We start from the raw sequence: 72089 nt of genomic DNA on the forward strand, positions 1-72089 counted from the left end.
TAGTGTTGGAAGACAAGTGTAAGCAGAAGAGTTGGAAGCAACAGTTAAAATGGATTGCTAGTACTCTTTCTTTCCTTGTGGAAGTTTGAAATTCTAACTCAGGACATTATAGAAGTTTTCAGTGATTGTCACGTTATTCTAACTCTTAACAGGCAGGAATATGCAAACCAAAGAAACCTCGAGGTCCACATGTTATTTTCTTAATATCTCAAAATTCATAGCATAACACCTCCTCAACACGACTTCCTCTTCTCCCAAGAATCAACATTTCCCCATGGCATTCCCATCTGGTTAGAATGGTTGTTCTCAGCCCTTTCCAAATAGAAATCCCTTAAGCTTTTGCAAATTCTCCCATCCTCAAAGTTGTCTTCTTTGTTTGAGATGGCCTCTACAACTTCAACAACATTTATATGTATATGAAAACCACAAAATAACCTACTAGACACTTAATATTTATATGTTTATCATTCCTGCTCCCTCTCCCAGATTACAGGTTCCATGAAGGCAAGGACCTTGTCCTATTCATCAGATGCTCAACATTTGTTGAATGAATTAAACGGTAACAGCTAATAAGCTCAATAGTCTATAACGTGTAATCTGCAGTGATATTAGATATAAATGAACATAGTAGGTGATGAGACTAGTTTGTGGGAGAGAGAGCTCTTCACTGATCTTAGAAAGACTGTTATTCATAGGGTAAATGGGTTCCTTTGGTGGTATGAATCTCAGAATTCTCAAAGCTCCCTTACACAGCATTAGGGAAATTTAAGGGTCTATTTTACACAATGCTTCTATCTGGAGGCAAGAGTAAGAACTGTGAGTTTGCATCCAGACTCCTTTGGTTCAAGTCTCAGTTTTGGCACTTCTAACTACAATATATAAGCTTGGAACTATAACTACCATTCAATTTCAAAAATTGTGAGGATTAAGGATATGTAAAGAACATAGCACAATGCCACACATTGTAACCACTCAATGATTGTTATTTATTTTTATTATCATAACATTCCTAAGTGATCTTAAGGACTGAGGATTTGGGCCTCTAATTTAAAATACATATGTTAATTAACATAAAATGGAAGAATGGCTGAAGAAGAATTAAGTAGTTTTGGAACTCAATTGAGAAGAAATGTTTTCCATTACTAGGAAGGAACTGAAACTGTTGGAGGTTACAATATAGAAATCTATAATTGAGAGTAAGCTAAGTGGAGATTTTAGACATTAGTTTTTAATTAGACAACTCAATCCCAGTTTAAAAAACAAAACAACAACATTCCACTTGCCTATATTTACTCTAAAAATATTCACCTATGCCTTTATTCAACAAACAGGAATCAGGCATGTACATCCAAGCATGTTGAAAAAAAGAAAATATATTAATTACCATTGGTACCTGAATAGCCAGCATAACTTCAAAACAGAGTCTGTTGTTTTTTTTAATTTAATGAGAGAGAGGGGGATGGGGAGAGAGAGAGAGAGAGAGAGAGAGAGAGAGAGAGAGAGAGAGAGAGAGAGAGAGAGAGAGAGAGAGATTGAGTTGATATTCCACTCATCCATAAATATACTGGTTGATTCTTACATGTGCCCTGAGTGACGATTGAATATACAACCTTGGCATATTAGGATGACACTCCAACCAACTGAGCCACCCAGTCTCTAAATAGCAGCAATCTCAAGTGGTCAGTTCGCCTTTCCCGCCTCATCTAGATACCCTAAGTAGCATCCAGAATCCAGTTCCCAGCTTTTCCTGTCAAGAAACAGATGTGAATACTCTGTGCCTTCTAACTTCAGGGAATTTATTTCTAAGCTATCCAAGTAATGCCCACTAAGCATGCCTCACTAGGCTGTGATTAGAAAGTACCCCCTCCTAAAGGCAACTTCTCCGATTACATGTACATGAGAGTGCGGGGGAGAGGGGTGTGTCTCACACTCTGGTATTTTGATATCTATTCTCTTTGCTTCTCACCCAACAAGAAAAGTCTGCATAATTAGCTCCCTATTGTTGCTATAACCAATTGCCATAAACTTAGAGGTTTAAAAATTTTATTCTTTTACAGTTGGGAAAGTCACAAATCTAAAATCAACTTATTAGCAGGGATGTTTTCTTTCTGGAGGTTTTAGAGGAGAATTCATCTTGTTACCTTTTCTACATTCTTTAGCTTGAGATCCCTTCTTCCATCACTCCAACCTCTTGTTTCCATTGTCACATCTACTACTGACTCTGATCCTCTGCTGTTCCCTTAAAAGACCCTGTGATTACATTGGGCCCAATAGGTAATAAGATAATTTCAAAGTCATTAATTTAATCATAGCTGCAAAGTCCTTTTTATCATATAAAGTAATGTGCTCACAGAGTCCCAGGGATTGGACATGAACATTTCTTTCTTTTTTTTTTTTTTTTGGGGGGGGGGGGTGGCGGTTCATTTAACCTACTACTGTTCCATTCTAACATTCTATTATCCATATTTTGGTTTCATTTCAAAATGTTTAATATGATTATGAATAATCTGTCACTGAGTTTTATTGATTCTACTCTATTAAATGGCTTGACCTTCTTCTTGCCACTGCCTTAGTTCAATATTTTACCTTTTTTTTTTCCTGGGGCTACATTAACAATGAACTCTTATGGTATCTTGCCTCCTAGTCCATCTCCTTTGCTCTCCCCTGGTTATTGGAGTGAGTTTACAAAAAAAAAATAAAAAATAAAATCCTTTTTGTACTTCCCTTGTGAAAATAACGTATAACCCTATGGCCTTCAGACTCAGTTGTAAATCCAATTATGTTTGGCCCCTGGATTCCTCTCTCCTGCATCCTCCAATACCACCTTCCCAAAGGTACTCTCACATGCAGGTACATAAACTTCAGAAACTTTCCTGAATGGACCACATTTTTTCACTTCTCTTCCTGCACTTTCTGCCTCTGCTTGGAAGACCCATCCCCTTCCTCCACCTAATTGGCTCCATGTGTCCCCCAAGACTCAGTTCATACTTTGTATCTTCTCATATATCTTACCTGACCACATTCTCATGCCTTTCGCTTCTCTTTACAGACTTCTTCAGGATGCTGAAAAATCTTCAATAGCAGCATTCACAACACAGTATTATAAGTGTTGGTTTACTTGTCTGTCATTGTCAATTGCCTGTGAATTTCTTCAGGGTGTTGACAATGTCATCTATTTCTCTGTCTTGGCAGAAAGACTGGCACATATTTATCCCTCAATAAAGTATTTTTTGGATTAATGAATATACTATGACATGCTTTGGCCAATTTCCTTGTTATATGTTTATCACCATCCACTATTTAATTCTATCAAGAGAGTGGACAAACGTGTGCACGTGTGTGCATATACTAGTATATATATACACACAAAAGCACATTAGCCCTTTTCACTATCCTTATCACTGTGTTGACAGAAATCAATTAGCAAACACTATGCAAAAACAAGTACACAACATATACTCATATAAAAACAACCGAACCTTTATCAAGAAACAATTGTAGAAAATTAAAAAAGAATTGGAGATGTGAGGAAGTTTTCCCAATGTTTCTTCAAGTGTATTTCTTAGGCATAAGAATGTTAACCTGACCATCTTCGTTTCATGTAAGTATGGCATGTGTTTGCTTCACAAGTTTTTAAATCATCTCTCCATTTGATCATCATGACTTTATGAGACAGTCAAGCTATTATGTGTTGCCCAACTTCAGAGATCCAAAAATAGAAGCTTAAGGGGGGAGGGTGTTGAATTCTTGAAAGACATTCACAAAAAGTTGGAGTTATAAAACGGAAAGTAGAATAGTGAACTCACTTGAGGAGTCTGTAAAAATATTGCTTCCTAATCCTCATGCCTAACCAACTGAATTAGATGGTTGGGTATAAAGAAGGTTGTTTCTAACACCTGTAGTTTTTAAAAACATTAGATGTTTTTAATGGCAGCCAGAGTTGAGAAGCACTAGATGAGAACGCAAGTGTTGTGACTCTGGTTCAATGGTTTTTACACTACACAATAGTAAGTCAAAATAGGTGGTCTGTATTATTATGCAACTGATTGAAATTAGGCTATTTTGTTAATCCTTGTGCGAGGATATGATTTTATTGATTTTTAGAGAGAGAGGAAAGGAAAGGAGGGAGGAAGGGAGGGAGAGGAAGAGAAAGAGACAGAGAGAGGGAGAAGAAGAAGGAGAGAGAGAGGGAGAATCAGTTGCCTTCCATACCAGCCTGGACTGGGGATCAAACCTGCAATCTTTTGGTGTGTGGGATGACACTCCAACCAGCTGGGCCACCCAGTCAGGGCTGGCACTAGATTATTTTTGCTGTTGCTTTAAGCGGAGTGAAGGTGAAGGTTTTCACCTGGTATTATTGACTACATTAATATTTTCTGATGCTTTTTAAGGAGAATGTAGGATTGCCAGCATTTAAATATCATTCAAGACTGAGGTTCTAAGCATGTATTTTCCTGGTACCTTGCTAACTTAATAACAAGGTTGACTATGGAAGAGAAAGGGCTGAGGTGGAAGGATGAAGAGACAGGCATGGTACATGGCAACAAATGTGTTCCATGTCTCTTAGATAACACAACAGAGTGTTACAAAATCCAACCCAAATGCTGCCAACTCAAGGATTGAAGAAAGTTCTAAATCCCTTTTAACTCTCCTACTTCTCATTTGCACAGGGGCCTACCTACAGTAGCTTATTTGTCCACTGAAAATATTAGATCCTGGACACTGAACGTGTCTCCATGTCACTGTCACACAAAACTGATAGGTAGGAAATGCACACCTCACAAGGACATTCTGAGGGGTAAACAACGGTTACACAGCTCTTGGAAATACAAATAGCTCTCATAAAAAATATTACCACGCACATGCTTTCTGCCAAGGTAAACTGTAATTTACACTTTTACCCTGGGCATAATTGTTAGTTTTTATTCTTTTTTTTTTTTTCCTGTTCATACCCATCTATTCCTCCCTTGGGCCTCAAAGCCACAAGAGTTTTCACAAAAATAATCTTTAAAACATACCTTTACCCTCTTATTGACCCCTTAAACTTGCTCTTTATCCCTCCAGGGCATTTTAAATTGTTCTAAATTTGTTTTAGAGGCTGTGGGTGTATCCTCTCCTCCATAGGTATTCATAACTCCCATTAACTTCCATGGGAATCAAATACATACATATCAAAGTGAAACCAGGCCCTCATAGGTTTAAATATATTTATCATAAAATAAAAAGAACTAAAATCTAGAGGAAAGTGTATTTAAAACATGAGACCATGTTGTGCTTATAAAGAAATTTACATTTATGGATAACGGAAATGGCACACCAGCCCCCTGGCACTATTTCCAATATGTCCTTGGTCTCAGGCTATTTACTGTAAAGTGTTCGCATTATAAAATGAAATGTGTGAGTAACAACTGTCTCACAAACTATGTTGGCCCTGTGTGTCTTGGCCCTGTGTTATAAATTCAGAAGAGCAGAGGCATTGTTTTGACCAGCATTAAGTCACCTGTGGGTAGATTTGATTTTACCTTTTTATTGTCAGATTTTAAAATTATGTCATAAACACTTGCAACATTTGCATTTATAAGTCTGCCTACATGTCTGGCCATGAAAATTGAGTAATGGAGTTCCAAGCAGTCAATTTTTTCTTATAAGCCCAGATCTGTGCAATGCATACCCACTCTCTGAACATTACTAGGAGGCAAATACAAACTTTACATACATATTTTGGTGCTCCTTTGAAATGTTTGCTTTGAAATACAGCTATATCACACATGCAAATAAACACACTAATTCATCCATGCATTTAATGATATGAAGTCAATGCTAAACCCCACAGCAGTAAGAAGTGCAATATTAAAATTCATTTCCATTTTACAAATAAACATTGTGCATTTCTCAGATAAAATGTGAGAAAATATGAACCCCGGTAAGTTTCAAACAGTTTGAAATAAGTGAATCTTTACTGAAATACATGGTCATTCTGAGGAGATTTGGTAAGTTATTTCTTCCATTGCACTAAGATAGTATTTAGTAATTTGTTAAGTAAATAATACTTTATTAAGTAACACCTTTATGAAGGGAAAGCATCCATTGCAGCTTTCAGAAGTAACCAAAAAACATCTAGGAAGTCAATAAATTGGGAGAATATTTTTCTTTATATACAAAATTAAAATGAAATTAAATTTGAAATAAGTATTGTAAAATTAATAAGTATGATTACATACAGATGTTTGAGAAATATTCTATTTTAAACACAATATGATTTTTCACTCATAAACCTGTTTGAATGGAGCAGCAGAAGGCTGTTTGAAATTTTCTGCCTCACCAAGAGCATACAATGGAGTCAAGACAGTCTCTTCATAAACGGTGCGGGGAAATTTGGTCAGATAAATGAAAAAAAAAAAAAAATGAAACTAGATCACCAACTTACACCATACACAAAAACAAACTCAAAATGGCTAAAGGACTTAAATATAATATGGAAACCATAAAAATCCTACAAGAATCCATAGATAGCAAAATAGCAGACATATGTTGTAGCAATATCTTTACAGACACAGCTTCTAGGGCAATGGAGACTAAGGAGAAAATAAAACAAATGGGACTACATGAAAATAAAAAACTTCTGCACAGCAAGAGAAACCATCAACAAAACAAGAAGAAAGCCCACTGCATGGAAGAACATATTTGCCAATGATATTTCCGATAAAGGTTTAATCTCCAAAATTTACAGAGAACTCATACAACTTAACAAAAGGAAGATAAAACAATTTAAAAATGGGTAAAGAATCTAAATAGATGCTTTTCAAAAGAGAACATACAGAAGGCCCAGATACATATGAAAACATGCTCAAAGTTACTAATCATCCAAGAGATACAAATTAAAACAACAATGAGATACCATCTCACACCTGTCAGAATGGCTATCATCAACAAATCAAACAACAAGTGCTGGCAAGGATGTAGAGAAAAAGGAACCCTCATGCACTGCTGGTGGGAATGCAGACGGGTGCAGCCACTGTGGAAGACAGCATGGAGTTTTCTTTAAAAAGTTAAAAATGGAACTCCCATTTGACCCAGTGATCCCACTTCTAGGACTATATCCCAAGAAACCAGAAACACCAATCAGAAAGGACATATGCATTCCTATGTTCATAGCAGCACAATTTAAATAGCTAAGATTTGGAAACAGCCTAAGTGCCCACCAGCAGATGAGTGGATTAAAAAACAGTGGCACATCTACACAATGGAATACTATGCTGCTATAAAAAAGAAGGAACTTTTACCATTTGCAACAACATGGATGGAACTAGAGAGTATTGTGCTAAGTGAAATAAACCATTTAGAGAAAGATAAATATCACATGATCTCACTCATATGTGGGATATAATGATCAACACAATTTGATGAACAAGAATAGATCCAGAGACAAATGATAGGCAGCTGGTTAGAGAGCAACCAAAGGACTTATATGCATGCATATTAGCATAACCAATGGACACAGACACTGGGGCAGTGGGAGCTTGCCGGGGGTGGGAATGGATGTGGGGGAGGGGGGTTAATTGAGGGAAAAGGAGACATATGTAAAACTTTAGACAATAAAATAAATAAATAAATATAAATTTTCTGCCTCAGACCCTTCTGAGGAATAGTTTCTGCCCACCTCCTCAAATGAGCTGCGCTAGCCAGATTTAGTCCAGAGCATTTAGTTACAGTCAATAATCAGTGTCAATTGTTTCAGATTTAAGATGACTCTTCCTATCATTTTTGCAATAACCATAATAATCAATACTGTTTATTTAGCTTCTACTACAACCCCAAAACTTTGCTAAATCCTTTACAAAGATACGCTAATCTTCAAAACAAGTTTGCAAAATAGGTATTTTACAGGTTTAAGAAAACAAAGCCAGAAGTAAGGTATAGTGTGTGAGCCTTGGAGCAGGATTCACCGTAAGGGCCCTCAGCCTCCAGCCTTGGAGGCTGCCTCTGTCTACCTTCTGCTGACTCATTCCCTTAGCAGTTGAACCTTGTAAGCCAGAGTGGATACTTGCATTCAGCTCCTGCCCCTTTTGGGAAAATCCTGCAGAATAAGGTCAAGTCCACATAACTTATTTAAATTTTATTTTATTGCAGCAAGGACAATTAACGTAAGACCTATCTTTTTATTTAACGAATTTTAAGTATGTAATGCAATATCATTGACTATAAGCACCATAATGTACAGCAGATCTCTAGAATTTATTCATCTTGCTTAACCATAGCTTTTTCCTCCTTGATTAGTAACTTCCCATTTTCCTCTTCACCCAGGACTTGAAACCACCATCTCACTCATTAAAGATATAAAGTTGACTCTAAGTGGAATCATGCAATATTTATCTTTCTGTGATCTGGATTATTTCACTTAGCATAATATCCTCAAGTTCCATCTATGTTGTCACAAATGGCAGGATTTCCTTCTGTTTGGGGTTGAATAATATTTCATTGTATGTATATACCGCATTTTCTGATCCACTCATCTGTCAATGGACATTGATGTTGCTTCTATACTTTGCTATTTTGAATAATGCTGCAGTGGACATAGAAGTGCTAATATTGCTTCAGGATCCTGATTTCAATTATTTTGCATAAATACCTAGAAGTAAGGATTGTTGGATCATATAGTAGTTCTATTTTTAATTTCCATGTTTGCTATAGTGCCTGAACTATTTTGTACTCTCACCAACAGCATACAGATGTTGCAGTTTCTCCACATCTTCACCAATTCCTGTCTTCTTTGTTGTTGTTGTTGTTGTTGTTGTTATTTTAACAATGGCTATCCATCCTGACAGAGGTGAAGTAAAATGTCATTGTGGTTTTCATTTACCTGTCCCTGATGACAATTGGCACAAAGGAGGGCCTTGTGAAGATGCAGGCAGAAATTCAACTGAGAAGCTACAGTTCCAGGAATGCTGACAATCATCAGAAGCTTGAAAGGATCAAGGAGCAGACCCTCTCCTGAGGAAGCACAGTCCGGTGGACACTATAATAATTTCAGACTGTCCACTTGAGGTGTGCATTTCCTAGCAATCAGTCTCATGTTACAGTGATATGGAGACGTGTTCAGTTTCTAGGACCCATTTTTTCCCCTTACTTTTTTTTTGTCTCTTATAAGAACATATCATTGAATTGAGGGCCCACTGGGATAATCCAGGATGATCTCATCTCAAAAGCCTTATCTTAATTATATCTACATTATAAGGTTACATTCACAGGTTCCAGGGGTCAAGTTTGGATATATCTTTATGGGAGCTACAGTTGAATTCACTACACCCCCTTTCTCAAACACTGTCACAGTTTCTACTTGCCATTTGGATAAAAGACCAAAGTTTGGGGGGTAGAGGTGGAGGGAGCTTAATTGATGGTGACAGGAGAGGATCTTACTTTGGTTGGTGGGTACACAGTGCAATGTACAGATCTTGTGTCGTAGAAATGTACTGTTTGAAACCTAAATGATCCTCTTAGCCAATGTCACCCAAGCAATTTTTTTTTTTTTAAAGACCAACGTTTATAAGTTGCTGAAAATCTCCCAGTGGTTTGACCCCTGATTCAGCTTCTGCTTCTGCTTCTGTTTCCTTTGGAACACCTACAACACTGGCCTTTCAGTTTCTCAGCTCGCCACCTCACTCCCAACCACGATTGTTGCAAATGTTTTTTCTTCCCTCAATAGAAGCTCCCTCATACCCCACCCTGCTCAAACTTCAGCAGAGCCTTCCTTTCACCCCTACATCGCTCCAAGGCAAAGCCTAGTTGCTTTGCTACACTGAATGCAGAGTTGCTTTCCATAAAATAACATATCTACTTGTAATAATATGGCATTTTCATTAGTATGATGATGTGATTAATGCCTGCCTCCTCCACTTGTTTGAACCTTCATAAGAGAGAGATCATGGCTGTTTGTTTAGTTTTTGTTTTTCCCCCCTGCTCCTTGATGTGTTTTAAGAAAAGTTTGTTGAATAGGTGAATAAGAATAGATGGGAGAATGAATTAACAAGTTTAAGTACAATCCTCCTCTGATCTGTTGGGATCATCCTAAAACAAATTAATTAATACTCATGGAATATTACTACAAATTTCTATAAAAATGATAAAATTGCATGTACACTAAACTATGTAAGTAGAGAAATGAGTCATTGACTCAGGGGGGAAAAAATGCACTTGTAATGACCAAATCTTCTAATAACTTTCTTGACTTTATTTTGTAGTGCAGGCACAGGCCACAATTCAAGTCTATCACTAATCTTCAAGTCTGTCACTAATCACTAAATTTGAGTTGATGGGACCTAATAGGTCTCACTCTCTTGGAATCCACTATGAAAGAGCAAGCTATTTCCTCCATTGTGGAAACAGTAACAGACTTCATATAAAATATAGCTCTCAGCTTTTGTGATTCCGTGGGAACTCCATTCTAACAATGGTGTGAGCTGAGAGAAGGTTGGCTCATGTTAAATTGAAAGGCATGCAATATCCATGCTAGAGCAGGGGTACATTTTATTTTATGACTTAAATAAAAACATTTCTAAAATCACATATCCTGTGATAACAAGATTCAAAGAAGAGCCCAGGGTTATTGAAACACATGAAATTCAAGCTTGAAAAGAATTTAGTGGGTTTAAAATTATTTGAAGATCATATGAAAGTAAGGAATTTTCTTTTAGCTTCAGTTTAATACCTACTGTCACTATGGGGATACAAGTAGCTAGCAAAAAAACCTTCTTACTAGATGATTCATATTCTTACATAGAAAGTTGCCTAAACTCTATGTTCACTGAGTGAAAGACTATGACTAAAGGATATTTAGTTATTCATTACTTCATGTATAATAAAAATCCCAAGGAATTTTCAAAGTCATGATAAATTAAAGCTGTATTTATTATAGCCCCCTTTAAAATGAGGAAATAAATCTACTATCGATAGTATAATATATATAATTTTGCATTCTGCACATTATTAAAATGGTATATCTAGTCACTATGTACATGCTGCCAATTATTCTATATACTTAATTCTGGATATCTTTTTCAAATGAAAATCATTTAAAATGTTAAAGTCAAAGAGGTAATCAGCAAAAGTTATTTTCATGTTAAAAGTTCATTAGAAGTTCCCATTTATTTAAAGACTGAAGGAAATTTTTTAGCCATAAATTAATATTCTAAAGGATGCACCACGTTCCACTGTGTTTTTGGATTCTATGGATTGAAAGAATGTTAGTGATTTTAATATGAGTTTTTACGTCTAGATCTCCATTTTACTGATTACTAATATAGCACTGGGATAATTAATTTTGAAAACTATAAGTTTTTCAAATCTAATATAGTCAACAGGAAGGAGAGGATCCAGTAATCAAGTATAAGTATGAATTTCACATTATTTAACTAACTCACTTGAAAACTTTTATTTTCTTTGCATTTTAACATTAAGAAAAACTCCTTATTAAAAAAATTTTGCAGCTGAAACTGGTTTGGCTCAGTGGTAGAGAGTCGGTCTGCGGACTGAAAGGTCCCAGGTTCGATTCCGGTCAAGGGCATGTACCTGAGTTGCCGGCAAATCCCCAGTAGGAGGTGTGCAAGAGGCAGCTGGTCGATGTTTCTCTCTCATCAACGTTTCTAGCTCTCTATCTCTCTCCCTTCCTCTCTGTAAAAAATCAATAAAATATATATTTTTAAAAATTTTGTTACTGGAGGCCATGAAAGAAGTCAGAAATTTGGTTATTACTTCTGTCCCCATGGACTAAAGGTCCCTTTGAAATGTCGGTGTTTACCATGCTGATATCCTGAGACGTGCCCATTTTCTGATGTTTTGGACATCAGCCATTTGTCTGGGTAGACAGGATCAACACAGTCACCTGAACAGATGCCACGGGCATGATCTCCTTTTCCGCATGTCACCACAGTTTTATAAGAAGGACCTCCTGCTCTAATTTCCAGAATTATTCCTAATTATAATATTGCTATTTTTTTTCTAGAAGATATGTCTGTAAGCTAATGTCTCTAAAATATATAAAGTGTTAAAAAAAAAGAATTGTCTATTTATAAATAGGCTCATTTGTTGCGCACTAAACAGTTTTACAAGGAAAGCTTCTTTTGGCTCTTATAACAAACCTCTAGTTCAGAATAATATGTTTAGATTAAAGGGTATCTCTATTTCTTTATTATAAAAATATGATTCATGGGATATTCTAATTCTAGTGTTGTTTTCAAGTCTTCTTCTGTGCCTTCAGTGTGTAAGGACACTCATGTCCTCGCCCCACATATGAGCTAATTAAGTAAGTAGATGCTTAATAAGCAAAAGGGTTCTATAAGGGATAAGATAAACCACAAATGATTATTTAGTACACAGAATAACTTTATTATCCCAGTACAAACCATCTAATTTTTTAAAGATACTGGGGAAGATAAACCGCAAATCATTACTTAGTACACAGAATAACTTTATTATCCCAGTACAAACCATCTAATTTTTTTAAGATATTGGGGAGGGAATAATGGAACATATATTATTCTATATATGGGCAAAACTAATTTTTATTGCTTAGTTTGTTGCATGATAATAATTATGTAAGCCCTGGCTGGATGGCTCAGTTTGTTGGAGTATCATCTCTTGCCCCAAAAGGTGTGGCTTCTATTCCTGTTCAGAGCACATACCTAGGTTGTGGGTTCAATCCCCAGGGCACTCTGGAAGCAAACCAATCGAGTGTTTCTCTCACATCGATGTTTCTCTCTCTCTCCCTTCTTCTTTCTTTCTAAAATCAATGGGGGTGGGAGGAGACATATCCTCAGGTGAGAATAAAAATTTATAATTATAATTATGTAAAAATGTAGCTTTTAAGAAAACAAATCAAAACCAAAGAAGTAGTATTTGTAGTGGTTAAACACATGGACTGAGGTAAGATATTCTGAATCTGAACCGTGACTCTGCCACTTAATAGCTGTGTGACCTTGAGCATATTACTTAATATCTCTGTGTTAATTTTTTCTCACCTGTAAAATGGAGATAATAAGAATGCCTATGTCACAGGTTTGTTCTGAGAATTAAAAAAGCAAAAACAAAATAAACTTCAAACAACAGCACTGACATAGAGCAAAACCTATGTATTTATTACATATAACAGCTACCTGATTACAGATGTGAGAGGAAATAGCGAGAGAATATTCTCTCAGGAAACCGTGAGAGAATAGCAAGGAAATGTTACAGATGAGTGCCCTTTCTCCACTGGTCAATTTCCCCTCAGTTTCATAGTTCAAGATTTTAAAAGGTAGAAAATAAAGGAACTGCAACATGGTAAGAGCAAGATCATAAAATGCCTGATGCCTGGATAGTAGTTAGAAGCTCTGACTGTAAATTCAAAGATGCATGTTTAAAGTCTACTCTGCCACTGACTAACTTTGTTACAGGTTGCATACCTGTGTTTCAGTTTCCCTTGCTGCAAATAAAGAATAATAGTACCTAATTTATAAGGCTGCTTTGAGGATCAAATAAAATAGTACATATTTTAAATATGTACTTACGATATTCTAGGAGCTCAATAAATGTTACCTATTTTTATTAGGTCATAATGTGGCATACTAGGGAAGGTGTGACCTATATAACACATAGCTATATTACCATGAAATTTTTAAAAAGTGGAGAGAACCAAGTGACATCCTATATAATAAAGAGGTAGTATGCAAATTGACCATCATGCCCTCAAACAGGATGGCCACCCCCATGTGGTCACAAGACGGCGACCACAAGATGGCTGACACAGGAGGGCAGTTGGGGGCGACTGGGCCTGCAGGGGAGGGCAGTTGTGGGGGTGACCAGACTAGCAGGGGAGGGCAGCTGAGGGGGGACCAGGCCTACAGGGGAGGGCAGTTGGGGGGACCAGGCCTGCAGGGGAGGGCAACTGGGGGGACCAGGCCTACAGGAGAGGGCAGTTGGGGGCAATCAGGTTCGCAGAGGAGCAGTTAGGTGTTGAGCAGGCTGGCATGGGAGTGGTTAGGGGGTGATCAGGCTGGCAGGCAGAAGCGGTTAGGGGCAATCAGTAAGGCAGGCAGGTGAGCAGTTGGGAGCCACAGTCCTGGATTGTGAGAGGGATGTCCAATGGGTCCCAGATTAGAGAGGGTGCAGGCTGGGCTGAGGACACCGCCCCACCCCCCCCACTCCCAGTGTAGGAATTTCATGCACCAAGGCCTCTTGTATTAAATAAAACTGTTATAGAATAAGGACATATAAAGTTACAACTACTTTTGATATCGTTCTCATTATACTCTTACAGATAAGCAAGTATGTACTGTATAATTGTTTTCCAAACAATAAATTCAAAATTATTTAAAAGTGCAACAGAAAGGGGAAATTAGTGATACCATAGAACAAGATCACAAATATTTAATCTCAATTTTGACCAAATTCCTAGCCTTCACATTTTTCTCTAAAAGCAGTGGACTGAGTTAAAATTAAAAAAATCCAAATGATTTCTGTTTTCTCTTCCATCCCCTTTGGCTTAGGTGTAAAGGCTCCACAGCTACCCATAGTTGTTTGGGTCTGATTGTTGTAACTCTTTTACTACTGAAGGCCTACCTGAGTAGCTAAGCAAAACAAGACAGTGCTTAAATGCAAAAATCTTCTTGACTCTTCCTCAGGGAATATATAAATGCAGTTCCTCAATCAATAGTTCTCATTTATGTGGGTAACAGGTTCTTTTTTGTTGTTATATCAACAAAAAATATATAAAATATCACCCTGAGGATATTTTTCCACTAATTTTTAGAGATAGTAGAAAGGAGGGAGAGGAAAGAGAGAGAGAGAGGGATAGAACACACACATCAGTTGGTAGCCCCTAAACACACCTGACCAGGCCCAGAATGGACCCTGCAACCCAGGTACATGAATTAAACCTGCAATTCTTCAGTGCATGGCCACCATTCTAACCACTGAGCCACAGCATCCGGGGATATGTGCTTAACAGGTTCTTAGGAAACTATTATTTGCCTTTGAATATTGAGTTTAGTTTGTCAGTGGATATGAAAATATTTCTGCATCATATTTTTAATCTTCTGCATGTGAGTTGACCTAGCCTCAATTTTAAGTTCATTTCATAAGAAGAAAATTAATTCATCTTTGAAAGCAAGCTTATACAATTTTGTTAGTTTCCAAAAGTAGGACTACAGAAAGATTCATAAAGTTAATAGAATTAATTAATTTGATAAAATTAATAAAAGCTTGACTTCTGCCAAGTTGTATCATTAACTTTAGTTTTCATACAATAAATTCCACCTACTTGAGAACCATAAAGAAGACTCAAAGATGTTAGCTGTTATTAATAAATACATATTTTTAAGTCATTAACTTTAGGCACCAGAAGTGCTCTATGGTAAAAATAGCTACAATAAAGCCGTATTGCTTCTCAGGTAAATTCTTCTCCCAGATGTTTGAAAATGAGAGTCAAATTCTAATAGTATCACAGCATTTGCAGGGAATAGGCGGTATCCTAACCTGGCTCCTCTCTTCCTTACAGCTTCTAACTATAAACAGAGGTTTAATTTCATTGATCCAACTTCTATCTTAGAACTTTTCTGCACATGACTCCAGAGTTTAATGTCTTCTAATACATTTTCTCTGTCTGCCTACTGGATATTTTTATCATCTCATATTTACTATGTCTAAAACTTGTTCCTACAAATACCTTTGCTTCCAATTGATTTTTCTAATCCATGATTTTTTTTAAATCAGTTGAGCCCAAATTCTCCATATCCTCCAAGTGCTTTGTTTGGATTGGTGACCCACAGAGAACTGAGTATTCGTTACCTGCCTAGAATCGTTGCCTCCCATGCTGACTTGCTTTGGCCAGTGGAACATTAGTGAATAGGAAGCAAGGAAAGACTTAAAGTATATGCACATTGAGGTTTAAACTCTTGAAATGCTTTCTGGGAGCCTTGAGCCACCATAAAAAGAGATTCAGCTACTCTACTAGGGAGACCTCAGCTACTCTACTTGGGAGACCTCAGTCAGCTCCCACCGGTTCTGACCACCTATTTAAAGAACCCATCTTGCACATTCCAACACCAGCAGACACCAAGTGAAGAAGAAGACAGCTGAGCACAGCTTAGATGATACAATTAAGAGAAATAATAAGTTAACATGCAGCAATAGATTAAAGAAAATGTTTGTTATGAACCTATTGTCAAACACACCAGTTAATTAGGGATCTCTATTCTCATTGAATGCTTATTGTACTGTACTATACATTTTCTTGCTTCTTCCACCATGTAATATATCACATGAACTATGGGACTTTTTCATATCTTTATGTTTCCTTCTCCAGCATAAATATAAGTGTCTTACTTTCCAAATCTAGAACAGCAATAATTATTTGCTAAAAGAAGAGATGGAGAAAGGGAGAAGGTGAACTAAAGAAGGAAGGGGAAAAAATGAATCAAGTCAAACTGAACAGAAATAAACATGAGGCCACAGGCAAAGGGTAGGGAAAAACAGGTATTGACATTTTTGCCCATTGGGCAAAGACAAAAGAAAAATTCTGCATATATAACTATGACTATGAAATATAGGTGGCGGTAAGTGCCTGGAACATTTTCTATTTTGCGTATAAGATGATGGGCAATAAAACAGAAATAGCTGTCTTTTAGAAACCTTGCTATTATGCACTGGCATCACTTCTTTTTCAGCACATGCTTTTATAAGTGAAGAGAATGCCATCAATGTAAGCACTATCAATATATTTCCATATATATTTCACATATGTGCTGGATTAAAGGAGACTGAGTTTGTGTTCCAGAGAAGTTACCAACAAAGTCTCCCGTTAGGGATGTGGTGAGTGATTATAATTGATGACCATTTTAGCACTGTAGTAATGAGAACAAGGTAGATTTTTACTGTTTCCCACTCCTATCTTTATCACTGAAATAGACCCAGGGTGTGCCATTTTCTCTTCTTATTAGTCTTTGTCATAAGAATATGGCATCGGAATGTTAATGCCTGAAAGAAGCTGAGGAAAACAAAGTTTTGCAGCTTTAAGTCTCTGGTGTGCTGTAGGATTGGTTTCTAAGAAAAAAAAGAGCTTAAGCACTTCATAAATTTTTGTGAAAATTGTTGTGTAAGGTTTTTTTTAGAATGTCATTATTAAGAAGGATTAAATATTAAAATAATACTTTTCAATAAATACTCCTGGATTTATTCTTTCATTTTTGCAGGAAAGGTTCTTTAACAGTATTATGAGCCAGATAAGCGTCTCTTAAAATGCCATCATATGCCTCCAATTGTATTACACAAAAAAGGGAAAGTAGTTGAATCATATTTATGGCCAGTCTAAATTAGAATGAAAATAAATTTTGAACAAGTCAACTTGTCTAGAGACTATCTTGTTTACTCAGATTAATTAAGGGAAACAGAGTAGAAGATGTAAGTTCCTCTGTTCTCATGGGGTTTCTTTGTTTATCTGCCAAATCCATAAAGTCTTTACAATTTATCTACCGGAGCAGCGTTTTTAAAAATTCAATACCATGCCGGGGCCTCTTAGGGCAAAGCCAAGAGCACCGATTTGGAGCCAGACTTGAGTCCGAGCGGGCTTTCCACTGACTGTGGTTGTGGGAAGGCTGATGAACTTCTCTTTCACCTCAGTTCCCTCATCCACAAAATGGGCAAAATAGCTGATTATGGGAATGTGGGCATTAATATAGATGGTGTGAGAAAATGCTCTGTGAACTCTACTGCACTGGTTCTCAAAAAGTGATTTCTGAACCCGTGGCATTCTCTGGGAAGTTGGAAATGATCATTTGTAGCCCTCACCCTAGATCTGCTGAATCAGAAATAGTGCAGCGGGGGACTAGCAACCTCTGTTTCAGCGAGGCCCCCAGGACGTTCTGAGGGGTTCGGACTCTGAGAAGCACTGCTCTAAAGCACTTCCACTTACTATTGTAGTTTAGGCAAGTGCTTCCTGGCCTACCTCGGCACATCAGCTTCCTCATCTGTAAATGGAGATTTTAACCACAGAACTCATGGAAAAATTAAATAAGTTAATGTTTCTAAAGTGTTATGCTAGGCAAGTGGAAAACATAAGAGCTCTTATCCCATAATTCAAGTACTGCTCTCGGTCCTGAGAATATACAGTAATAGGATAGGCAGGGTTTAATTTGAACTGATTTTACTCTGGGCTCTCATCTCAGAGCAGCATCCTCTGGAAGAAACAAAATTAATTTTACTCATTCAAAAGTGGGATGATAACCACACATACAGAATGCGGTAAGAAAAACGGACACAATGTGTATGAATTGCTTTAAAAATGTCCATTGGTATTCATTCATTCATTTAAAATCTGTTATTATAGCACCTACTATGCATGAAGCAAAATGCTCAGGATAAATATTTTTAAATCTATCTTACAGGATTGCCGATTTCTCTCTGATTACCAATATCTACAAAGAGAGAAGAAAACTGACTGCCGGTAGTAAATTAGAAATCAAATGCCTATGTCCATGACAAGTTCCAATAAAATAAATAAAACCATGTGGTCATTCTCTTGCCTTTTTGTAGCAATTCAGCTGGAGTTTTCCAGTATAGACAAACATAAAATGAAGGTCCCACATGCTTTACTAATGCATGGATTATTTAACTTGAAGTAAAGGGGATGTTAAGAATTAGGGTTACTTATTTAGATTAAAGACTACATTCCACTTAATGAATATAAAAGCATAGTAATCGTGCAAACAAACAAATAAACAATGCCATAAGCACAGGAAGAAGTTGCCAAAGAAACAACAAAAGTACACAAGACTATTCATTTATTTGTTCATCAGTCATTTTAGTCCTTCAACAGATATGTATTAAATATTTACCAAAATCAGGAACTGTGCTAGAAGGAAAAAATAATGAAGAGATGGCTTCTGCTTCTGAAAAGCTCACGACCAGTGAGAGCTACACCATGACGTGACAATGTGAGTAGAGAACACAACAAATGCTACAATATATAATAATAAAAGCATCGTATGCTAATTAGACCAGGCATTCTTCTGGACAACCTTCCCGATGAAGCCCAGGTTCCAGGTGCCTGCCGGCGGCAGGAAGGAAGCCCAGATCCTGGGTGTCAGAGGGATTCTAATAAAGTTATAAGCCAGATTCTGTGACTTGTCAGAGAATGGAGCCATCACCTCCATCTGAGGAGCTTGAGAAACACTTCTTGAAGACAGGAACATGGTAGCTGCATCTGGAAGTTTGCAAAGGTGACTATTCATTTAAAATAGGTGAATATGCTTTGTGCATGCCAGTGACTGTGTTTATAGTCAAGGAACAGGAGAAAGGTAGGGTAGGAGCTTGTCTTTTCTGGTTAGGAAAATGTTCCCATAGAATTCCTGTTGAGATAAGAGCCAAAACCAGCAAGGAGAACAATAAGGAGGACGTACAGGCAGATGAGTGGATTAAGGCAGAGAAGTGTTCTGGATCAGAATTCATCATAACTTGGATTTGATCTTAAGAAGGGGGTATCGGTGGGTATGTATGGGAGTGGGGAGCAATGGTAAAATATGTACACAGATAATAATTTAATAAAAAATAAAATTAAAAAAATAAAAATTAAAAAAAAAGAAGGGGGTATCAATATCACACATCTACAAAAGTAAAAAAGATCAGAGCAATTACCTGGAGCCATGGAACTTGGTGCCCAAAGCTGCTAATTTAATGTGTCAGGGTTGTTCTAAACTTAAGCTATAATGGGATTTTTTTATTCTAGGAAGCTATAATGAGATTATTTTATTCTAGGAAGCTTCTCCCTGGGTGGGGGAGAGGGGAGCCTTTAGAGCAGTGGTTCTCAATCTTTCTAATGTCGTGACCCTTTAATACAGTTCCTCATGTTGTGGTGACCCCCAACCATAAAATTATTTTTGTTGCTACTTCATAACTGTAATTTTGCTATTGTTATGAATCGTAATGTAAATATCTGTGTTTTCCGATGGTCTTAGGCGACCCTGCTAGCGGTTCGATGGTTGCGACCCACAGGTTAAGAACTGCTGCTGTAGAGCCTAAGACCATCGGAAAACACAGATATTTACATTATGATTCATTAACAGTAGCAAAATTACAGTTATGAAGTAGCAACAAAAATAATTTTATGGTTGGGGGTCACCACAACATGAGGAACTGTATTAAAGGGTTGAGGCCTTAGAAAGGTTGAGAGTCACTACTTTAGAGAGTCTAGTGGGCACCAGGAGAAAACAGGAAAATATTTACTTTGCCACACTTGACCCTTCCCTTTTAATCAACTAACACATAGCCTTTAAGGAAAATCACTTAATTCTTTCATTTTAAAATAGCACCACCAATTTTTTTTTTATTGAAGGATATTTCTGTAAAAAATACTACCTATTATAAAGTCCCTAAATGTTCCAAAATTGATCTTGTAAAACCCTGGGACCTAGCATAGGTGACATTACAATTGTGGCAGATATAAAGTGAATATGGAATGCTAAGGATGGAGGAAAGAGAAGTTTCTAAATATTTGATGGAAAGTAAGTAAAGATACTTTAAAATTTCTGAGATTTAAAAACTAAAATATTTCTTTTTTGACTCTACCTTTCTAGATCAGTTTTCACAATGACTTATTTTCCAAGAATGACCATTGAAGTATGCTTTTAAAATATCATTAACTCGGATATTTTAACATACTTGGTATATTTTATCCATTGTAGGAGTACATGTACATATATACATATATTTGCATATATATATAAATGTATATATACTAATATATATCAATTACTGTTGACATAGCAACAATATTTAAGAATATTTTGGGGGGAATAAGAACACATATGTAATACCTTAATCAATAAAGAAATATAAAAAAAGAATATTCAGAATATAATTACCTATTATCTTCTACCTTAACATAGTTATTTTTTCATTTTTTGCTTATTTCCTTTTATAAGCAGAGTTGCAAAAAATAGAAATTTTAAATATTTTAATGATGCTAATGTTCAATATAATAAGACAGATGCTAAAAGACTCCCTTGAAAGAGAAAGTTGGGCAACCACTGATATGAAGTGTATCAAAAAGTACTAGGTGGTCTCAAAACTGAAGAACAAGGCCTGAATAATTGGAAATAGCCAAGGGCCATGTTGGCAATTGTGCTATTATAAAGGCTAGTTCTTAATAGTGGTTATATTTTAATACTTTGGAAATAGATCAAAAGCAGAGGTTATAGTTGAAAGATCAGAGGTGAAGTAACAGGGAAAACATAATAATGAGCTTTTACTTTAATCACTTAATACACAAGTTTAAGTCTTTAAACAAAGGACTATTATTTGAAGAACACCAAAGGATCTTGACAAAGAGAAGATTATTTGAAGTTTAAGTTCTAAAATCTTTTAAGGGTTTAAAGTATTGTGAGAAGACCTTTTAAAATATACCACCATTACTGGGGACTCTGCAGAAGTGAAATGAGGAGAAACCTTATTTTTAATATCTTTCAAAAGGATATTCTGCCTTTAAAAGAGTTCTCTAGAGTTCAGAGGTGGGAAAATCGGCATATTATAACTGGTTTTGCATCTGGAAATTTTAATAATGCTTAGGATGACATGATGAACTACTAGATTAACCCAATGGTCACTTCCAGACCTGTACACCTATAACAGTCTTTCCCAAATAAACCCTTGTTGTACCACAAAGATCAGTTTGAAGAATCTGAGAATGGCTGAAATTTATGCCCTCTTTTCAATATCTTTGGGAATATTTTTTGGCTAAAATAAATTTCAACTGTAGGCTTTATAAATATGGTAATAATCTGTGCAATTGAATTTGGAAGCAATTGTCAGCCAGATAAATATTTATCAATCAATTATGCAAAAATATTTCTCAGGTAATTTGTTAATATTCCAAAGTTGTATAATCATTAAAAGTTCAATCCACTTAAATATTTTAAAAATATCAAAATCTAGAAATTTCACTTTGGATCATTTAAAATCTCTCGCTTTCTTGAATAGAACATTGAAATATTTTTAATCACCCAGGAAAGTTCTCAATTTAGTTCATTTGCAGACACAGCCTAAGCTATATTTCAAGCAGATGTTTAGTAACTGTACATAAATATTCCTAGACATATCAAACACATGAGGAAAGGAAATGTTTTAATTTAATGTTGTATAGTGTATCACACCAAAAAAAATTTTATTTAATTTTATTATTGTCACTTTGTTTAGAGAAACTCTTGAGTTACTTTAAGGATTTCTTACACCTACTGGTAGATAGATAAGGCCTTGAATGTGGTCGTATATATATTGAAATTGAAATTGGAATTAAAAGCTATGGCTAGATAAGTAAGTGGATAAAATATTTTTCAGACGTAAACATTTTTACAGAAGTATTTATGAGTGAAAGCATATGCTATCCAGGATTTGCTTTGAAAATCATACAATAAAAATCAACACCATTATATTCATTAATATTTAACTGATTCTATTAGTTCTATCTCATCATTAACAACTGCACATTTAAATTTTTTTCTTGACATTCTGAGGGGGAGAAAAAAAACAAACAAACTCTCATCTCCCTAGAATTGAGACCAAAGACTATCTTGTGATTGAAATGTAAGCTCCTTGAATTGTGGGGGACATATCTCATTTATTGTTGAACTCAACAGCACCTAACATAGAATCATGCATGTGGAAGAGCTCAATAAATGTTTGTTGATTTGAGTTTATCAATCCATTTAGTAAATTTTTATCCTTGAAAATAATTCAAGAAGTGTGTTAAATAAAGCTCTTTACTAATAGCTTCCCTTAATTTTAAAAGACTCTAAAGGTCCTTATGTAAAATGTGTAAAGAGGTTGTTTTTGTTTTGTTTTATGCATTTCCTCAAAATGACACAAGAGTAATATGTACTTAATTTTCAGAACATTCCTCAGTAAGCAAAATTTATCTTAAAATTCATTGAAATTTGATGCTGATTTTCTAAATTTGAAATACAAATTTAATCAACATTTCTAAGTGATTTGGTAAATTAAATGGAAGGTGGAATTCCTGAAAAAGGAATTATGACCCAGGAAAAGATTTTTCTTCCAATTTGTGGAAATGAAAGGTAATATTGTAATTATTCCAGTTATAATAGATGGAGAAAAAATCCTGGTTAGTAGCTTTTATACTGGGTGGTAATACTACATAAAAGTACTTCAGACAGTGGAAACATAACAGTAGGTGCAAATACAGTGCAAATACAAACTATAGGTAAAAAGAACAACAAAATACAAACTTTGAAATTGAATGTTTTTATCTTTGCAGAAATACTTCTTTCTTGAGCTAGAAGATACCAGCCCGAGGCACTGACAGATAATGAAGTTAATAGAAGTAAAGCAGCTTAGTAGTTCTGAGCATGAAAATATAACCTTAAAAGTTTAATTTTATTTTTCTAAAATTTGTTATTTTATGTTAAAATTCTATAGTTTTTCATAGTTCATTATGTAAGTCTACTGTGTTCAAGTTAAGGAACCTCACTTGCCTCCATTATTGATGGGAATGTGAGCACAACTATTTTGTGGAACAATTTTGCCTTCTGACATGATATTGTACAAAGAAAACTGTAAAGACTCCACAAAAAACAGTACTAGATTTAATAAATGAATTTGGCAATATAGCAGGCTACAAAATCAACACCCAAAAATCTATGGCTTTTTTATATACCAACTAGAGGCCCGATGCATGAAATTCATGTAAGGGGCTTGGCCCCTGCTGTTGCAGTGGCTGCCTGGGCCCCTGCTGCAGTGGTGGCTGCCTCTGCCTTGCGTGTCCCCCACCCCTCCCTCCACTGCCACTGTGGCTTCATCCAGAAGGACTCCTGGTCTAATTAGCATATTACACTTTTATTATTATAGATAATGAATTCTCAGAAAGAGAAACTAAACAAACAATCCCATTTACCATTGCAACAAAAATTAAAAGACTTAGGATAAATTTAACCAAGGAGATAAAAGAATTGTACTCGGAAAACTACAGGACATTGGAAAAAGAGAAGAGTGGAAGAATATTACTGTGTTCATGGACTGGTAGAATCAATATCATTAAAATGTCCATACTATTCAAGGCAATCTACAGATTCAATGCAATCCTATTAAAATACCAACAGTATATTTCACAGACCTACAACAAATACTCCAAAAATTTATATGGAACCAACAAAAAGACCTCATAGCTACAACAATCTTGAGAAAAAAGAGCAAAGTTGGAGGAATCACAATACCTGACATCAAGTTATTCTACAAAGCCACCATAATCTAAACAGCTGGTACTGATTGTCACAAGAACAGGCATATAAATCAATGGAAAAGAACAGAGATCCCAGAAATTGACCCAAACCATTATGCTCAATTAATATTTGACAAAGGAGGCAAGACCATACAATGGAGTCAAGACAGTCTCCTCAATAGTGTTGGAAAAATTGGACGGGTACATGCAAAAACATCAAAGTAGACCACCTACTTACACCATGCACAAGAATAAACTCAAAAATAGATAAAAGACTTAAATGTAAGACAGGAAAACATAAAAATCCTAAAAGGAACCATAGGCAGCAAAATCTCATACATCTCTCATAGCAATGTGTTTATGGATGCATCTTCTAATACACTGCTGGTGGGAATGCAAACTGGTGCAGCCATTATAGAAAACAGTATGGAGTTTTCTCAAAAAAAAAATTAAATATGGAACTGCCAATTGACCCAGTAATCCCACTTTTAAGAGTATATGCTAAGAAACCGAAGAATCTCTTACCCTTTGAGACAGCATGGAGGGACACGAGAGTATCATGCTGAGTGAAATAAGTCAGTCAGAGAAAGACAAGTACCACATGATATCACTCATATGTGGAACCTTAGTAACAAAATAAACTGATGAACAGAGTGGATCCAGAGACACAGAAGCATGGAACAGAGTGCAGAATCCTGGAGGAAAGGCAGGGAGGGTGGGTGGGTGGAAGGTAATAACCAAAGTTCTTGTTGTATGTATATACAACCCATGGAACAGACAATTAGAGGGTGAAAGCCTGGGGTGGGGCTGGACTGGAGGAGGTTAATGAGGGCAAGGGGAACATGTGGTAATACTTTCAACAATAAAGATTAAAAAAAAAAAAAAAAGTAAGGATCTACAACCAAGATTATTCTACCCAACAAAGCTATCATTTAGAACTGAGATTCAGATAAAGAGCTTCACAGACAAGAAAAAGCTAGAGTTCATCACCACCAACCCAGTATTACATGAAATGTTGAAGTGTATTCTTTGAAAAGAGGAAGAAGAGATGGAGAAGAGATAAAAAAAAATATGAACAATAAAATTGCAACAACATATCTATCAATAATTGAATCTAAAAATAAAAATAAACAAGAAATCTAATGAACAAAATAAACTGGTGAATAAAATAGAATCAGAGGCATGGAATCATGAAACAGACTTACAAATCTCAGAGGGAACGGATAGGGAAGGAGAGGAGAAATTAACCAAACACACGGTAGGGTAGTAAAGACCTGAGGTGGGTCGGTAACCGGGTGGAGGGGGGCAATGGGAGAAAAAAAGGGGAACATCTATAATACTCAACAATAAAGATTTTAAAAAGAAAACAACAACAACAAAAAAAAAACAGTGTTTGGACGAAACTGACCCATGGATATGCCTTTTTCCAGGCTCCACACACTCTCTAGCGTCTTATCCAGTCACCACATTTGAAACCACCTCTGAGTCCTAACTACACACCGCTTTTTTCTCCTTTAACTCCTTATTGCCAAACAACCAGGAGCTCCCAAATTCGTCAGAATTATTTCACCGAGGTGGAGGCTGCTGTCAACCCCCTGGCCACCGGGCATCTGCAGGTGCCCTACACCTACCTCTCTCTGGGCTTCTGTTTTGACCAGGACGATGTGGCTCTGGAGTGCGTGGGCCACTTCTTCCGCGAGTTGGCAGAGAAGAAGCGAGAGGGCTCTGAGCATCTCTAAAAGATACAAAGCCAGTGCAGTGGCCGCATTCTCTTCCAGGACGCGCTGAAGACTCCCAAGATGAGTGGGCAACACTCAGGACGCCATGGAGGCCGCCCTGGCCTTGGAGAAGAGCCTGAACCAGGTCCTTGTGGAGCTGCAGGCCCTGGGTTCTACCTGCACAGACGCTCCTCCCTGTGGCTTCCTGGAGAACCACTTCCGGGATGAGAGGGGGGAACTCATCAAGAAGATGGGCGACACCTGACTCACCTGCATAGGCTGGCCGGCCCCCAGGCTGGGCTGAGCGAGTATCTCTTTGAAAAGCTCACCCTCGAGCAGGACTAGGAGCCTGTGGAGCCCGGAGGCCTTTGAGGGCCCCCTCTGCATTCCCCTGGTTGTCTGGCTTTTACCTGAGCCTTTTCCCTAAACTACTAGCCATTCTTTTAATCATCCTGAAGCCCTCTCCCATGCATTGGACCAAATGAAACAATAAGGCTTTTTGCAGCAAAGCAGCCAACACCAAAAAAATATATAAAAAATAAAAATTAAAAAAAGAATGAGATTGGAAGGTACACCAAAATTACTTCAGTAATGTTAAAATAGCATTACCTACGTCACAAAGTTTCTACCAACAAATGAAACAATTATTGAGCAAAGTCAACATGATTTGCCTTTTAAAATAATTAAATGTCATGGCTAATTCAAATGAGGGGATGATCAGATAAGATTTTCTTTTATTTGCATGTAACTTTATAGCTGAAAACTATATATCAGAAAAACATTTTTATCTTGACGGTGTCAAATATTTCACCAAACCCAAGTAGCAAATAGGGAATGGTATTTAGAGGAAAATGGCATACCACATCAAAGTGGTGATTTAGTATCAGATGCCCTGGACAAGATGAATGTCAAAATAGTGCATGCTGGGTAGTGTTAATAGAAAAAATTAATGCCTGTGCTCTGAAGACTCCACAGCTAAACTGGAGTAGTGCATTTTCATTTTCAGAGGAATTTGGTGAACAAATGACTAAATATCCACCAAACCTTGGTACTAATGAAAAATACAGTGCATTCTGAGAAAATCAATATATAGTTTGCCTGAAGGTATCCCAAAGGAAACATTCAGTTATTGAGGTTTAAAATACGTTAGCTCCAGAATAATAAAATTATTGAATTACAGGCGTTTGTAAGAACAGCTAAGGGGTTAAAGACATTTTCATATTTTATCAAAGCTCTAAAACTGCTGTACAGAGTTTTTATGCGTTTTTTTTTTTATTTTTTTCCTTGCTGCTTCTTCATGCTAAAAGCCTTCACCAATTCCTCAGAGCATTGCTTCACTGTTTAGAGCTTCCTAATTTGTTCATCAAATAAAGTATAGTCAGTCCCACTCCTACCTGCCCTCCATTGGTTCACACAGTCACTGAAGATTGAGTTGGGGGACTGAATGCATAGCTTAAGGAGCAGATATTTGTCACAATGTCTTACTGCAGTTAGTTACCAAACTGTTGAAGTTTTGTTTGTGTTAGTTATTGAAAAATAATTACTTTGCCCTGACCGGTTTGGCTCAGTGATAGAGCATTGGCCTGCGGACTGAAGGGTCGCAGGTTCGATTCCGGTCAAGGGCATGTACCTTGGTTGCAGGCACATTCCCAGTAGGGGGTGTGCAGGAGGCAGCTGATCGATGTTTCTCTCTCATCAATGTTTCTAACTCTCTATTCCTCTCCTTTCCTCTCTGTAAAAAAAATCAATAAAATATATTTTTTAAAAAGAAAAAATAATTATTTTTTTAGCCAAACCACATTGGCTTTAATATAAATCTTATTTTGTTTCACAATATAAAGAAAAATGGGAATTCTCCATTTTAAAAATGTAATGAAAATGTCTATATAAAGTGCTTAAGACTGTCTCTGCAGGAAAACTGAAGTATATGTTGGAAAATCAGTAACTCAATTTGGACTAACTCATGAGGTCAATTCAGGTAATAATCTAATTTAACTCTAGCAGTAAACATTTATTAGTTAATTCCTTAATATTTGTTTAATAATCTGGAACTAAAGTCTTTCCTAGGGAGAATAACAAATTTTTTGGAAATAAGTCTGGCAAGGTGGTTAGTACATTTCCCCTCTTTTACTGAGTTATAAAACTATCAGTAGTTGATGAAGAGATGATTGAAGACAAGCATTTGTCAAAAACTAATTTCATGAAGCAATACTAAATTCAGTACAGAAGTATTTTAAAATATTCAATAGTATCAACTTAGTAAAAAAAAATTTCTTCTAATTTAAAAGAATACTAACAGATACATGTTTGTCTTCTACAAATACTACTATATTTGCCCTAGCTTTAGTCAAGAGAAAGTCCATTTAAGAGTTTTTACAGCCGGAACCGGTTTGGCTCAATGGATAGAGCATCAGCTTGGAGACTGAAGGGACCTGGGTTCGATTCCGGTCAAGGGCATGTGCCTTGGTTGCAGGCATATCCCCAGTAAGGGGTGTGCAAGAGGCAGCTGATCGATGACTCTCTCACATCGATGTTTCTAGCTCTCTATCTCTCTCCCTTCTTCTCTGTACAAAATCAATAAAATATATATATTTTTAAAAAAGAGTGTTTACAAAGTTAGTTTCATAATCATCTTTTAGTAATCACAGAGGTGCAGACAGAACTGTCATATTCAGAAATCATCACTAAGAAATAATTCATTATAATTTTGTTAGTGTAGCCCTAAGCCACTTACTCCAATTTCCTAGTTTTGGATTATTTAAAATGTCCCAAAGTTAGATAGTATTATGACACTTCCTTACACTTTACAAAAAAAATTTTAGTTCATTTTTATAAAGAAAAAAAAATACAGCACATTTAGCCATGGACTATAGCCACAGAAATAGAATGTGGTAACTATAAAGAGAGTGAGTACAACTATTCCAAGTATTGTTTGCACTATGTTGAACTAGTGAGATGAGTTCTGCATGTCAATGGTTTGCCTTGGTCATTTAGCGCTGACTCAAAGAATTGAAAATACATCTAGTGATCTGTTCATCAAACTTCACTGAAAATGAAAGTGCCTCTTCACCTTGGTCCCACCATGAAGACAGTTAAAGTAGACTACTCTATCCTCCAAGATGCCCACTTTGAGAATATTCTCAGAGTAATTACAGAATCTTTTTTTTTATAGACAAATTCTTAACACAGGGTCTGCAGCTGGGTTGAAATAGTGACTCTCAGCAAGTGCTCTGAACCCAGCTGGTAAGAAATGACTTACTATCCTGATCAGTAAATCACCTATAGATGGTGTGAAGAGTGAAGTCCTAGGGTCTACATCCCTGATGTAAACTTTGTGCTGCTCTCTAGAAACTATGAGAGGCAAAAATAGCACAAGATTTCCAGCCTTCAGAATCATTACAATTCATTTAAAAATCTTACTTGACTTTGAGTACATTAATTATGACTTAGTTTATTATTATCAGTGAATGACTATGACAATTTTTTGTCATTTTAAAAAAGAACTAAATACTAAAGTGAGTAAAAAGTTAATTAACAAGAAACTATAATTACCATCAAAATATGCACATTTTAACAGATTATCTTGTTTCTGAATGATTTCTTTATTGTGGAGGAACTTGATATTTTAATTAGTCATTTGGGGTACATTAGTCCATTTTCTTCTAGAAAAGAATCCTATATAATAAAATCCTAATATGCAAATTGACCAAAAGGCAGAACAAACAGTGGGAAGACCTGCAGAATGACCAAGCGACCTTCGGCGGCGGTGGTGATCTGGGGGTAGGCGGCCTAGTGGTGATGGGGGAGAGGGGAGGGGATGGTCAGCAGGCAGCACCAGGCCACCAGACAAGGTGGGTGCCAGCAGAGGGCCCCCCAATCGCCCCACCTGCTATTCTCCCCATAGATGGCCCGATCACCGGCCAGGCCTAGGGACCCTACCCTATATATTGGAAACAGTCTCTTAGATTTAAAAACCTGGCAAGACTACTCTAACTCTGAAAAAACAGGATGATGCAGCAATGACATGCTTGGACTCTGGCTTGCACACTTTGTGGTCAGCCATAATTCTGACACTTATAACTGTGTGACAAAGCCAATTACTTAAATTCTACTTCAGTTTTTCCACCCATAAGATAAGGAAAATGGTACTACTGCCTCAGAAGGATCATGTTATGCACTACTTTTTATAATCAGGGCAAAAAAATGTAACTGCCCATACAACAGCAAGATTCCTTTTACCTTATGAAAAGTATGGTCACTGGTACATGCAGCGTCCCAGATTGCAAGAGGGATGTCTGACTGCAGGTTTAGGCCCGACACCCCCTGAGGGATCCTGGATTGCCAGAGGATTCAGGCTAGACTGAAGGACCACCCCCCATGTATGATTTTGTGCACCAGGCCTCTAGTACATGATAAATTGATACTCTCAATATTATGAAATACCAGCAGTGAAAATTATAAAAATAAACTTTAAGATTGAAATTGGAATTTTTAGAAAATATCTACTACTGACATTTTAGAACCTTAATATGAGATCCACATGTTTTATAGAATATTACTATTAAAGATATATTATTTTTATGAGTATTTAATATGTTATATATAAAGTTGTTGCTTCCTACCAAATTAATGAATTTGGCATTTAAGATATAACTCGGTGTAGTGGAGAGCAAGCACTTCATTAAAGTGCTGGATGTGACACTCTCTAACTATAATAATGGGCAACTATTTTACACCTAATGAGGTTATTATGATGATTAAAGGAGATAATATATGCAAAAACACTTGGTTCAGAGTTGGCTTTCAGTAATCAATAGTGCCTTTCCCTTCTGCGATTCTCTTTCCTTATGCTATGCAGATATTTTTTCTTTTAATATTCACAATAAGCCAACATAGTTGGTAATTTTAGCAGCTACCTAGATTTTTAGAATATGGTCCTGTAGTCCTCAGTGGATGTCACAATCCCTGCACATACCTGGCCATCTCTATCTATAAGACAAAAACCTCTTTTTTCAGAGCGTGTGTACTTGCTCACTAGACAAAAATATATGAAGACCAACGTGTTGGTAATTTTGGAATCAATGCTTTGACTTGTGTCATTTTTATTTTTTCCAAACTGTTGGCTCATTTATTTTGTTAAAAAAAATTCTTTACACAAAATTCAATGAGAAAAGAAAAAAAAGTGATTTCAATAATTTCTAGAATGTTCTTAATATAATTTACTAATATTTTAAGCTGTTATAAAAACGTGCATAAGTGATTTCATGAATCGATTCAGTGGTCTTAATTAAAATAACTTTTGAATTCAACATCTGACTTAAAACTAAAATATAGCTTTGCAGACGCCGCCACCCGGAACCTGCCCGTGACTAGCCACGGTGAACCCCACCGTGTTCTTCCACATTGCCTCGAGGGCGAACCCTTGGGCCACGTCTCCTTCGAGCTGTTTGCAGACAAAGTTCCAAAGACAGCAGAAAACGTCCGTGCTCTGAGCACTGGGGAGAGAGGATTTGGTTGTAAAGGTTCCTGCTTTCACAGAATTATTCTGGGATTTATGTGCCAGGGTGGTGACTTCACACTCCATAAAGGCACAGGCAGGCGGCAAGTCATCTATGGGCAGAAATTTGAGGATGAGAACTTCGTCCTGCAACACACAAGTCCTGGCATCTTGTCCATGGAAAATGCTGGACCTAACACAAACGGCTCCCAGATTTTCATCCTCACCGCCAAGGCTGGGTGGTGGGATGGCAAACACCTGGTCTTCGGCCAGGTGGAGGAGGGCATGGATATTGTGACAGCCATGGAGCGCTTTGGGTCCAGGAATGGCAAGACCAGCAAGAAGATCACCATTGCTGACGGTGGACAACTCTGATCAATTTGACTTGTGTTTTATCTTCACCACCAGACCATGCCTCCTGTAGCTCAGGAGAGCACCCCTTCACCCCAATTAGCTTAGAATGTTCTATAATCTTTGTGCTCTTGCCGGTTTATTGGATTCCATAATTTCCTTACTCCTTCCCAGTCTAACTGGATTGCAGAGTTAAGTTTATGATTATGAAATAAAAACTAAACAGTTAAAAAAACTAAAATATAAATAACACTACTCTAGAAAGGAAGGCAAAATTTCACACAAACCAATCTAAAAGAAAGTAACACTCAGATCCAAAAAATACAATGAACTGTAGGTCAGTCTTATTTATTTACTGCAAAATCCCTGTTAGAACATTGACTTCAGAATAACTTTGTGGATGAAGTTCTCAGTGTCTGCTTATTTTTAAAAAGTAATAATGATGACAGATTTCTTCTGATCTTTCAGAGCCCCAATCATTTTTGCCCCAGCAATATTTTTCTAGTCTTTAAAATGTTCTGTGGAATATAGAATAAGGTTAAAGGCAGCATTCTGTCAGTGAGGCCTTCCTTGGGCAGAAAAAGAAATTTAGAAAAAAAGTTAGTTTTCTATAGCAAGGCCTGAAGAAAGCCTAACAGCCAAAACATCACCTTTAACATGGTTTCTATTTCTGAATAGTTAACCAACCAACCCCTCCTTTATTCTTTGGTCTAGAAACTAGTATGGGTTTCTCTCTCAGTATTTTAAATGTATTCTGTCTTTTGGGCCTCATTAGAAAGTCTCTCAATATCACTAGCCTTTTATTCTTCCTCATTGTACAAGAGCAAATTAATGCTTAGTCAAGCTGCAGAAACAATAGCACAATTGTATATACATTTGAAATTTATGGTATGTGTATTCTCAAACCATTAGCTTAAAAAGCATGGTCTTTCTTATTAAATAATAGGCTTGGTTATGATGATATAATCATTAATTCATAACATGCCCTAAAATTGGGATTGTTGAAAAAGAGAATACACATACTGCAGTTACACTCAACAGCATAGATGAATTGCAAAAAAAAAAAAAAAAAAAAAAAAGTATACATTGAGTGGCCAGATTATTATGACCAGCCCATCAGTACTTCGTTGGGCCACCTCTTGCCTTCAGTACTGCAGCGATTCTTCCTGGCATTGACTCCACAAGATGTTGAAAGGTGATGCGAGGAATCTGACACTATGCCTGATGAATAGCACTGTCCAGTTCTATAAGACTGGATGGTTGTGAAACCAGCTGCCTGATGGCTATTTTACCTTTATCCCACAAATGCTCAATTGGATTGAGATCTGATGATTGTGGGGGCCACCTAAGCAAGGTAAAGTCTCCCTCATGTTCTTGAAACCACTCCTACACAATATGAGCACCATGGCATGGCGCATTGTCTTGTTGGAAGAAGCCATCTCCATTGGGCTACACCATCGACATGATAGGATGAACATTATCAGCAACAATACTTAGGTATGTTGTGCTATTCAGACGTTGTTCCACATGAATTGAATGGCCCAAATCATCCCAGGAAAGCATGCCCCAAACCATAGCACTGCCCCCACCAGCTTGAAGGGTTGTACTCATGCATGTGGGGTGCATGCTTTCATGCTGTTTCCACCAAATTCTCACTCTGCCATCTGCATGATGCACCTGGAAACGAGATTCATTGGACCACATGACTTTTTTCCAAATGCTGGACTGTCCAATCCTTGTGTTCCTATGTGCACTGGAGATGTTTTATCTTGGTAACTACAGACAGCAAAGGTGTTCGAACAGGCCTTCGGCTTCCATATCCCATATAAAGCAGTGTAAGGCTAATTTGCCTACAAATATCAGGTGGTCATCATAATCTGGCTACTCAGTGTATATTATGTAATCAAATTATATAAAATTAGAGGTCACCTAGGTATGTGAGGGTAGAGGGAACAAAGTTCTGGGAGGGAGAAATTATAAAAGGATATGAGGAAACTGAGTTTTTGGACATGTTCTTTCTTGATTGTGATTGCACTGATACTACCAACAGGACAAGGAGACCATGTCTGGAATTTAGAACTTCTATGTCCAATAGTAAAAGTTAATTGAAAACTCCAATAACTAAAACGGGCAAGATTCAGACCCATCCATCACAAATAAAAGTTTGGGTCACCCAGCCAGGTAAAGGACTTTGACCACGTGAGGTCCCAGTTGAAGGCAGGCAAAAGAACTGTGAAAGTAGGCAATCTGCGATACTTTGTTATGACAACCCTAGCAAACTAATACAATGTACTTTTTACCCAGGCAAATGGACAGCTGGGAATTATGCCCACTGAGAGAATTGCTCTTGGTCATATTTCCTGGGGGTTCAGAAATTCTAATTACCACTCTGCTATCCACTATGGGAGATATGCTCAACTTGTTTTTGGAAACTAAATGCTGCTGTTTGGACTATAGAGAATAGTCATGGTGGAGCTATTCAAGGATTTGGGTGCTCCTCTCACATAGTTAGGAATGGCTAAGCATGACATGCATAATAAATCCACTCCAACATTCCTACCTCCATAAGCCTTAGACTTTCTCTATTTCAAAGAATTTCTGGCATATATATATATATATATATATATATATATATATATATATACACACACACATATATACATATCTCCTACCTAATAAAGAGGGGATATGCTAATTGACCCTCACATCATCGCAAAGATGGCACCCACAGCCAATAAGGAGGGAATATGCTAATTGATTGCCTTGCCCTCAAAGATGGCAGCACCCAAAGTCAATAAGAAGGAAATATGTTAATTGACTGTCAAACCCTCAAAGATGGTGGGGCCCAGTCCCCTCAGCCCCACCAGGGTGGCAGGCACATGGCAAGGCCAGGCCCACCCCCAGGTGGGCCAGGCCAGGCTGCACTTCTACCTCTGAGTTGCCCAGTTCCCTCAGCCCCCCAGCCACCCAGGGCTGCCTGAGGCTCGGGTAACCAGGGCTGGCCAAGGCTTGCACTGCATTGGCAGCAGCAGAGGCGTGATCAGGCATCACCTTCCCTGGATTATCGGGTCACCTCCCGACCTGAGGGCTTCTGGACGTGAGAGACCAGGCTGAGAAACACTGCCCCTCTCCAGTGCATGCTTCTAGTATGTATATATATATTGCACCAGGCTTCTAGTATGTATATATTGGGTCGGCAACTAAGTAATTGCGGGTTTCACACACATATGGCTTCAGTTGAATTTTTAGGTTTGCAGACGTAGTACAAATGTAAAACACATTTTGTATTTGATAGTTGGCTATTCAGCTGTTAATCAGTAAAAAAAGTTTTTTGATCTGTTTTGTAGTTTTTGTTTGGCGTTCGTTGAAAAATGGAAAATCAAAAGGAACATTTTCGTCATATTTTGCTTTTTTATTTCCGCAAGGGAAAAACGCATCACAAGCTCATAAAAAGTTATGTGCTGTTTATGGTGACGAAGCCTTAAAAGAACAGCAGTGTCAAAATTGGTTTGCCAAATTTCGTTCTGGTAATTTTTCACTCAAAGATGAAAGACGCTCTGGTCGTCCAGTTGAAGTTGATGACGCCCTAATCAAAGCAATAATCAATTCGGACTGTCACAGTACAACACGTGAGATTGCAGAGAAGCTTCATGTATCACATACATGCATTGAAAATCACTTAAAACAACTTGGCTATGTTCAAAAACTCGATACATGGGTTCCTCACGAACTGAAAGAATCACAGTTAACGCAACGCATTAGCAGCTGCGATTTGCTAAAGAAACGTAATGAAAATGATCCATTTTTAAAACGACTGATAACTGGCGATGAAAAATGGGTTGTTTACAACAATATCAAGCGGAAAAGATCGTGGAGCAGGCCAGGTGAACCAACTCAAACAACATCAAAAGCTGATATTCATCAAAAGAAGGTTTTGTTATCAGTTTGGTGGGATTACAAAGGAATTGTCTACTTTGAACTCTTACCACCCAACCGAACGATCAATTCTGATGTCTACATTGAACAACTAACGAAATTAAACAATGCAGTTGAAGAAAAGTGGCCCGAATTGACAAATCGAAAAGGTGTTGTATTCCATCATGACAATGCAAGGCCACACACATCTTTGGTCACTCAGCAAAAATTAATGGAGCTTGGTTGGGATGTTTTGCCACATCCACCATATAGTCCTGACCTTGCACCATCTGATTACTTTTTGTTTCGATCTTTACAAAACTCCTTGAATGGTAAAAATTTCAATAATGATGATGATGTCAAATCGTACCTGATTCAGTTTTTTGCTAATAAAAACCAGAAGTTTTTTGAACGTGGGATTATGATGCTGCCTGAAAGATGGCAAAAGGTCATTGATCAAAATGGGCAATACATTACAGAATAAAGTTATTTAGTTCCATGAAAAAATTGTCTTTGATTTTCTTTAAAAAATCCGCAATTACTTAGCTGCCGACCCAATATATTTGTTGCCAGTCACTTCCAGCTACACAAGCTATGCATTAAATTTAGAATCTTTAGTTAAGTGCATCTATATCCAACATAATGTTCTCTTCCATCTGTATTGGTCTAACACCCTTAGAATTCATTTCCGCATGTATTCCCCAAATTTCTGTCTATATAAAGTAGCAGAATTTTGCCATTCTCTTGGCATATAAGTTATTTTGTGAGACTCTGTCCTTTGGAACACACTGAGATATGACCCTAGTAATGGCTATAAAAAGAATGGTTGGGGTTAGTCTTGAGAAAAATGGGTGTCCCCTTAAAAAGTGGATGCCCTGGGTAAGGTCATTACAGGGTCTGCAAGCAGGGGAGGGGTAGTCTTCTCATAGGCAAGCTTCTTCCATTTGGTGAGCCTGCCAATTCAACTTATGTTGTGATTTTATAATCTTTACAATTAAATCTATGTTAATTTTCAGCAATATTGGTACTGTTGTTTTATGAAATAAGAGATTATTTCAAGGCTTCCATTGAAGCTCTCAGGTTTTCTGACCATACCTTGAACTAAGTTAAAAACATGTGCTTCTCATTTTTTTTCCCCTGTAAATAAATATTCCAGTTCATTCAGGAGAATCCATCCTACACCAAGCTTCTTTTAGTCATTAATACAGCCATAATGGTCAAGCATGGTAACATTTTGGCTCTCAAGATACTCTTTCCAAAGAATCTTATCAAATCAATTGTTGGTGATAATTTGGTTAATTGTGATGCCACCTCATGCCACGAGGTACTATTAATAGTATTTCATATGTTATTGTCACAGACCTCAGTATTTAATTCAAGTCCAAGGACATGCCCAAATCCCATCTTTGTAAACCATTCCCCAAATCCCATCTTTGTAAAATATCCTGATAATTATTCTACTTTATTTAGACTTTATGTAAAATATACATAAATTATTTCATAACCTATAAAATATACTTAGTACTAATAATTGTGTAGAAAAAATAATCCATAATAAAATGCAAAAATATTTTCAAATATTATAAACTCATGTAAATCACTGAAAAATTGTTTTCTTTATATTATAGTAAATCTATTAAATCTATTAGTTAGGTAATAAATCTAATGCTTATTTTACACCAACTTATGATGCCTCTCAAGGAATTTCTATGTAGCTAAGCTACAGATTGACTCATTTCTAATTTCTAGATATATTAGAGGCACGTTATAGACACAACTAAATTCCCTAGCAAAAAGAGAATGTTTTTATTTCAACTTTGATTTTACATTTTTTTTGAATACCCTAAATTTATAGCTGTTTGGGAAAAAAACAAAAAGGCCTATAGTTATAGCATTATAGCAGTACATTTTTATTTTTATTTTCCTTCTCCATAACTCCTCGTGGTAGGTGGTGGAGGAAAGGAAATTATCCATAATTCAATTTTTATTAAATAGTAAGTTGGCAAGCATTAATATAGCAAAAAATATTTTTAGAATTATACCTCTTGAGCACAAAGTGAGCTTGCTGCGACATAAACACTTTCTAATCTAAACGATATTCATAAGGAATGTTGAATTCTTACCAATGTGTATGTAGAATTTGTCCTGGGACCTATATATTGGGTAGATCCAGTTGCCTAAGGGTTATAAATGTCACAGTACTAACAAAACGTTTCATAGAATATGATTTAGCCATTTAAATGAATAATGATAAATTGAGTTGAATCATTTTTTTTGGTCTGACTTAATTATATCATCAGTATAGAATTAGTTGAGAATTACTATTATAGGCATATCTGTATTAACCTTAATCAAAAAGTTGTAATATTTCTTTAAAGATTTATTTGATAAATTATCAGTTGAGAAATCAAATACAATTGGAATTATTTTATAATAAGTTTTAGAGTGAACAGATTTCCTGTCAATTCATTATGTGAGATTTGAGGAACTAAAGCAATGATTGCAATTACAATTGAAATTTGATACTTCCTAATTAAAATCAGTATAGTCTTTTTAGTATTTGTTTTCTCTTTATTGTTTTCACTGCTTACATAATCCTTCTTAGTAATTCTTCCATATACTCTAAAAAATGGGTAAAAATTCTATTAAAATAGGTAGTGTGTGAATTATAATCCTTTTAGTCTTTCCTATACTTAGAAGGAGTTTTTAGAGATTCTTGATAAAGTATTATTGCTCAGTAGTTATAATGACAATGTATTTTTACATTTAAATATTTTATTACACATTATACAGGGTTAAATGATGAATAAAAAACAATTTATGGTAGCCTTAAAAACATTGATACTTTTGTACAGCACCGTTACCAAAAATAAATATAATTCATTCTTATTCATATGAGATAGTTTCTCTAAGAAGATGTGTGTGTTTAAAAACTGAAAGCAACTATTGTTTATGGATAACTCCATAAATTTAAAATTGGAATCATACTAAGATACTACAAAATTCAAAAAACCACTTTTTAACATACTACAATATTAGATATTAAAGTTTTGTGAGTTTACTTATAACAAAAATTAACTTACACTTCAATCATGGCAGTAGTAAAAATTCAAGAATTAGCAAATTGCTGAGTGTGAACATTTCTACTTGCAGTATGAGTCCATAAAAGCCCTATTGTGAGGGTCTCATTGGCTATCATCACTGCCCCACAGACAAGATAGACCATAAGATATTGTGCTCAGTTTGCCTTGGTTCCTGATTACTACTGTGGGAGCAAAAACTGGGGTTGGCCGTACAAATAGAATTTGATTTCATGAAATGCTTTCTTTTTTTTTTTTTAAATATATTTTTTGTTGTTTTTTTACAGAGAGGAAGGGAGAGAAATAGAGAGCTAGAAACGTCGATGAGAAAGAAACATCGACCAGTTGCCTCTTGCACACCCCGTACCGGGGATGTGCCTGCAACCAATGTACATGCCCTTGACCGGAATCGAACCTGGGACCTTTCAGTCTGCAGACTGACCCTCTACCACTGAGCCAAACCGGCTATGAAATGCTTTCTAATATAAAAGGATTGATTGAGTCCCAAGCTTTCCCCACTGATTATCTGAAATTCCACAATTAAAAACCTACCTAACAGGCTATTGTGAGGATTGAATGAGTTAACATTTATAAAACACACAGAACAGCAAGTGAATGTTTGTTAAATAAAACAGTTTCATTCCTTTGACCTACATTGTGTTTTAAGAAATAAGACATTAAACCATATCAGTCATTTCCACCTCAGAAATTAGTCTCTTCCAATCCTGTCCCCAGAGCAAAAATAATAGAAATCAAAAAAGACAAGAAAGAACTGGATATCTTCGAGGAGGAATGAGAGTGGGGGGGAAAGAAAAACTATCAAGGTAAAAGGCTCCCCAAAAAGAAAGAGGGTCCATTACTAAAATACAATTACAGGTGTCCCCACTGTCAACTTTCCTTCCATGCAGTTAGGCAATGTCAGGCTTCACAACACAGCCTGCCCAGACCTTCTGCAGAACATGCAAAACCACAAATTCATCTGGGTGTTTAAATTCAGAGGCTTAAAGGGGGGGAAAGATTAGTATACCTTTGATTGAAGCAATACTAGAGTGCCAAATGTGGATTAATTTTAACTTTCTTTTGATCATCAAAGACACCTCTCCTCACACACTTAGACATAAGGCAAAGGAAAATTGTCATTTAGCACTTATTTAGCACTAGTATTGATATATTTGTACAGTCGCATATAAGGTAAACATAATCCCAACGCACATTTTCTTTCCATAAAATTAAAGATAAAGTTTCATCCACAGGTAACAAAAGCAGAAGTAAATCAGTAGGACTACATTAAATTAAGAAAACCTTCTGTACAGGAAAGGTAACAATCAACAAAATGAAAGGCAACCTATAGAGTAGGAGAAAATATTTGCAAACAGTGTATCTGATAAAGGGCTATTTTCAAACTATATCAGGAACTCATACAACTCAAAAAAAAAGCAAATAACCTGATTAAAAATGGTCAAAGGACCTGAATAGACATTTTCCAAAGAAGATTTACAAACGGGAACATGAAAAGGGTGCTCAATATCACTAATCATCAGGGAAATGCAAACCAGAACCACAACAAGATTCACCTCCTTCCTGTCAGGATGACTATTATATTATAAAGAAGACAGATAGAAAGTGTCAGTGAGACTGCAGAAATTGGAATGCTTGTGCAGAGTTGATGGGAATGTAAATCGGTACAGCTACTATAGAACACAGTATGGCAGTTCTTCAAAAAATTATAAAAAAAAAAACCCACAAAAACTACCATATGATCCAGCAATCCACCTCTGGGTATGTATCCAAAGGAAGTGAAATCAGGATCTCAAAGACATATCTGCGCTTCCTCGTTAATTGTAGCATTCTTCACAATAGCCATAATATAAAACAACCTGCTTGTAGATAAAGAAAATGTGGTGTATACTAGTATATATTCAATGTAATATTATTCAGCATAAAAAAAGAAGAAATTCTGCCAATTGTAATAACAGGGATGAAATTTAAGGGCGTTATGCTAAGTTAAATAAGCCAGGCACAGAAATACAAATATTGTATGATCTCACTTATATATGGAATTTTAAAATTCAAACTCATAGAATCAGAGAGTAGAACTGATAGTCAGGGGCTCGAGGGTGGGGGAAACTTGGGAATGTTGATCAAACTGTACAAACTTTCAGTTATAAAATGAATAACTTCTGAGAATTTAATGTATAGCACGATGACTATAGTTAACAACACTGTATTGTATATTTGAAGCCTGCTAACAGACTAAAAGTTAAGTGTTCTCACCACACACACACAAAAGGTAACTGTGAGGTTATGGATATGTTCATTAATTTGTGGTGATTTTTTCACAGGGTATATGTATATTAAATCATTACATTGCACATGTTAAATATACACAATTTTCATTTGTCAATTATATTTCAATAAAGCTGGAAAATTTTTCACAAAAAAGGTTATGTTTTGTTAAAAATTAAAGTACTAAAATAATCACAAATGTAGATTTAATTTCAAAACATGTGCAATTTGAAGCAACAAGCATGTGTTTATAGATTATACCTATGATACAATAGCATATGAATATTAGAATGAAATATTTAATTCATTTTGTAGATATTAGGAAATCCCCCCCTTGTCAAATAGTCTCTCCCCCTCCCCATTTAAATGAACTGATACAGTAATTTATACATTCAATGTCCTGAAGTTTTACTGAGTTGAGGCTTTTCTCAACTATTGAGATAGACAACTAAATCATAATATCCTAATTCTTATTTGTTTAAATATAAGCATATTCTGAACCTGATCCTATGATATCTGTGCATATCTCCTTTTGTCCCTTCTTTTCTTTACTTGCTTTAAATAACCTCCCCAATCCTCAGCTTCTGGCTCTGTAAAATGAGGCTAGCATAAGCTATGAAGTTCTCGGAAGGATTAAATGAGACAATATATGTAAAGCTCCAGCAGAGTCTAATTCAATATAGTTTCTCTTCTTCTCAATTATCTTTTCCTTGTCAGTTCTAGAATAGTCAGAATAATGATAATGGGTGAGAAAGAAATGCTTGTTCACATCCTTGGTTTGTTCCCCAATTTAGGCATGGATTGACAATATACTTGATATTCAAAATTTCCTTTATAATATGCTATTAAGAAAACCGAAAAAAATTTAGTTACTCACTTACCTAGCTGCAAAATGCTCCATCTCCGTCCTACCAGTGGACCTCCCTGGTAGCACTGTTGTGAAATTTCCCTTTAGCAGCCACAGTTGCTCCCAAGATGGACGATCTGAACTGAAGGGCTAGGTTTGGAACTAGAGAGAAGAACTTGACAGAATGTCTGAATTTAACTTAAATGCTGATGGAAGAACAAACAGTAATAATTAAGAGGATGCTGGGCCGGCATAGCTCAACAGTAGAGCGTAGACCTAGGAACAAGGAGGTCATGGCTCGATTCCCCGGAAGGACACATGCCTAGGTTGCGGGCTCTATCTCCAGTTTGGGGCATGCAGGAGGCAGCCTGTCTATGATTCTCTCATCATTGATGTTTCATCTTTCTCTCCCTCTCCTTTCCTCTGTGAAATTATATTATATTTTTTTAAAAAATTAAGGGGATTTCAGCATAATAACACAATAATTGCTAACCTGCTAATAGGAGGACTTACAGATATTAGGCCACTGCTTAGCTGATCTTGTTGTGGTTACAAGAGGCCACTGGGCAGAGGTTAGGGCTAGAGCAGCATCTTCTCTAATTCTCTGAGAACACTATGTCCTGAAACTTGTAACTCATTTTCATTGGTTGGAAGTTGACAAGAAGACTAATAATGATGTTTAAAGTTTAGAGATTAGCTAACTTTGAAAGCTGGTCAAGTACATGAGATTGTGAGGGAAACAGTTTACAAACTAAACCATGATTATGAACTTCTTGTGTTCACATCAATGTTGACGAAATCTCTTGAGGCAAAATAAATAGCTTTGAAGGAACACTGCCCAGAACTTCGTTTAAGTCTCTAAAATATGAATTTTAAAAAGAACAAACAATATGAATTTACCGAAGCTTTCCCCAAAAATAACCTCAACGGTTCTGAGATACTTAATAACTTACATTTAAAGCCAATCTTTGCTTAACATTGTGCTTTAGAGAAAATTGTGAAATAATTTTTAAGTGCCCAATATAATTATAATTAAAGGTACTTTCACATAAACAAAGTAATTTCAATTTTAAAAGTCTCCAAACCTCAAGAAACTGCTAGCTACCTCTGGGGAGTGAAATTCAGGAGCCTGAGAACCTACTTTTAATAATATATTCCTGTGCCCATTTTTAAAAATTTATTATTTAAAATCATTAAATAGTAGATTCAAGTCTAAACATGAATTTCCAAAACAATAATTAAGCACATATGATTAGAAAGCACCAATACTCTCAAAACTATGATGTAGGCAATTAAGAAATATTTTGGAAAACAATAAAAATAAAATAATAAAAGATAAATTGTTTTAAAAGAAAAATATACTTGGTAACTTTAACAAGTTTAAACATTATAATACATTGAAATAGAAACAATATATGTGGAAAAGAATTATCCTAGTAAATTTCTATAAATAAGTATAAATTCTAGTTACTGATAAGAAATTGGAGCCCTAATCGGTTTGGCTCAGTGGATAGAGCATTGGCCTGCGGACTGAAGGGTCCTGGATTCGATTCCAGTCAAGGGTATGTACCTTAGTTACAGGCACATCCCCAGTGGAGGGTGTGCAGGAGGCAGCTGATTGATGTTTCTCTCTCATCGATGTTTCTAACTCTCTATCCCTCTCTTCCTCTCTGTAAAAAAATCAATAAAATATATATATTTTTAAAAATCTGTAAGTTATGTGTCTATAAACGTCTTCTCCATTCCCAATTATAGGTTCCATCACCTTCTCAGATTATTATAACAGTCTCCAACTGGTTTCCCTATTTCTGTACTAGACTCATTTGGCCCACTTGAATATTGCTGACAATAAACTCTTTTTCAAATACTACTTTCCTTGCCTGGATGGCATGGCTCAGTGGTTGAGCATTGACCTATGAACCAGGAGGTCTCAGTTTGATTCCTGATCCCCAGTGCAGGAGGCAGCTGATCAATGATTCTCTCTCATCATTGATGTTTCTTATCTCTCACTTCCTCTCTGAAATTCAATAAAAAGATATATTTTTAAAAAATTTTCAGTACTACTTCCCTCAATTTGTTTAGCTGGTCAAACACCTCTCATAAACATCTCTCTCATCTATTTGCTTCTCTCCATTCTCACTACAAACACCCTGGTCCAAACTACTCAACATCTCTGAACTCAACCACTCTCTGTTTCATAACTGGTTCCCCTCACCCATTTTTGCCTTCTTCCAATCCACACTCCAGTCAGAATCATCTTTTTAAATTGTAAATCCAAATGTGCCACTCCCTTGCTTGAAATAATTCAGTGGATTCTCACCAGGCTTATGTCAAAGACCAAGACCCTACAAAGCCTCTCTAACCTCATCTTAGACCATCCTAACTTGTTTTCCCTGTATTTCTGTGGACTAGTCACACTGAACTTGAAATTTCTCAAACATGTGGAAATGCTGCCTATGGACCTTGATATGTGTTGTCTCCTTTAACTATAAACTTCTACCTATCCCCTTTTCACTTTGCTTAGTCATCTGTACTCCTCCTTTAGCTCAACTCAAACATTACTTAAGGCAAGCTTCCCTAACTCTGTCCCTGTCCCAGACTAATTATACTCTCTCATGATACCCTGAACTACCCCTTTGTAAAATTAATCATAATTCATAGGCAATTGGGTAGTTGGTTGTTTAAAGTCAACCTGTATTGCTAGGATACAATTTAATGAGGTTGGGCAAAAATTGGATTTGATTCGGCATTGCTCCCCAAGAGCTTGGCACATTACTTTGCAATAGTAGATGCTCAATAAATATTTATTGAATATATCAAAGGAGAAAAAAAATAACTATCCATAATTTTCATCATCATATCTATCTCTAATGGAAGTTTCAAGAATATAAATAATCTGGCCTTATCCACCTATCCACAAATATTAATCACCATTACTGAATATGAAGCTATTCTCTCTTCTCACTCTCAAAAATATGCTCTGTTCATTCATGCATCCAGGTCATCATCAATCATTTTGTTTTTCTAGCTCTGATGCTCTTCCTTCTATCTGTCTTAATTCTAATCCCTCTTTTCTTTCAGTGTTCAAATTCAAAGCTGCAAATATTACTTTCCCTACTAATAGTCCCTTGCATGTTTATCTTTACTGATTTATATTTACTGTGTATTTCTATATTGTTAATAGATACCACACAATTCAATATTATCTTACATTATTCATGAATTTTTATAGTTATTAAGCTAATCTCAACCAGATCTATGTTTCTAAAAGTTAGCATCATTTCTTATACTTTTTGTAAGTTCTCTTCCAAAGCTTCCCATCTCTACATCTCTCAAGGCTATACTCCTAAACATATAAATATATCCTTGTATGGTATGCTCCTATAAGGTATTCAATAGATACTTGCTGATTAATAGATTTTCTATTGGCCCAGAAATTCTTAATTGATTTCCTCATATTTAAGTCTACCTTTAATGTAGTAAATAGTATGGCCATTTATAGAGTAGAGACTTCTTTTCTAATTAAAAGGCAAAAGCATGAAAATGATCCAGATAAAATATATAACCTGAATTCTCTGCTTTGCTTTATGATAAGGCCAGTTGACAATTTCAGTTTAAATTTAGATTTTACCAGATTCCAAAGTTAGTCATGACGTTCAGGTCAGGCAGATGACTTGAGAAACCTACTACATCTTGCAGGTTATCCTTTCGTGCCTTTTTGCACCAAGATAGAATCAACTGCAGCTTCCAAAAATCTATTCTTAGACTAAAATAGTACCTTCATAATCTAAAACAGTTAACGGGGCTATCAAATGCTTAGCCCAAGTCCCAAATCAAGAACATTCTTTCTCAATGGTACATCATAAATAAGAAAGGGCTGCACTTTTGATGACTCTCTTTTCTAACTATCTGATCTTGGGAATAGATTTCTTGTTGCTTATGAACTCAATAACTTGATATTGGTTATTTCTAAAGAGTTTAGAACATTATTGGTGGAAACATAAGAGCCCAATAAGTATTTCATTGATTTGAATTTCTCATTTTACATTTGTTATTTTGAACCCATGTCATGTGAAAATGTAAAAAGATAATATTTCACTGTTATACCAAATCACATATTTCAATTTCTGCTAAAAAATATAAACAGTGACTTAAATTATCAATGTACCGTATTTTTCGGACCATAAGATGCACCAGACCATAAGACACACCAGTTTTTAGAGAAGGGAAATGAAGAAAAAAAGATTCTGAAATAGTGTCCTAAAATATTTTATGTGCATTAAAACCCAACATCACAGTCATAAACACATGTAATCAACTCTGTAAAGTAAACAGCAGCATTTAGAACCATTTTAGAGCCGGGCAAGCACACAGAGACCACACAGAGCCGGGCAAGTAAAAAAAACTTTTTTTTTTACAGTATATGTGTAGGCTATATTTGGACCATAAGACGCAGGGACTTTTCCCCCCCCACTTCTGGGGGGAAAAAAGTGCGTCTTATGGTCCGAAAAATACGGTAATTCTTGAATTGCAGAGGTTAATTTCTAGTAACATAAACTATATCTTTATTCATAATTCCCTTATCTAAAAAAAATTAAGGGAGCTTTTAAAAATGATCCTGATTTAGTAAAAAAAAAAAAAAAAAAAAAAAAAAAAAGGTTAGGCTCCAGGAAGACTCTGACTGACATTTATTTTTCTATAACTAGTTAAAATTCCAAGGCCCTGGCCAGGTAGCCAGTTGGTTAGAGCATCCTCCCAATACACCAAAGTTGCGGGTTTGATCCCCTGGTCAGTGCATATACAAGAATCAACCAATGAATGCATAAGTAAGTGGGACAACAAGCTGATGTTTCTCTATCTCTAAAAAAAACAAACAAAAAAGTCAATAAAAATAAAATTATAAGCATTTCAGGCCACTTACAAGAGCATGATTTTATTAATTAGATATTTTAATTGGAGTACAATAAAATATTAAAATCACTTGCAAAATATTTTGCTTGGAATATATTGTTAATAACTCTATGTTTTGTGATTCAGTTCCCAAGCATCTAGCTAACTTTGCCCTGTTTCAGGAACCACTGACTATTCTTCATATCAAATATATACACAATTTTCCTCCAAATGGACTTTGAACTATAGCTTAGAATTTGCATGCAGTCATCACTCACCCCCCAAAGCAAACAATAGTCTTACTCTATCTAGTAAGAGTAATAGTCTCAACATAGCTGGCACCTTCAATAGGAATCCCATGTTGGGGAAACAAATCTATCTATGTGAATCAATTCCTCAGGTGCTCAGAGCAAAATCTATCTCAGAAATATTAATCTCATATTTAAATTTATGTATTCTTTCATCAACAAATAATTATTGAGGATCTACTATGTATCCAACACTGTTCTAGATACAGGATATTCAAACAGGTAAGTTCCCTAATATACCAACCTTAATTCTGAGAGTCTGTGTAGGGGAAATAGCATAAGCAAATAAAAAATAATATTGGTGGAGGAGGCCAAAATGGCGGCGTAGATAAACACACCTAAACTTCTGCCCTGCACAACAATTTCAAAACTGCAACTAAAAGACAAAACACCTATCACCCAGCTGGCTTAAAGGAACCTCTACAACTAGACTGAAAGAGAAAGGAGCATTCAGGGCACAAGCGCTGAAAAACTGAGGTATAGGGGCGCACAGGGCGGATCCTGGCTGGAGGCAGACATTGCTTTCTTCAACCCTAAGAGAGACAATCTCCCAATCTCTGAGATCCAGTTTCTGGGGAGAAACTAGACTGTCTGCCATCGGGTCAGAAAGTGAGGGTGGCTTGCTTGCAGAGCTGCGTGCAAGAATAATTGTTTGCTGTGCGGCGGCGCGAGACGTGGGAAGATGCAGAGACATAGTTGGAGAGGTAGTGACAGGCAGCCATCGCTGTTAGCCACGCCCTAGCTTTGTGATGCACTGAGACTTTGCCTTGAGACTCCGCCCTGCACAATCTACAAACAAACCCAAGCTCCAAGCAGCGGCTTTTGCATATGAATGGCCTTCTCTAGTGCAGTTTAACTTAGCAAACTTGAAACCTGGTGCAGATAGCTCCAAAGCCTTCAAACTCCAAGCAGGGAGGAGAGGGCTGTGGTTCTCCCTGTAGCTCCTGCAGGGTGGCCTCAGACAGTAGTTGAGCTGCACCCCATTGGAGATCCAGAACCCAGTGTTCCTAGTGGTCAGTTTCAACTCCTCACACTCATAAGTCACACATTTGGGAGACAGACTCAGTGAGCACCAAAGCCTCATTGAAACAAGACTCGTCTCCAGCCCAGCAGTTCTTCCTTTATAGCATCCTCACAGCCAATTGGCCTGGAGGTCAATTCCTCCCAGTGTACCAACAGCAATCAAGGCTTAATTACACCAAGACTTTGCACTCAGCCCACAAAGGGGTGTACCAAGAGCGACCACCTCAGGTGATTGGGGAAGTTGAGCTCCTGGCCCCTATAAGTCACCAACCACACAAAGCCACTCCATCAACACAGGGAGGCAGCCAAAATGAGGAGACACAGAAGCATGTCACGAATGGGAGAGATGGAGGAAAGTAAACTTCTGGATGATACAGAGTTCAGAACCAAATTTATAAGGTTATTCAAGAATCTTCTAAAAACCTTTGAGAAACTTGATGAGACCTCCAAGAAGCTTAGTAAGACCTTCAAGAACCTTAATGAGAATACCAAAAAAATGGAAAAGGACCAGTCAGAAATTAAGTTATCTAAAATAAAGAATATACAGAAACTCAACTGTAGATCAACGTACCCCAAAAGTCAAACCAAAGATCTGGAATATGAGGAAGCAAAAAACACCCAACCAGAGAGGCAGAAAAAAAGAACCATCCAAAAGTGTGAAGATAGTGTAAGGAGCCTCGAGGATGGCTTTAAGCATACCAATATCTGGATTTTTGGGGTGCCAAAAGAAGAGAGAGAGCAGAATATTGAAGGCCTATTGAAAGAAATAATGACAGAAAACTTTCCCTACCTGGTGAAAGAAATAGACTTACAAGTCCAGGAAGCGCACAGAACCCCAAACAAGAGGAACCGAAAAAGGACCACACCAAGACACATCATAATTAAAATGCCAAGGGCAAAAGACAAAGAGAGAATCTTACAAGCAGCAAGAGAAAAACAGTTAGTTACCTAAAAGGGAGCACCCATACAACTGTCAGCTGATTCTCAACAGAAACTATGCAGGCCAGAAAGGAGTGGCAAGAAATATTCAAAGTGATGAACAGCAAGAACCTACAACCAAGATTACTCTATCCAGCAAAAGCTATCATTCAGAATTGAAGGTCAGATAAAGAGCTTCACAGATAAGAAAAATTTAAAGGAGTTCATCACCATCAAACCAGGATTACATGAAATGCTAAAGGATATTCTTTAAGAAGAGGAAGAAAAAGAAAAAGATAAAGGTAAAAAGTATGAACAACAAAAAGACATCAAATACATACCTACCCAACAAGTGAATCTAAAAATCAAGTGAATAAAAAATCTGAAAAACAAAATAAACTGGTGAATATAATAGAATCAGAGACATAGAAAGTGAGTGGACTAACAATTCTCAGGGGGAAAGGGGCCTGAGGAGTGCAGGAAGAAATTGGACAAAAATCTTTCACCTATGGATGAAGACAGTGGTGGTGGTAAGGGCATGGGGTGGGGTGGGAATCAAGTGGAGGGGAGCTATTGGAGAAAAAAAGAGGAACGCCTGTAATAATCTGAACAATAAAGATTAATAATAATAATAATAATAATAATAATAATATTGGTTACAAGGAGGATAAAATAAGAAATTGAAGTTAAAATTGTTCAAATTAAAGAAAATGTCATACAAAAGATATGAGAAGCACACTTTTCTAACAGAGTGGGATATATATATCCCATTATTATATATATCACATTATTTACCTATATAGATAGATGAATTGATATGCTACACAGGTATAGATTCATATCTATTGTACATGTTTAATCCATACAATCTTTCTAAGCCAAACACCTGATGGTGTTACCTGGCCTACAGTGAACAAAGGAGAGAGTATATCATATCCTATCTAATAAAGAGTAATATGCAAATTGACCATACCTCTGCTACATACACAAGCCACATCCACTAGCCAATCAGGAGATAGTATGCGAATTAAACTAACCAAGATGGCTGTGGCCACAGAGCGAGCAGGAGGCTTGGGTTTCCCTGGTGATGGAGGAAGCCAAGCCTTCTGCCTGCCCTGACCTGCCCTAGCCTCTGTTCAAGGCTACAAAGTTTCAATTATAGAAGATAAATAAATCCCATATACCAAGGCCTCCACTTGGGTCACCGGGAGGGCATGGCCAGCCTACAAACCACAACAGACCCCTTACCCAAGCCAACCCATGCCCCAAGGGAACCCCCACCCTGATCTGGGACAACCGTTAGGGCAAACCAGCCAGCCCCAACCCATGCACCAGGCTTTTATCCTATCTAATAAAAAAAAAGTAATATGCAAATTGACCATCACTGCAACACACAAGATGGCTACACCCATGTGGACACAAGATGGCCGCCACAAGATGGCCAGCAGGGGAGGGACCAGGTCTGCAAGGGAGGGCAGATGTGGGTGATTAGGTCAGTTGAGAGGGATCAGGCCTGCAAGGGAGGGCAGTTGGGGGTGATCAAGCCTGCAGGGGAGTGTAGTTAGGGGTGACCAGGCAGCAGAGGAGGGAAGTTGGGAGCAACTGGGCCTGCAGGGGAGCAGTTAGGCATCAATCAGGCCGGCATGGGAGTTGTTAGAGGGTGATCAGGCTGGCAGGCAGAAGCAGTTAGGAGCAATCAGGAAGGCAGGCAGGCGAACAGTTGGGAGCCAGCAGTCCTGAATTGTGAAAGGGATGTCCAACTGCCCGTTTAGGCCCAATCCTAAATGGACAATTGGACATACCTCAAGGGGTCCCAGATTGGAGAGGGTGCAGGCTTGGCTGAGGGACACCGTCCCTCACCCCTGTGCACAAATTTCATGCACCAGGCCTCTAGTTTCAAAATAATAGATTACTCATGAAAGTAAATTTTATATACTTAATAAGTAAGCATTTTTTTTATTATAGATGGCTTCTAAACCAATTACTAAAGATAATTAACAATCAGAATCAGTGAGATTTCTAAATAAAATTTTGAAATATTTGTTCATCAATTTCACTTAAGACTATATATATATATATATATATATATATATATATATATATATATTTACACACACACACACTACTCACTCATCTGCCCTGAATGTTAACTATGCAAATTCCAACTAAATCCCCTATATAAATAAATACATATAAAGCAAACTAGTCCAATGAGTATAATTATTTCTAATAAATAGCAAATTTTACATAAGTGACCCATTTCTATTTTCTGTATGGTTTATACACATTCTAAAGTGTATTTAGAATCACCTGGTTTTCAGCCAATTGTCTACTCACACAAATATGGTAGATAATATAAACATCTAAAAATAATTCATTACTATCAGATTAAATATCAGTTCATAGTCCAAAAAAGAATGTTATATTTCAAAATGTACTAGTGGAGCCCACTTTTATTGTTAATGCATCCTTACACATTTGTGTACATGGATTAATAAAGAGGCCTCTGCATTAGAAAAAAATATATACCCTCTTAAAGACATTTAAATAGGCAGAAATGCTTTTTAAGAAACATACAATTAATTTGTGATTATGACAGGTGTGTGTAGACTAGAGAATTAATGAAAAGTAAAGCATCTCAAACGAACAGGTTTTTAATGTTATCCATTTGATTTTTTTAAGAACTACATGTCATTTATTTTCAAAATGGAATTATAGCAATACTTGCTATCAATTGTATTTAGAATAAGATACTCATAACTTTCAAATACTGCTTTTACTAGTCATCACTTGTCATTAAATGTAACTGTATATTTGAGAGCTTTCTAATAATAGACTTTAATTAAACCAAGGACTGTTAGAGGGTTTCTGTTGCCCTTTGAAGTTCTTAATTATTACTTGTATCCAGCCTTTTATGCTACACTTAAGGTTAAATTAAATAATTTAAATATATCTTGAAGAGAAATATGAAGACTTTTGCCTGCATTAATTAAATCTCTGAATTTCAGAATTTTAAATAATAACATATGTTTTGATTTTTTTTCATGGCCGAATGGTAAAATGCTCACGATATTAAACAACAACAACAACAAAAAAAAAAATGGTAGCTTTTTATGGGACTAATCGCTAAGCAGATGCATGTAAATGAGCTATTTTCTATGCATGGCTTCCAAAAGTGCTAATTAAATAGTTGGTATTCAAGGCTATGCTCGTTCATTGTTTAGTGACACACAAATCCAGCGATGTGTGCCAGCAGACATTTTAAGTTGAATGTTTTCTCCTCTACGGCCTTTGTCATGAAATGGTGGCACCATGATGAGAACACCAGTGTAAGCAAAACATTGAAATATGCTTTAATAATGTTTTAACCATGTAGTGACACTAGTCTAGTTTTCTAATGAATTTTTAATTTATTTTTTCTTATAAGGGTGGTATGAGTTATCGCTGATGCATATTAAATCATATACATGAGTCATTTTCTCTAAATTTGCATAAAATGGCTAAATGCTAATGCACCAAATGGAGCTTACTATATGTGGTACAGCAAATATTCCCTTGAAGATTTTCTGCAATCAATCTCCTGTATTTCATTAGCACCAGATAAGGTGTGGTCTGCAGAATAAAAAAGAAAAGTGTGTAGCTCATGAACTTAGGAGGCTTCAGATGATTTCTGCATGGTGATTAGAGTGAATTCTGCAATTAGAATTTATGCAAGTAAAATACACATGCGCGCCTCCGTTAAAGAGACAGTGCAAGGAGAGTTCTGAACACAGCCTTGCAATGTTAAACAATGACAGGGCTCATTTCGATTATTGTGATTTCCTAGAGCTATAATTAAGTGGGGGGGGGGGGGGAGGAAGCCATTCTTTAAATTTAGTATCACTAGATTGTATAACCCTTGTCTAATTTGATAACTCAAGATTATAACTTTTTACTGTGTTTATAGAAGGGCTTTTCAAAATAACCATGGGTGCAATATTTTAGCTGCTAAGTTTTCCTTGTCAAGGAATGGTGAGGAGTTTTCTACACAAATGTTTAAATTTTAAACATGGTTTCCCCTATCACCAAAATACCCTTATGAACTGGCATGAAGATCAGTTACCATAAAGATTACATCAGGGTGATAGTATTTATTATTGGGCAAACCAGAGATGTTTCTTTGAAGGATAAACTTACTGCTTACTCACTCTGCTCATCAACCTTTAACTCATCTATCTATATTTTCATCATCTGAAATATTTTTTAACCTGGCATACACACACACACACACACACAAAAAAAAATTTGGGTAAGGGATGTCTATTTAAAAATAAATGTATGCTTTACCCTACAGTTATTTTAAATTAGTCTTGATAAATAATTAAGAAATGCATAATATATTATTTAGATGCCATGGTCTTAAAAATTTGAGTGGTGTTTCAAGTACAATAATAGTCATTTATTTATTAGTAGAAAATTTACATAATCACACTTCAAAATCCAGTGGACTAGAGAGATATCAGGAAGATACCCATGAATGTGGTAATGACTCTGAACATTAGACTGAGTTAATAATGTATTGATGCACATGGTATTTGAAAATCTAGCACTGCAATATTTGATCAATTAAAAGGATAAAAGCATAAATATTTTTCCTTTTCAAACTACATTTTTATACAGAAGGGCTCTTTCTAGTATAAAATACAATTTGAAAAATCAAAAGTGAATGATACAATTTCTATTATAATGGAACTAGCTAAGTTTAACTTAAATAAGCCAACTTTTTATTTCCAATGACTAAAAAGATAATTTTGTCTTAATGATAATTATCAGTTTTTAAAATATTATTCACTTCCTGAATTTTGAGTTGAAAAAATATAGATCTTAAGGCAAAAGTCCAGAAAAAGAATAAAAATTCAAGGCTTCTTTCCTGCCCATGAGCACAGCATGCAAATTCAGGGATTACCTAGTGAAAAGGTAACGCACTTTCTGTTCGCTCAGTCATGCTATGGATTCCTCCTTAGCGGCTAGTCCATCTGAGACAAATTTGGCGGAAATATATGCAGTATTTTACTATGCTGTTTGAATCACTGGAGTCCCATGAGTCTTCAGTGTAAAAATCTGTTATTCAGCAATTTCTAACTTTACTTGGGGACTGCTAAACTTTCTATTTCTTATTCATCTGAGTATCCACAAAACACTGAGTTGCTTTATAAAACAGGCAAGTATAAATTTGTCGATTAATTTCTATTCCTATTTTCTTGCTGTCTAGCTATTTTCATACTGGAATCACTCAAGAGGCATATGCTACAAACTCAAAAGATAAAGATCTGTCAAATTTTTTTCCCCATTCTTTTAAAGCTCACTTTCTATGAATTAGTCATAGTAATAGCTTCATATTTAAAAACTTCTGAATAGTTTTCAAGCTATTCCACAGACTGTAGAATATCCTCAACTTCAGATTTCTGTCAGCCAATGCCAACTTAATTTTGTATACAGGTCATATATTTTAAGGAGAAGTCAATATAATAAAATAATATATATTGAACAGCTACTATGTATAAACTATGTGCTTTCTGAAAATAAGGACTAACATTTATTATTTGAGCTCCTCTCGAAGACAGTTAAATTCATGCAACAGTTTCAGGTACATTCATAATTCTCACTGAATTAAAAATAAGGACTAAGTACACTTTTATTATTACTATACAAGAGTTCCAGCCCTGGCTGGGAGGAAGTCCATGGATTCTGAATTTCAATGATATTAAATCTTTTATTGTCTCCATGAAGGTATTACTTCCATTTAAATTATAGGAAGTATTTTTTCATGAGAACAGGGTTGATAAATACATAAATGAATTGTATCTTAGATATTCATTCAGCAAAAATATTTCTTAATTTAAAAGTTGTTAGACATTCTTCCATTCCATTAAATTTCACATATATATGTGTGTGTGTGTGTGTGTGTGTGTATGTGTGTGTGTGTGTGTGTGTGTGTGTGTGTGTTTATGGTTACATATGTACCTAATTTGTTTTCCCTAAAAGACAAAGAGACATCTGGATAGTAATCTATAAATCATTTTTGTTGGACTGATTTAAAGAAAGTGTGTGTTTATTTTTTATACACACAATCCCCTTTCTGAAGTGGCTCACAGGATTTCACCAATTATTAGTGACCAGCATCTATGGTTATTTCCAATCTCCCACTAGCAATTAATGATAAAAGACATAAACATTTTAACCTTGCCAGTTTTGAATTTAAAACTTTAAAAAACAACTGCAATAGCCAGGTGCAGTTAAATTTTTTTTTTCCAGGGCCATTGCCTTTTAAAAACAAAACAAAACAAGACAAAACAAAAAACTCAAGAAATCCCTCAGATGACTGTTTAGTGACAGAACCAAATGGATATTGTTAAAATGAGTATTTTAATAACAGTATTTTCAAAGCATTTTCTCAAGATTATAGATTGATAGATAGATAGATAGATAGATAGATAGATAGATTGATTGATTTCAGTGAGGAAGGGAGAGGGAGAGAGAGAGAAACATCAATGATGAAAGAGCATCACTGATCAGCTGCCTCCCGCATGCCCCACACTGGGGATGGAGCCTGCAATCCCGTCATGTGCCCTGAATCGAACTGTGGCCTCCTTGTTCATAGGTCGACGCTCAACCACTGAGCCACACCAGCCCAAGATTATTTCTTATTGGCCCTGTCATAAAGTAGTTGCAAACTCTCTTAAAACAGTAATCAGTTTGAAACCTGTTGAGCAAGCCTATAATAGTAAGTAATTAAGAATATGCTTAGGTATTCAGCTGTGAAATACTAAGCTAGACTACATTGTGAAAAAGAAGAATGGAAAGTAAACAGCCTTTGTAATGCAAATCGATCAGTAGCAGAAAGCCAAAACTTTTGGAATCCCAAAACTTCATCTGAGTTCACAACAGATCTTGCACCATCCTTTTTTGGTTAATGAAATTAAACCTATTTTAACATGTAGGTAAGTACCCTTCAGTGTCACTAAAGCACAGCCCATGAGTCGTGGCGGGTCCATGTAGTTACTGGGCCCTCATGGGGGCTGGTAGCCACTCAGCCGCAGGAGCGCCCCAGCCTCCAAGGACAAATGACCATCACTCAAAGGGAGGATCCTCCAGTTTCCCAACTCCTTGAGCTCCTCCAAAACCCTCAACTTTCCCAACCTCCCCCGAGGGCCTCAGAGCCAGACCTGCGCGGGGCCGAGGTGGATTTAGGCCGGTTGAGTTAAGATGGTATCATTAGCTGCGCACAGCGTGACTTCTCCCTAATCCTTTCTGCAACTTACAACAAGTTTAAATGTCCATGCATGATGTTATTAACGGGCTTTAGTACGCGCTTAAGACCCAGATCTCTTTTTAAAGTAATCTCTGGACAAGGTCTACTGTATCCACCCAACAAGGAGATGAATGTTTCTTGCACATCTGATAGGGAGAAGGAGTCCCTAAGGGGCAGTGGGGTAGAGGTGTTCCTTGGTTCTGGGAAGGGCCCAGGGCTGAGTGCGCTCACCGGCCCAGGCTGGGCATTCACAAAACTCCCTCCCCCTGGAGCTTCCTCGCGAGGGTGGGGCGGGGGAGAGGGGTAAGGGGTGCAAGGTGCTGGGTTAAAAAAAAAAAAAAAAAAAAAAAAAAAAAAAAAAAAAAAAAAAAGATGGGGGTGGGGGGCACGCACATTATCTTTATCAGTGACATTGGGTCATACTCGAAGATGCCTGTGCAGAACTAGAGACACTGAGTGCCAGCACAAGAAAGCCCCTTCCTGAATCCCAAGTCCCCCGCCAGCCCGAAGAAGGAAGGGGCCCTGGGAAGGGGGGTATCTCGCCTCCATCAGACATCCAGGCGTGACAACTCCGACGCCACCCCCAACCTCCACCACCCCAACTCATTGACTCCTAAGCAACCGCGGTCCCTCGCTGGCGCCGAGGCAGCACCGAGGTCTCGGCTGGTGCGCGCGGAGGAAAGGCGGGCAAATCAAAAACCGCATAACAGCCTTCGCCGACGCAATTCAGCGTGGGGGCAGGGGGGCCCTCCGTGGGGTCTGCAAGCCCCGCGGTCTGCAAGTGCTGGAGGGCGGGCTCCGGAATCCGAGCTCCAGCGAGCGAACTTGGCAGGCCGCCCCGGCTCCCTGCCGCAGCCCCGAGCACGCCCCCGCCGCCGTGCGCCAGCCTCGGGAGCGCGCGCGCCGGCGCACCAGCCCCGGCAGCTCCGGCCGCCGGTCTCCCGGGAAACACCAATCAGACGCCGCTTCCAGGAGAGGCCCGAGCGGAGGCCCGGGCTGCGGGCGGCCAGGGAGGCGCGGTGCTGCCCCGCCGCTGCCCGGCCGCCCGCCCGCGCCCCGGCCGCTGCCGGCCCCGCGGCTCCCGCAGCCACTCCCAGCGCCGCCCTCCCCTCCGCACCCCCGCGCCAGGCACCTTGCACCGCGGCCGCTAAGCCTGGCTATGTTTAGATCTCCAGAATACATGGTGCCAGGGCTCAGCTCAAACCACCAAAATACACGGATGTGCCTCCCTTTGATCAAAGATGGCTCAGAACTCCCCCCCCCCCCCCCCCGAATAAAGTCGATTATCTTCACTTTTTAAAGTCCTAACCACCACCCCCGTGGTCTGACAGCTGGCCGCAAAGCAAAAAGCCGCAAGCTCCCACCTCAGAGAGGTCGTCACCTTTCTGAGAAGTGCACTCACTCGCATGGCCCTGATGGAAGGCAGGCAGATATTCCTCAGCAGCAAATCATCACTGTCTACTTCTCAATGCCATTCACCACCTTCAGAATGAATTCCACAATTAGGCCAAACAATTCCCAAAAAAGGGAATGGAGATTTCTGCGGATTGCTGTACTAGGTTAACTTGTGTGGAGGCACCAGAGAACACAAAAACAAGATAACAAAGCCGTCCATTAAAATGTGGAGGCACTGAAGAGCTACCTTACATGTCCCACCGCTGAGGGCCATGGTTAACTGTCCAAAGTATGAGTATTAAAACAGTGGGCCAGTATTATAGCTGTCTTTTTACCTAGTAACTTTTATTTTTTATTTTTTTTAAATATATTTTATTGATGTTTTACAGAGAGGAGGAAGGGAGAGGGATAGAGAGCTAGAAACGTCGATGAGAGAGAAACATCGACCAGCTGCCTCCTGCACACCCCCCACTGGGGATGTGCCCGCAACCAATGTACATGCCCTTGACTGGAATAGAACATGGGACCCTTCAATCCTCAGACGGATGCTCCACCACTGAGCCAAACCGGTTTCGGCTACCTAGTAACTTTTAAAAAGATATCTCATGTTACCCATTTCACCACCTCCCCCTAGCACCCATCCAAAAGCAACATAGCATGGTGGGTTTTACTTACTCTAATTAAAGAAATGCTAAGTCACAGAAAGACAGAGTGGGAAAGGGGTATCAATATTCTCAAGCCACAACAGCCTTCCAGAGATACAGATCCATGGACAAAAATTAGGTAGTTATACTGCCTATATCTCATCTATTCTCTAGCCATACTGGAAAATAAAAGTTTGGGCTTCACCTCTCCATTTAAAAAAAAAAAAAAAAAGTCAAAATCTTAATATGCTAAACTGGCTTGAAATGTCTATATGTAGTCTATGAAGAGGAAGACCATCTGTGAACCTGAAATGTACTCATCTTATATATTATTTACTACTTAAGTGGTTTCTTAATTTTCATAATAAACTCCATAAAATCAAATTAAAATTTCCTATTCTTCCAAATAAGAAAATTGTTTTAATTTTGAAAATAAGCACAGAATACTGGTAGTGGAAATTTAGTGTTTAAGAAGTATTAAAGAAAAGCCACTTCTGGGGGAAAATTACTTTGAATGTAAATAATAAATTTATTTCATTATTATGCACATTAATTTTAACTTCACTAAGGGGTTAATACTGGTGAATATATTCATTCATATTATGTAAGGGTATTGCAGAAGTTTTCCTATACATCTTTTTTAACTCTATACAACTTTTATTTTTGTTGATTTGGATTTTTCTGTATGACTGTGTTTTTATGTTAGATCCTTTATAATTTCTATCTCTGAGTGAATTTTCATTGTTATTTTTCTTGTACAAAGTAGGACAAGGGAAATAAGTTGGTTATATCTTTATATTTACTTTTACAGGTGTCATTTTATCAGCCTATTTCTAAGTATCTCATGAAAAGATTCTAGATGTCAAAACCTGCAGTTAACATTCCTATTTAGAAATACACAAAATAATACCTTTGACATTGGAACTCATATATATATTATTCAGCAAAACAGCAATTACTCATTGTTTTGCACTTACATGTTAAGAACTATGGGACACTTGGTGACACAATAACAGAATTGCAAAGTCAATTATACTTAAAATAGACATCCTAATAAAACATACACAACCAACTCCTTTTAAACTTTTTGAACTGTTTTGTTTCCCTTTTCTGACTGTTTAGAGTCAAATAGATCCTATGAATGTTAAACCTAAGCATAATAACTGACTCACACACATCACGGGGGAAAGTTAGAACATGGGGAGTGGGTATACTATAAAGTGAGGTGTATTCCTGAGGGCAGCAGAATCCAGCTATGGAGGCGCCAGGATATTTTTTTAAATGTACATGTATGATGTTCTTTTGCAATGTCAATCATACCGGCGAACTTTAAAGCAAAATTTAAACTAAATTTATATGAAACATTCTAAGCAGCACCAAAGCAACACAACCCAAGTAGAGTCCCTTTAGATTTAAGAAAGGAGGATTTAAGATGGGACCAGTTGTTTTGTTTTATTCTATTTTAATTGCCCAAGAAGCATTTTTGTAACTTGAACTTCCCAGTAATTAATTCCACTTCTCAACCCAGCCTGCAGCCTGAACTGAAGTTCCCATCAAAAAATTAAAATGTTTGTCTGGATAAAATAACTTCTAAATGAACTCTTTTTTTTTTTTTGGTTCTTTTTTTGTATTTCTGCAATGTAGCCCCTCGCAATGATATTAGTTCTAGTGTGGGAAAATATTATAATTGAGATCTGGTAAGTTATTTGCAGACTTCAAGTTTTTCTTTACACTGTGCTGACATTTAGTACAGCCCTGGGGAGGAAAACAATACTACCATTCATAGCTCTAGACGTAGATTTCAATCGACTTAAGCGGGCACAATGAAACTTGGTCATTCACTGGTTACCCATATTGTGTTCTCAAATTTTCTCTCAGCAAAAGTATAATGACTCAGTATTGTATGGTTGCATAGACAAGGGCTCGGAACAAGAGACACTAGTTTTGTCTGACGGTGTGAGAAAGTCGTGAAGGGATCTTTTCTTCCAGATGGTGTTAAATTCAGCTGCCTTTTTAACATTGGCCTTGCACAAGCAATCTGCTGCTTCCCTTTCACAAAGGCTGCGCTCGGTTCCCACTAGTTAACATGCATACTCACGCAACCTGCAACTTCACTCCCAACTGTTTTACAATGCAGTGGTATGCTAAATAAACTTGATCCAGTTTCTGCCAATGTTAAAACTAGCTTTCAAAGGACGACTTAGCTGATATTTACACTTCTTTTGACTTAAATGTGCATGCCTTTGGAATATTTCAGATTTCAAAGAAATATCACCTTATTATAAGGTCATGGTAGAGACTACCTCAGACAGCCTGCAGACCTAAGCTCAGATACAGTACCTCTCCCAAACACACACAAATAAAACAAAATGCCAAAAGTTTGATGTGTAAATAGAAAAAAGAAAACTTGGGACATGTTGCAGCGAGAGCAGTGAAACAGCAAAAAATAAAATGAAAATAATAACATTGAAATGCATTTTTATTGATCGATAAGTCATGTAACATTAGTATGATACAAAGCAAGTTTGATATGACAATGGCAAACACAGAATCATAATATTGTTTATTTTACTTAAATGTTATATTTAACATATTTACATGAAAGACCGAGATGTAGGCAAAAGCGTCAGTAATTTGACTCCATTGAGTGCTTTCAGTAAACAATAGGTTTCCCCCAGCAAACATCTTATTGCCTTAATTGAACCTCCTTGAGAAAGAAAACCACACACTTTGTAATGTAAATGTTAATTGTAGTAGACAATGGGTCTAGGTAAATAGCACCCCTGGACATGGAGTAAATGAAAGGAATACAGGCACTTAACAATGAAAGGTTGTTTGCACAAACAGTGCTTCAAAGGTAAATAAACAAGGGTCTTCTCAACAGTCACCACAGTAATAAAACTTTGGCACGTGTTCCAGAGCCAAATGGAGAATGTACCTTACTCAAGTCTCCCAGAGTTTCTCACTGAAACAATCAGTGGAGTTTGAAGTCTTAAAGGGAGCTGACGCTACAATGGCGAGTGGAATGCTTTTGAAGAAATATGGCAGAGCTGGGATTTAGGATTGTCAGTCATGTAGGCCATGTGGGGGATAACAGGCCAGGGTGGGCATTTTCTTACTGCAATGTTTGTATCGATGTGTACATTTCTATACAAATGTTTGCTTGGTGACATGTGGGGAAATTGAGGACATTTTTGAAAATATTACCATAGGGACCTTCAGAGAACCAAAGTGTCTGCTAAGCATAGTCACGTTTAGATTAAATACAAATGGCTGTTTAGAATGTATCTAGCTGAGACTATAGCAGAACAAACTTTTATCATATTGTCAAGTGATGAACTTTCTATAGGTTGGTGACTTTATAGTTTCACTTCCAAGGTGTCTACCAGCATAATTCAGCCAAGTTTCTAGATATATTATGCAAGAAGTAAACAATCTGACTAAGTGATGGTAATGTCTGTTATACAGAGAGATATATTTTCAAATACATCTCGCCCAAAGCAAAAGCCCCGAGGGGGTCCCAGGACCAAAAGTATGGACTGAGAACCTGGCATGAAGGGCAGGCAGCAATGGAGCTTTCTTGGGACTGCCTTCTACAAGCTTTCCTTAAATATTGGAAATCTCAGCCAAAGAAGGGAGGCAAACTTCATGACGGCCAGTTTGAATAGTGGTTATAAAAGTAACAGAAACAGACAGTATGCAGCAGCCACAGGCCAGTTGGTGCTGCCATTTGGGAGGCTGCAGATGGCTGTGGGTGGGAAATGCCTCTACTTTTTTAAGCGATGGAGATGAGTATGGTGTGCACTTGATTTTTTTTTTCTTTATACCCCTCCCCCCCAACAGGGCTGTCTGTCATAGGCTGCCAGGCCCGCTTTACCACTTGCCCCCGAGCGTGGGAATCGGAGCGTCCTGCCGTTCACATCTCCTGCATTCCGTTTAGCCGAATCAATTAGGCAAGACAGACCCTCAGATTCCCCACCCCCTTCCCATTTTTGTCAGGTCTATATACGTCCTAATTATTTCAGTTTGGGATGCCAGAGCTGTTTCCTGGATAGACCTGATCATCCTTAAACAAAAAGAGAGGAGGCGCACACGTGGGTTGTGGCGTAAATGTCACTTTCATTTCCAATGCTAGGCGCAGAGTAAGACAGAACATTTTTTAACACTTTGACAAGAGGGGAGGCGATCTCGTCTCCATCATGTCTTTCTGCTTCAGTAGCTTCCTCAAGGAAACCCTCTTGGAACAGAGAAGCATCTGTCCTTGTATTTTGAATAGAAGAATAAAAATCAGCCTTGGCTTTTTTTTTTTTTTTTTTTTTTTTTTTTTTTTTTTTTTTGCATTTTCCCTACTAGCTCTAAGTCCTCAGTAGACATAAATCATGAACCCTCCAGTATAAACTTTGCTGAAAGTCCAATTTCATATCATCTGACATATACCCCCAAATACATGTAGTTTCCAAGAATAATCTTAAAATTTTTCAGAGGAGGGGATTCAGAAGAGAACAGCCTAAGTCTACATAATATGACATCGTTTTTTTAACTGGGTACCAGGCACCTCTACAGCAGCTATCTAAGAAAAGAAAAAAAATAATTTATATTTAAACTTTCGCCTTTAAGTAGGACACACTGTACATGCCTCTTACCTCATTCGCACTATACAATTCTCCTTTCTAACAACCCCTCCTCAGAGTACCTGGCACCTTCATATCTCGGCATGTGTGTGCCACTTAATTTCCTCTAAAACCCCACCTTTACTCAGAAGGAAAACAAAAAACCGCAAACAAAGTTAGATTCAATAAATATTCCTGACCTTTCTGGTTTTTACTGTCTCTTGGCTGTAGTCTTTCATTCTCCCACGCTCCCCGGCGATCTTGAAGGAGTTTTTACTTTCGGTTATCTAGCTTTATGAAGACCAATACACTCATACAGCTAGATAACCAAAGATAACAACTCGCTTCCCTCACACGCCTCTGTCTTCCTCTGGCCAGAATCCAGATCCCGATCTTTCTGGCAGCACCGAAGAGTCGTCGTCCTCCGGGGCACTCGCCGCGCTCAAGATTCCTCCTTGCATGTAAATGTGACCTGGTTTCTGTTTGTGTGTGCGGCTAAAACATCCAAACGAGATCTGTGGCTGCGAAAGTTTATTCCAAACTTTTTTTTCCTCTCCCCTTTCAGCGAGTAATCTCCGGCAGCGTCAGCCAACAATTCATCTATGAATATCAGAAAATAAAACCAGCTATTAAGGTGCAGCAAGCGGATACGAGTGAGCAGCAGCATCCGTCCCTTCCGAGGCCTCTATTTGCATTGTAAATTGCTTCATTCTCACGCAAGACTCCTCAGCCTCCCTCTACAGAGACGTGTGAAGCCAGCAGCAATTTCCAGCGCAGGTTAAGGAGGAAGGAAGAAAAAAAAACAAAAAACAAAAAAAACACATCCCATTCTATAGAAGTGACAGCTGATTTCAAAGATCTGCTCCTGATCCTTTTGGGGTAAGCACCATGAGCTTTTTACCAAGTGGTGGCAGCTTGATTGCAATGTCTTGTGTGTGTGTGTGTTTGAGGGGGAAGATCCTCGATCTTCAGCTTCTAGGCTGGGAAAGAGAAGATGCCGTCTTGCTGGTGTGCTGCTGCCCCCGGTCTGAAAGAAGGAGAAAAGGGCCATCATTGGAAGGGCTTTCACTGCCAAAATGTGGACCAGCCCGGCAAGGTCAAAGGTTCGAGACCGCTGGAGACCAAGGTAATGATGATGTCATGAGAAATCTCAAGTACACGGTTATTGATATGCATCAGTGATCAGCCAACTGCCCCAGGCCTGCTTGCTGCCGGAGCAGCAGCAGAGGCAGCAGCAGCAGCGGCAGCATTGCAACAAGCCCTATTTTCTCAATCAACATCTCTTCCGTTAGCACTACCGACTGCTCCTGGAAAAGCAACCCGCGGCCTTTTACCTCCTCCGTGCCAGTGTAGATCGCTCTAATATCCAAAGACTGGAAGAAATCTCTCTCTGAGGACAGATAAAAGCATTTCAGATCTGGGGAACGTATTTGCCTGAATTTCTCTTATGGCAGATTGCATGGGCAGACAGATGGAAGGCACTTTGCCATTGCTTAAAGCAGGGCCTTGCTTTCTGGGGCTAGGAACCAGCTCTGTATTAGTCAGCGAGTCGATGCATTGACAGTTTGTTCTGGTGGTGTGTTTTTAATGGCTTTCACAGCTCAGGCATGTTTTGTATTTATGTACCATGGCGATAGGGCAGCATTTGCTCTGTAAGTTCAAAATGAATGCTCTAAGCAAGCCGACTTCATCCCAATTTTTATAAAATAACTCTCTGCAGGGTGTGTGACTCAGAATGAAGAACAGGTAAACACTGCAGCAATAGTTTCTAATGTTGTGCACAACTCTACTGCAATAAATGTTGAGCCTTTGTCTATAGTTTTACACATCAACTTTCATACAGGTCAAAATATACTAGGCTCCTTTGTGAAATTATGAAAGAAGAAAATGCTACTGCAGTGAAGAAGACATAAAAATACCTGCATGTGAAGAGCAGAACCCTTCCTCTTCCCCACCCCCACCCTTTTTCTAGCTAGAGGGGGACATTGTATTAATTAATTAGCCTCATACCTTTTCTTAGGACTTTCCAGAGTGTAAATATGATCACTTAAGGGAGCTCTCTTCTTTTCTCTCCTTCATAATGAGTAATCTATGTCTAATGCATCTATAATATGTGCAGTTCTAACAGTCAGATGCCCCTTAACAGAATATCTAAGGTGGAGTCCATATAAGATGTATATTCACAATGGGTAAGTCTTCTGGACTGTTTCCCAAAATGATGAGTTATGTTTGGGGTTATTACTATTCTTTAACCTAGATGCTACAATCAAATGTCATAAATCTCCATATTCATTTCACACATCACTAGTCTATCGAAATACTCTCATTTCTATAGGTTAACTATTTCCCCCAATCACTAAAATACTTTCAGAATTAAAATATGATTTTTCATTGATTCAGTAATTTATTCATTTAAGACATGAGTGAAATATGCTTACCAAATTACATACAGAGCATACATATGTAAATTCTATAGAATTTTACTGGCAAGTAAAGAAAATCAGAATTGCTAAGAAAAGCCCCCAATCAAGAGTATAAACAACAACATCCTACCAGATAAATATATGATATAGTAACACAAATGTCATTTTTCCCTAATTTTTTATTAATTTACTTTTTGGTGAGCCTTTTTGTCCTGATTATTGAAAAAATACTGCACTGTAAAAATCACTTATCTATTTTTCTTATCAAATTTTGGTCCAGGAAGTACAATAAGAAATGGCTGTATTGTGATATATATATATATATATATATATATATATATATATATATAGCAAACTATAAACTAATTGAGAGAAATATACTCCTATAGAGTTACTGTTTCTTCTTGAACTAAGAGGTCACAACATAAACTACTGGATAAGAATTGAACATATCACGGAGGTATGTGTTCATGTCACTTCTGCCAGTATGTAAAATCCTAATGAGCTTCGCTGCCTTGGAATATTGAAATTATTTTGGCCTTGCTTTCCAAGACCTAGAAACAGAATCATTAGTGACTTGGGCATGTACTACATAAAACAAGCATATGATTAGATGAATTCAATTCCGTAAGTAAAAACCCCAGAAAGTGCCAGTTATTTTTGGAATATCTTTTTTGCTTTATATATGTCTGGGAAGGATGTTGGTGCAAATAAAGAGATCTGATGCATGAATGCATGTATGTCTCTGTGTATCACCCCCATATTTGTGTGAATTTGCAAATTAATGTTGCTGTAGTTCCACATTTAACAATTAAATGCATTTTAGAACCCAATTAACTATCATGAAAACCAAGACACTAAACATTTGAGATGCTTCTACAATTAGAAGCTACAAAAGATACTGTCTTAAAATAGCATCTTTAAAGGCAATACCACATAGTAATATCAGCTGACTCCAGGACTGGCCTCCATGCCTAATACATGTAACATAGATTCATTATGAGAACCCGGAAAGTGAAAATAGTCAACATAATGATTATGGCCAGTCTGTTCATTAACCGAACAGCCAATTAAATATTTTACCTTAACCATCATCTTTCTAAGTATGAAGAAATAAAAAATATATATAGCAAGATTTAACACTGAGCACCTTATTATTTTGATAATTGCCAAGGTTCATATCATAGTTTGTCATACACATTTCAAGGACATGTTGAAATGTATATGAGACAGGTTGAAACAGTTGTGCTCTAAAGATTCCTAGCAATGTCTACCCCACATTGTTAGGAGCAGCTATTAACACTTACATGTTCTTATTCCAGATATTTTTGCTTTTCAAAAGCTATTTAGCTGAGCTACAGAATACCCATTTTGAAATCTGCATATTTAAGAATATACTGAATTCAAATGGCTTGCATGCTCATTCTCTAATAAATTCCCATTAATGGCCAGTAGATTAGGACGTGATTGTCATGCTTGTTTTCTAATCTTTTTACAGGTCTCCAGATGGCTGAAACATGAATGGAAACATCCTGGTTTTCTAGGGAATAAACAATCTCTGCTTAAGTTAAAAGCGAAAATTTATGATTTTTCACATATTTGGATCAGAATTATACTGTTCCATAAATGAAAATTCATCAGGTTTGCCACTAATATTTAGAGCACTTCTATGAATCCTATTCAGACTACTGTAGAATATATAAAAAATTGGCCTATCACCAGAATCCTTTTTAATATTGAGTTTGCATGATTCTCATGCATATAAAACACAGTCCACTAATACAGTCAAGACTACCATTTTCTACATAAAAGCCATTTAATTTACAGTTATTTGTATAGTTCAGGCAAGGTACTTGACTGGCTTGCTTTCTAATAAATGTATCCTATTATTTCTTCTGTGTCCCAAATTCCTTTTTTTAATAGGTATTTACAGGTTATATTTACATTATCTTTGATATGTAATATACAAAGGCTACCTGGGGGGGGAGGGGGAATGACAATTACATATATGGAAACTTGGATTTTTCTGGAATTGTATCTATTGCATGAAATGGGAGATGTGCAATACACTGCAGGCTTGCTACTCAGTAAATAATATTTTATACATCACTTTAATTTTGCAATTTTGTCAAGTGTAAATTTTGAAATTACCTTTGGTTGGTGGGATGTCTATTCACTTTATACTTCTTTGTAGCATCATCTGAAAAACAGTCAAGAAAACAAAATTATCATAGTTTTAATATATACATAAGCATGTCTAAATTTGGCTTCATTTAAAGTACTGCAATTACAATGATTCCTTACAATGACAAGAGATTCCAGAAAACCCCAATACAATGTATTCTGGGCTTCAGCACCTACAGAGTTAAATATGCTAATTTGCATTTAAATGGAGACATGCATGATAATGGGAATGCAAAATATGCAGAATCTGGAGGTGTTTGGAAATTAATTTTTTTCTTTCTTCTTTTATGCTATTTTTAGCTTGGAGGGAAGAGGGACTTCAAAAAATACTAGGGATTTGAATACTGTTACCTGCCATACAAAAGAGGAGGGAGAGTTCTTCCATGCAAGAATATTAAGACTGGAACAAAGTCGTATTTTCTAAATGTTTAAGGAACTAAATTTCCAAACCTTTCAAACAATGGGAATCCCTGGATAAATATCCAATCCATTAGAAAGATGCAAATAGTTTACTGTAAGGCAACAGCACGGTGAGATGTGCATTCATATCTACGGCTCCTGATTGGCTATTTCCTCCAGTAAATCAATGAATAATGTAAAACCTGATTGCTGTAAAGTGGTGGGTTTTCTTTTTCCCTTCCCCCACCCCCCAAGACTCAATATATTCAAGAAGTCTTAACACTCCTGAAAATAGCTTGCTTTCCTTTTATGATTTTTAAATGCTTATTGTTATTTTGGAGTGGCGGGGTGGGGCTATTGGGTTTTGCAAAATGAAAGTACTGCACTGGTTCAACAATCCTGACTCTGGGAGCTCGTTTCCCAAGACAGCGTCCTAATTACTGGTACCAAGGTGGAGAAGGAGGGTGGCGGGCAGAGGTGGGCATTAGAAAAGGGAAGAAACTAGAGCCTAGAGCCGACCCCACTGCTGTGGACCCAAGCCAGTCACTGGTCCCAAAGAGCCTCCAACAGTGGCCGTGACTTGACAGGCCCCCAGTCTAACTTCTGATCAATCTCACCGCTGCTCTGACCCCTCAAGACAGTCCTCCATTCAGGCACTGCGGATACCTTTGCCAGAGAAAATGCAAAAACAGTCTCCAAAGCAAATACATTGCCTGGGTCCCCACTGCCCTTGGGTTCCTACAGATAATTCCAGGCCACAGAAGGACTACGGTCTCTCGTCTCCTTCAGCGGAGTCTGGGTTCCATGCAAACCGCAAAAACCGGGCTCCGCTGGCATCCCAAGCTCCAATAACTAACCCAGATGACTGCATATCGATGAACCTAACTTGGGATAACCCGGTAAAGCGGCTTCTTGCCTCCCAGAATCCAAAATGCAAAGAGAAGAAGGAAGTAGAAATCCACCAGGTCGAGTTAGCTACGGAAGATAAGTTTCCACGGAAATCCAATCAAACGCTCTCCTCCTGGCCAGGTAATTGCCACTTGGAGGGGGTGAACATAATTATTCAAAATGCGAATGCTGCCGAATCCAGGAACGCAAACTATAACCGCATTTGGCTCTAGCTTTAAGAGGGGAAGAAAGTCCTACCTCCACCAACACAAAATTACATACAAAATTCCCTTTTTCTCCAGCACGAAATGCTCCCGGTTTCTCTCTGCAAGAGCCGGGGTCAGGCTGCTGGATAATTAACAGCCCTGACTTAAGACAACTCGTGAGATCAACAGGTTCAGGATCTGAGACACACCATCCTTAGCTGAAGCGACCCGGGGGCGACCCGGGGCGGGATTCTGCGGGCACCGGCGGCGGAGAGGGGACCGGGCCGGGCTGCGGGCGGAGCTGGGCCCGTGCCGCCGCTGAGGCTGAGCTGTCGCCTGCGGGCCGCCTGGTACTCACCTGCTCTCCCTCCGCCGGGCAGTGCTGCCCCCCAAGTCCCGCTGCTGGGCAGGAGTCCAGAAGACAAGATCCAGTCTCAGAGCGGCCGCAGTCCACACACAGGCTCTTTTCCGCATCTCAAAAGAAAAAGGAAAAATAAAAATAAAAAAAGAAAAGCAAATTCAGATCACCCCTCTCCTAGCACGTTTAAAACTGCCGCTCAATTCCACATGGTGATTCTTGCTTGATTGGGTCTAAAATAGTTTCAACGGACCTTCCCTTCTGGGGGGAAGAGAGAGAAGGGCGCAAAAGACGAAGAAGGAAAAAAAAAGCCAACTCCCCCTCCTCCCCCAAGGCCAGGCACTTGCTCCCTGAGCTTCCGAGTGGAGAGTGAAGTGGTGTGTGCGAGGCTCGGCAAGTTTTTGGGGGGGCCGTCCAAGGTCTAGTCCAGCCCCCTCTGCCGAGGAGGACGTGCTCTGAAACCCAACCAATTTCCCCACCGCTTTTGTTACTGATGAACTGAAGCCCCATTGTTCATCCATTGCCACGGTCTTTTTCAGTCCCCACACTGCGTCCTGCGTCGCCAGAGATAATGAATTTGCACCCAAACCTCTCATAGTCCCCTCCTGACAGACGGAACAAATTAGAAATGTCTCGTCTGAAGGAGGGCAATGGCTACATTTTCCTATTGTAGAATGCAAAGCACACATTTCTTTGGAAACTTCTCTTGCCTTTTCTACCTTTTATTTTCTTCTCTCTCTTTTTCTTTTTTTTCCCTCCGGTTTTTCTCTCTTGATTCCTTTAGTCTCTCTCTCTCTCTCTCTCTCTCTCTCTCTCTCTCTCTCTCTCTCTCTCTCTCTCTCTCTCTCTCTCTCTCTCTCTCTCTCTCTCAGAATAGCCCTGTCTTGTTTTTCCAGTGCACCATTTTGTGAAACTTGTGGGTCTTTGCTACCTTCTTCCTTTTGGTATTTTATTTACAAACTTGGAGAATAACCTTTTGACTTGCAGACTTTTTTTCTTTTTTCTTTTTTTTTTTTTAAGAAAGGTCTTTTGGTTCAAGCCCCCTTTGCTCACTCCTCCCCTCCTTTTTGTGGTGGTCATGAAATGTGTTTTGCTAATGGCAAGCAATACATTATAAGGATTTTTACTCTTGAAACTCCAGAGCTATTCAAAAGATACCAGGGATGCGCCATGGGGGATTATCTATCTGAGAGGCTAGAAAAAGGGTGTGTGTGTGTGTGTGTGTGTGTGTGTGTGTGTGTGTTGCAGGGACAGAGGCAGGGGGGTGTGGGAGGGTGGGAGTGGGAGTGTGCGGGGAGAGAAGGGTGGGGATCTTGCGGGGAAGATGGGCTTCCTGGAGCACGATGGGGAAGACTGTGAGGGGTGTCAGCGCGAGCAGGAGGGTGCAAGAATCTGTCCTGGCGAGGGCGGCTGTACCCCGGGGCCTGTGTGAGCGCCGGGGCCAGCCGCAGCCGGGCACGGGGGGCTGCGCGCGTGCCACCGGAGGCGGAAGGGGGGCTGCAAAAATTCAGACCGGTGGCCCGTATGTAAATGATGCCTATGGGGGGAGGGGGCTGGGCAGCAGCAATCGGAGTCTCGGGCTGGCAGCCCCACTGGCGGCCCCAGCTTTCCCGCCAAGTGCAGCGGGAGGACGCAGAGCCAGGCGCGTCCTTGGCGGGAGGCCCCGGCCCGCCGCCCCCGCCCCCGCCCCCGCCCACACTCCCCTCGCGGGCGTGGGGCTCCGTGACCGCGGGCGCGGCAGAAAAACAAAGCGATGGCTGCGGGTGCGACCAAGAATCGGCAGCCTTGGCGGCCAAGGGCAGGACTGGGAGAAACCGAGACCGCGGCCTCCCTCCGGCGCCCCTTCCTCGCCGGCCGTGGCCTTGCCCTCCGTGCCCAGCTCTGCCGCGGCCGGAGGAGGCCGGGAGCATTTCCTAGCGGCCCGGGGAGGGCGGCGGCAGAGGCGGAGCAGATGGGCAGAGGCCTGCGGCAGCCCTGCCCGGTGCGGGCACAGACACGCACACGCCGGAGCGGGGCTGGAGGAGGGCTGGGGGGGGGGGCGCAAAGGCCTCCAGCCGCGGGGCCAGAGCCTCCGCCTCCTCGCCCAGGCTGCCCAGCGCGGCGGAAAGCACAGCGGGCTAAACCTGGCCAGGGGCTCCACCTCGGAACGGCTCGCACCTCAACACCCCTCCCCAGACAATGTAATCGGAAGGGCCTCGCTGTTCAAAGAGAGCCTCCTCCTCCTCTTCCTCCTCCTCCTCCGATCACCCCCCCCCCTCCTTTCTAAGGGGAGAAACTCCAACACCAGCCGCGGAGCTCGGTCTGGCCTACGTGTCCTACAGAGAAGTCCCAGAGATGGTTGCGGAGAGACACAGTTCTCCCTCATCATCTGGCTCACAGCGCCACACACAATCACACAATCACACACACTCTCACATACACTCACACAGACACACATACACATAATCACACACAGACACACACACAGTCACACACATAATCACACACACACACATAATCACACTCACACACAGAGACACTCACACAGGCACACACACACACATAATCACGCACACAGACACACACACTCACACACACATAATCACACACTCTCTCTCTCTCT

General features: G+C 38.1%; 1 protein-coding gene, 1 long non-coding RNA gene and 1 pseudogene across 3 annotated transcripts in view; 2 read left to right on the plus strand and 1 right to left on the minus strand.

Annotated features, from left to right (window-relative positions):
- The first annotated feature begins 18265 nt into the window (after positions 1-18265).
- On the plus strand, positions 18266-26319 carry LOC311621091 (ferritin light chain-like; annotated as a pseudogene). Its single transcript has 2 exons — positions 18266-18270; positions 25797-26319. The product of its transcript is annotated as a ferritin light chain-like (transcript).
- Positions 26320-31528: 5209 nt separating this feature from the next.
- LOC311622227 (peptidyl-prolyl cis-trans isomerase A-like) lies at positions 31529-32034 on the plus strand (the record flags this gene model as incomplete). The annotated part of the gene is made up of 1 exon (XM_084883134.1): positions 31529-32034. One exon carries the CDS (start codon positions 31529-31531, stop codon positions 31844-31846), a length of 318 nt encoding a protein of 105 aa, XP_084739260.1. The 3' UTR covers positions 31847-32034.
- Positions 32035-60880: 28846 nt separating this feature from the next.
- The window catches only part of LOC311621711, a 20562-nt gene continuing 9353 nt past the window's right edge, over positions 60881-72089 (minus strand). Inside the window, exons 2-4 of the long non-coding RNA XR_014794868.1 lie at positions 69488-69603; positions 67604-67652; positions 60881-64056 (exon numbers count right to left, since the gene is read on the minus strand). This is a non-coding gene — a long non-coding RNA (uncharacterized lncRNA). The remainder of the gene's footprint in view (positions 64057-67603; positions 67653-69487; positions 69604-72089) is intronic.

This window comes from Pipistrellus hanaki (genome assembly GCF_964339955.1).
Source record: "Pipistrellus hanaki genome assembly, chromosome: 4".
Classification (NCBI taxonomy): Eukaryota; Metazoa; Chordata; class Mammalia; order Chiroptera; family Vespertilionidae; genus Pipistrellus; species Pipistrellus hanaki.